This window comes from Chiloscyllium plagiosum, unplaced genomic scaffold, assembly GCF_037043375.1.
Source record: "Chiloscyllium plagiosum isolate Xiang-an unplaced genomic scaffold, Cpla_swu_hap1 HiC_scaffold_10, whole genome shotgun sequence".
NCBI classification, from domain to species: Eukaryota; Metazoa; Chordata; class Chondrichthyes; order Orectolobiformes; family Hemiscylliidae; genus Chiloscyllium; species Chiloscyllium plagiosum.
Genome location: NW_028270148.1, coordinates 3,284,232 through 3,352,341, shown reverse-complemented (window position 1 = coordinate 3,352,341; position 68,110 = coordinate 3,284,232). Strand labels below are relative to the sequence as shown.

The window sequence follows — 68,110 nt, the reverse complement described above, 5'->3', positions numbered from 1 at the left end:
CTATGTATTGTCTACCTGACAAGACTGACTTGTTTCTTTACTCTATACTTGTCTATTTATCATCCCCTCCTGTGCCTGCACTCTGTAATCCATCCCTCTGCCAATTTAGTTTCAACACCCACCAACTAAAGCAGCAAACCTCCCCATGTGGGTGTTGGTCCTATTGGACTTGCACAGATCCCACCTTCCCCAGAGATTCCAGGAATCTAAAGCCCTTCCTCCTGCTCCAACTCCTCAGCCATACAACCATCTGCTGTGTCTGCCCATCCCTATACTCACTCGTACATGCCGCTGGGAGTCACCCAGCGATTATAGCCTTTGAAGTCTGCCTTTTTAATCTGCTACCCAGCTCCCAACATTCCCGTTTCAGGACCTCATCCCTCTTCCAACCTCAGGCGATTGTCCCAGTGTGATTCATGATTCCTGACTGTTCACCCTCCCATTTCAGAATACACTGCAGCTGTCCAGGGAGATGACACACCACCCCGGAGTCACATTTGGCCATACCCCCCCCCCCCCCCCCCCCATTGAATCTCCTACCACTGTTGTCCGGCCTTTCTTTCTGCTCCTGCCTTGTGTAGCTGGGCTCTGGCTACACTCCTGAGGGGAACCATCACTCTCACCGTTTGCCAGTGCTGATAATCTGTTCTTAGTGGGATTCTGTCTGGGGCTTTCTCATTCGCGGCCTGCTTCCCTTCTCCTGACTGATTGTCAGCCATTCCCCCTCCCTGGCTGCACCTCCTTACACTGGGGGATGACCACACCCAAAAACACACTCCTCACGTCAGCCCCAGCCTCACGGGATACACCGCTGATGCTCAAGTCCCAAAACCCAGTTCTCAAACTGATCAAAATGGTGTCACTTCCTGCAGATGTTTCCTCATCAGATAGTCCCTCTGTCCCCAGGATCATCCGAATGAACCTTCCCTGGACTGCCCCCAGTGCCAGTCTGTGTCTCCTTTGGTAAGGAGCCTGAAACTGTTGATAATATTCCAACTGGGATCTGACTAATGCTTAGAGTCATAGAGACATACAACACAGAAACAGGCCGTTTGGCCCAACTTATCCATGCTGGCCAGGTTTCTTTGAGGGAGCTTTACTCTATACTAGAGTAAAGAGAGAGAGGAAACTTCCCAAATTACTCTGAGTTTAAAAAGTAGAGAGAGCTTTCCTCTAATCCCTGTGGTGTCACTGTACGATGTTTTAATTTAGCTAGGGAGGGTCTCCTGATAATCAAGTCCCTTTGTTCTACATCCAGCACACGATGTATGGATGGGGAAAGTCCCAGTTAAACATCCAACATGTTCAACTGACCTGACAGCAAAAGTCACCCTTTTCACTGTTGGCCACTTCTGCTGATAACAGTTTAATTTCTTGGAGAAGTCCAGTGCGGACTCAACACCAGGTATTAAGATGCAGCTACCCACAAGACACAAGCACAAGCTGTCTCTTCATAAAGCCAGGGACAGCCCACCCTGTGTGATTGAACAGGACTGTCATCAGCTTCTTAAAGGCACTCTGCTAACTCGACCAACCCGACCTGATTTGGTAACAGATCTGTTCAAGATTAGTGTGTTTAAGTAAGATGCAAATTTCCAATAAAACTCACATGTTCCCAAAATCCTCATGGCTTCCTATTTATTTGTAGGAATGGGAAATTATAGCCAGTCCTTCACTTTGCCTGTTCTGAGCAACACTTGACTTTGTCCAATGATATTATCCCAGATGAGTTACCCTTACTTTCACAAATTCGTATTTATCAGGATTTATTATTAAGCCAGCTAAGCGTAGTTGATATCAGGTTGTGTTAAATCGCTTTTTCCAGATTTTTCTATATCTTACAACATCATCTAAATGAACAGTACACAACGTGATTCCTCACAATTTGGTGCTCAGCAGAAACATTTGTAGGGCAGAAGTGAGGACTGCAGATGCTGGAAATCAGAGTCAAGATTAGAGTGGTGCTGGAAAAGCACATGATGAAAGGCTTTTGCCCGAAACGTCAATTTTCCTGCTCCTCAGATGCTGCCTGACCTGCTGTGCTTTTCCAGCGCCACTCTAATCTTGACAGAGTCATTTATAAACCCAGCCAACATTGCTATAACCCACTTACTGTAACAAAGGCTGATAGAATCATTGAATTCCTACAGTGTGGGAGCAGGCCAGTCAGCCCATCAAGTCCACACTAACCCTCTGAATAGCATCCCACCCAAACCCACCACCTCCTACCCTATCCCTGTAACCCTGCATTTCCCATGGCTAATCCACCTAGCCTGCATGTTGTTGGACTGTGGGAGGAAACCCACACTGACACAGGGAGAGTGTGCAAACTCCACACAGACGGTCGTCCGAGGCCAGAATTGAACCTGGTTCCCTGGCACTATGAGGCAGCAGTGCTAACCACTGAGTCACCCTGCTGCCCATAGGGATAGATCTTTAGCTTTTGATAGTAATGGCCTTTGCCAATTCTCATTCAACTGCCAATCCTATCAGTACAAACTTCTAACCAAGGATTTGAATTGAATGGAATTGAATTGAATTCATTGTCCCATGTACCGAGACACAGTGAAAAGCTTTGTCTTGCGATCAATACAGGCAGATCACTGAGTTAAGTAGCATAGATAGGTAAATAATAGGGAAACAGCGGCAAAAACAAAAACACAGGTACAGGTGAATGTTAAGAGTCTGTGAGTCCATTCAGTATTCTAACAACAGGAGGGTATAAACTGTTTTGAAACCGGCTGGTGTGTATGTTCAGGCTTCTGTACCTTCTCCCTGATGGTAGAGGTTGTAGAAAAACATTGCCAGGGTGGGATGGATCTTTGAGAATGCTGGCGGCCTTTCCTTGACAGCGGGCCTGGTCAATGGATTCTATAGATGGGAGGTTGGCCTTTGTGATTGTCCGGGCCGAGTTCACCACTCTCTGTAACCATCTCCAATCTTGAATGGTACAGTTGCCATACCTGGTAGTGATAAATCCAGACAGAATGCTCTCGATGGCACACCTATAAAAATTGGCAAGGGTATTCGCCATCATGCCAAATTTCCTCAGCTGCCTGAGGAAGAAGAGACATTGCTGTGCCTTTGTAACCAGTGCGTCCACATGAAGAGTCCAAGAAAGCTTGTTGTGGATGACCACTCCCAGGAGCCTGACACTCTCCACACATTCCACTCAGATTTGTATCGGAACTCCAGCTGTTTTGGCTCGGTTCAATCAGGCAATTTTCCACCTGAGCTTGTGTAACCAAGCTTAACCGATAAGGATGTTCTTTTATCAGCAACAGTCCCCAGACGGTTTGGCTAATGCTGACTGTCCACCTTCACCATGGTATTGAGAGTCTGATGGTATTTCTCCATAGCTCCCTATATTTGTGCACAGAAGGAGTAGACTTCAATAGTTTATCCACAAATTGTTAATGATGTCCTGAAAATCTCTAGGCAGAAAACTAGAACTTTGATCTGATTATATTTCAACTGGTAGTCCATAAGACATAACATTCAGATAATTTTCTCACTCCTATCTGAAAGAAATAATTTCTGGGGACAGAGTTGCTACTTCTGTAACTGTAACAATATGTTAATGTCTGCTTTCATTGTCAGTAATCCTCTGATACCATCCACTGACACTCAGCTACCTGGTCCTCCACAAACTGGTATTGGTGTTGAAGGTGCTGGTCTGATTATGTCCTGAGGTGTTCGACCACCTGACATGTGTGACCTGTTTTACTGAACTGTACTACGCCTTAATGAAATCCTTGTCTATCTAAATACCTGCTAATTGATATCTGTGTTTTCCATAATTCCTTTATGTCCTGCCATGGGAACCTTCATGTGTTACTCACAATATCTCCACACCATCATCAGAATTCTATCTTTAATACAACCAGCCTCTGGACCTGCTCCAGCCTCGGCCTTGGTGTGAGCTCTCTGTGCTAACCTTCTGCTTCCTGAGTCTCCAGATCAGAGTGGTGCTGGAAGAGCACAGCAGGTCAGGCAGCATCTGAGGAGCAGGAAAATCGACATTTCGGGCAAAGGCCCTTCATCAGGAATAAAGGCAGAGAGGCTGAAGGGTGGAGAGATAAGCGAGAGGAGGGTGGGGGTGGGGAGAAAGTAGCATAGGGTACAATGGGTGAGTGGGGGAGGGGATGAAGGTGATAGGTCAGGGAGGAGGGTGGAGTGGATAGGTGGAAAGGGAGATAGGCAGGTAGGACAAGTCATGGGGACAGTGCTGAGCTGGAGTCTCCAGTCATGAAGACATAGCCAGCACTTCTGTTCAATTATCCTCATTTGTAAATGGAGTTTCAGCTCCCTAACATTTGCCTGTGGTATTGCTGTGACTTTGTCTAACCATTGAGCTGGTCACTGCACACCATGGAAAATAACCCAGACGCTGTTCCTGTAGGAGTTCCTTCTCTTTAACAGCACTGAGATCTCTGAGTCGAAGAGCTCTGATTGCTCATCCCACACGAGGTGGGACCCACATAGACCATGATGCTCTGGTGCAGTGCAGAGGGAGGACAGTGGTTAGCACTGCTGCCTCACAGCGCCAGAGACCCGGGTTCAATTCCCGCCTCAGGCGACTGACTGTGTGGAGTTTGCACATTCTCCCCGTGTCTGCGTGGGTTTCCTCTGGGTGCTCCGGTTTCCTCCCACAGTCCAAAGATGTGCAGGTCAGGTGAATTGGCCACGCTAAATTGCCCGTAGTGTTAGATAAGGCGTAAACGTAGGGGTATGGGTGGGTTGCGCTTCGGCGGGTCGGTGTGGACTTGTTGGGCCGAAGGGCCTGTTTCCACACTGTAAGGTAATCTGATTATCTAAAATCTAATTAAACCTGTTGGACTATAACCTGGTGTTGAGTGATGTTTAACTGGAGCTAAAGAGTCAGCTCAGAGGAGTTCTCCCCTAATGGTAACAGGTGGCGTAGCTATGATTGACTGGCTGTTTGTGGGATCTTGCTGTGCGTTGTGTGAGATGCTTTCAGGGTGGGGGGGGGGGAGGGGGTGATCATGTGGCTTTAAAGGGTGCCAGAGGAAGTCAGATTTTACAACGATCTTTCCCTTTTTCCTCTTCCTTCAGCCCACAATGAGTAGCCACGGTAACGTGCTGTCTGAGGAGAGCCTGTCCTGTCCAGTGTGCCTGGAGTTATTTAAAAATCCCGTGACCATTCCATGTGGCCACAACTTCTGCATGGATTGTATTAGCAGCTGCTGGGATGAGGACACTGACTCAGACAGCTGTAAATGTCCCGAATGTCGGCAGGATTTCAGCCCCCGGCCCCCTCTCGCCAAGAACTTTGTCCTGTGTAAGATCGTGGACAGGTTACTGAAAGTGCCTGAGGACAGCTCTCCTGAGAGTGTGGCAGCTCCTGGTGATATTCCCTGTGATTTCTGCACCGACAGCAAACTCCGAGCAGTTAAATCGTGTGTCGTCTGCATGGCATCATTCTGCCAGCTCCACCTCCGCTCCCACTACGAGGACACTGTCTTCAGGCATCACCAGCTTGATGACCAGCTCCAGGATTTCGGCAAGAGGCGGTGCTCCGAGCACGGGCGCCCGCTGGAGTTTTACTGCCGCACGAACCAGTCATGTCTGTGCAGCGTGTGTGCCATTAAAGGCCATCGGGACCATGAAACAGTCACCGTGGAGGAAGAGGTCACCAACATCAAGGTAAAACCCACAGCCACAGGCAGCAACATCAGAGAGGGTCAGAGAGGGTCAGAGAGGGTCAGACAGGGCCAGACAGGGTCAGAGAGGGTCAGAGAGGGTCAGACAGGGTCAGAGAAGGTCAGAGAGGGTCAGACAGGGTCAGAGAGACTCAGACAGGGTCAGAGAGGGTCAGACAGGGTCAGAGAGGGTCAGACAGGGTCAGAGAGGGTCAGAGAGGGTCAGACAGGGTCAGACAGGGTCAGAGAGGGTCAGAGAGGGTCAGACAGGGTCAGAGAGGGTCAGACAGGGTCAGACAGGGTCAGAGAGGGTCAGACAGGGTCAGAGAAGGTCAGAGAGGGTCAGACAGGGTCAGAGAGACTCAGACAGGGTCAGAGAGGGTCAGAGAGGGTCAGACAGGGTCAGAGAGGGCCAGAGAGGCTCAGAGAGGCTCAGAGAGGGTCAGAGAGGGTCAGAGAGGGTCAGACAGGGTCAGAGAGGGTCAGACAGGGTCAGAGAGGCTCAGAGAGGGTCAGACAGGGTCAGAGAGACTCAGACAGGGTCAGAGAGGGTCAGAGAGGGTCAGAGAGGGTCAGACAGGGTCAGAGAGGGCCAGAGAGGCTCAGAGAGGGTCAGACAGGGTCAGACAGGGTCAGACAGGGTCAGACAGGGTCAGAGAGGCTCAGAGAGGGTCAGACAGGGTCAGAGAGACTCAGACAGGCTCAGAGAGGGTCAGACAGGCTCAGAGAGGGTCAGAGAGTGTCAGAGAGGGTCAGAGAGGGTCAGACAGGGTCAGAGAGACTCAGAGAGGGTCAGAGAGACTCAGACAGGGTCAGAGAGACTCAGACAGGCTCAGAGAGGGTCAGACAGGGTCAGACAGGCTCAGAGAGGCTCAGAGAGGCTAAGAGAGGGTCAGACAGGGTCAGAGAGACTCAGACAGGCTCAGAGAGGCTCAGAGAGGGTCAGAGAGGGTCAGAGATGGTCAGAGAGACTCAGACAGGGTCAGAGAGACTCAGACAGGGTCAGACAGGGTCAGACAGGCTCAGAGAGGGTCAGAGAGGGTCACACAGGGTCAGACTGGCTCAGAGAGGCTCAGAGAGGCTCAGAGAGGTTCAGAGAGGGTCAGAGAGACTCAGAGAGGCTCAGAGAGGCTCAGAGAGGCTCAGAGAGGGTCAGAGAGGGTCAGAGAGACTCAGACAGGGTCAGAGAGACTCAGACAGGGTCAGACAGGCTCAGAGAGGTTCAGAGAGGGTCAGACAGGGTCAGAGAGGGTCAGACAGGCTCAGAGAGGGTCAGACAGGGTCAGAGAGACTCAGAGAGGGTCAGAGAGACTCAGACAGGCTCAGAGAGGGTCAGAGAGGGTCAGAGAGACTCAGAGAGGGTCAGAGAGACTCAGACAGGTCAGACAGGGTCAGAGAGACTCAGACAGGCTCAGAGAGGCTCAGAGAAGCTCAGAGAGGGTCAGACAGGGTCAGAGAGACTCAGACAGGGTCAGAGAGACTCAGACAGGCTCAGAGAGGCTCAGAGAGGCTCAGAGAGGGTCAGAGAGGGTCAGAGAGACTCAGAGAGGGTCAGAGAGACTCAGACAGGGTCAGACAGGGTCAGAGAGGCTCAGGCAGGCTCAGAGAGACTCAGACAGGCTCAGAGAGGCTCAGAGAGGCTCAGAGAGGGTCAGAGAGACTCAGACAGGCTCAGAGAGACTCAGACAGGCTCAGAGAGGCTCAGAGAGGCTCAGAGAGGGTCAGAGAGACTCAGACAGGGTCAGAGAGACTCAGACAGGGTCAGACAGGTTCAGAGAGACTCAGAGAGGGTCTGACAGGGTCAGAGAGGGTCAGATAGGGTCAGAGAGACTCAGACAGGGTCACACAGGGTCAGAGAGGGTCAGAGATGGTCAGAGAGGCTCAGGCAGGGTCAGAGAGGCTCAGAGAGGCTCTGAGAAGGTCACAGAGGCTCAGAGAGGTTCAGATAGGGTCAGAAAGGTTCAGAGAGGATCAGAGAGGATCAGAGAGGGTCAGAGATGGTCAGAGAGCATTCCCCACCGGGACAGAGAGTACACGGACATGGAGGGAGCGAGGGCACAGAGAGGAGGGAGGGAAGGAGGGGAAGGAAGGAATGGAGGGCACAGAGAGGGAGGGAGACGGAGGAAGGGAACAGAGGGAGGGAGGGCACAGAGAGGGATGGGGACAGAGAGGGAAGGAGGGTAGGAGGGGAAGGGAGGGATGGAGGGCACAGAGAGGGAGGAGGGTAGGGAGGGATCAAAGAGGGAGGGAGGATAGAGAGTACAGAGAGTGAGGGAGGGCAGACAGGGTAAGAGAGGATAGAATGAGTTCAGAGAGTGAGAGATGTTGGAGAGAGTTGTCAGAGGGTAATGGGGAAGAAGGTGAGTTCGAGGGAGTGATGAATTGCTGTTTTCTCTCATCTTGTTACAATCCCAAAACCACGTTTTATTTTGGACAGAACCACATTGAGGAGCGGCAAGTGGAAATAGAGAGAGACCGGCAGGTCACGCTGGGAGAGATGGGAAAACTGAGGCACAGTGTGGAACTGTTTGATGTAGGTAATCTTCATGTTGCGACAGTCCTGAGTAAGCAGCTGTATCTCTAACGGAACTGATTACCCTGTGAGCTGCCAGCCCTTTCTCCTGCACAGTCTCAGGGCTCTGCAGCAGATCTTGGGACATATTGTGATCTTTCAGAGAAAGTGCTGGGTCCTGTTACTCACCCCTGTCCAGCTGCGCAACAGCGAGAGGTAAGGGAGAGGCAGTCAGCTGCCCCACTCCCTCACCCTACCCCAATCTTCCACTCAACACTGACCCTGAGCTGACTCCATCAGACCCTGATACTCCAGGTCACACCTACGTGGGCCCGCAGCCACTCCAGGATTCAAGGACTCGGAATCACTGGTCTGCTCTTGTTCCTACACTCACTGGAACCCTGGCCCCAGGAGGCAGCCAGTGGTGGATATTCATAGAGAGCTGCTCTGTCAATCTCAGGGTCTGCTCAATGAAATACATTGCAACTGAAAATGTGTTGCTGGAAAAGCGCAGCAGGTCAGGCAGCATCCAAGGAGCAGGAGAATCGACGTTTCGGGCATAAGCCCTTCTTCAGGAATGAGGAAAGTGTGTCCAGCAGGCTAAGATAAAAGGTAGGGAGGAGGGACTTGGGGGAGGGGTGTTGGAAATGCGATAGGTGGAAGGAGGTCAAGGTGAGGGTGATAGGCTGGAGTGGGGTGGGGGTGGAGAGGTCAGGAAGAAGATTGCAGGTTAGGAAGGCGGTGCTGAGTTCGAGGGATTTGACTGAGACAAGGTGGGGGGAGGGGAAATGAGGAAACTGGTGAAATCCAAGTTCATCCCTTGTGGTTGGAGGGTTCCTAGGTGGAAGATGAGGCGCTCTTCCTCCAACCGTCGTGTTGCTATGGTCTGGCGATGGAGGAGTCCAAGGACCTGCATGTCCTTGGTGGAGTGGGAGGGGGAGTTAAAGTGTTGGTCTACGGGGTGGTTGGGTTGGTTGGTCCGGGTGTCCCAGAGGTGTTCTCTGAAACGTTCCGCAAGTAGGCGGCCTGTCTCCCCAATATAGAGGAGGCCACATCGGGTGCAGCGGATGCAATAAATGATGTGTGTGGAGGTGCAGGTGAATTTGTGACGGATATGGAAGGATCCCTTGGGGCTTTGGAGGGAAGTAAGGGGGGAGGTGTGGGCGCAAGTTTTGCATTTCTTGTGGTTGCAGGGGAAGGTGCCGGGAGTGGAGGTTGGGTTGGTGGGGGGTGTGGACCTGATGAGGGAGTCACAGAGGGAGTGGTCTTTTGATACGATGATACGATGTATCGCCACCAGGACAGAACCCCACTGGTCCTCACCTACCACCCCACCAACCTCCATGTCCAACGTATCATCCGCCGTCATTTCCGCCACCTCCAAACGGACCCCACCACCAGGGATATATTTCCCTCCCCTCCCCTAGCAGCGTTCTGAAAAGACCACTCCCTCCGTGACTCGCTCGTCAGGTCCACACCCCCCACCAACCCAACCTCCACTCCCGGCACCTTCCCCTGCAACCGCAAGAAATGCAAAACTTGCGCCCACACCTCCCCCCTTACTTCCCTCCAAAGCCCCAAGGGATCCTTCCATATCCGTCACAAATTCACCTGCACCTCCACACACTTCATTTACTGCATCCGCTGCACCCGATGTGGCCTCCTCTATATTGGGGAGACAGGCCGCCTACTTGCGGAACGTTTCAGAGAACACCTCTGGGACACCCGGACCAACCAACCCAACCGCCCCGTGGCTCAACACTTTAACTCCCCCTCCCACTCCACCAAGGACATGCAGGTCCTTGGACTCCTCCATCGCCAGACCATAGCAACACGACGGTTGGAGGAAGAGCGCCTCATCTTCCGCCTAGGAACCCTCCAACCACAAGGGATGAACTCAGATTTCACCAGTTTCCTCATTTCCCCTCCCCCCACCTTGTCTCAGTCAAATCCCTCGAACTCTGCACCGCCTTCCTAACCTGCAATCTTCTTCCTGACCTCTCCGCCCCCACCCCAGTCTGACCTATCACCCTCACCTTGACCTCCTTCCACCTATCGCATTTCCGACGCCCCTCCCCCAAGTCCCTCCTCCCTACCTTTTATCTTAGCCTGCTGGACACACTTTCCTCATTCCTGAAGAAGGGCTAATGCCTGAAACGTCGATTCTCCTGTTCCTTCGATGCTGCCTGACCTGCTGCGCTTTTCCAGCAACACATTTTCAGCTCTGATCTCCAGCATCTGCAGACCTCACTTTCTCCTCGAAGAAATACATTGCAACACTGGATATCACTGGAGGAGGAATGGGCCTGGTCACTGTCCACTCCCAGCAGCCAGGCCTTGTCACTGTCCACCCCCAGCAGCACCAGCCAGGCCTGGTCACTGTCCACACCCAGCAACACCAGCCAGTCCTGGTCACTGTCCACCCCCAGCAGCCAGGCCTGGTCACTGTCAACACCCAGCAGCACCAGCCAGGCCTGGTCACTGTCCACCCCCAGCAACACCAGCCAGTCCTGGTCACTGTCCACCCCCAGCAGCCAGACCTGGTCACTGTCCACCCTCAGCAGCACCAGCCAGGCCTGGTCACTGTCCACCCCACCAACACCAGCCAGACCTGGTCACTGTCCACCCCCAGCACTCAGGCCTGGTCACTGTCCACTCCCAGCAGCACCAGCCAGGCCTGGTCACTGTCCACCCCCAGCACTCAGGCCTGGTCACTGTCCACTCCCAGCAGCACCAGCCAGACCTGGTCACTGTCCACCCCCAGCAGCACCAGCCAGACCTGGTCACTGTCCACCCCCAGCACTCAGGCCTGGTCACTGTCCACTCCCAGCAGCACCAGCCAGGCCTGGTCACTGTCCACCCCCAGCAGCACCAGCCAGGCCTGGTCACTGTCCACCCCCAGCAGCACCAGCCAGACCTGGTCACTGTCTACTCCCAGCAGCACCAGCCAGGCCTGGTCACTGTCCACCCCCAGCAGCACCAGCCAGACCTGGTCACTGTCCACCCCCAGCAGCACCAGCCAGACCTGGTCACTGTCCACCCCCAGCACTCAGGCCTGGTCACTGTCCACTCCCAGCAGTACCAGCCAGGCCTGGTCACTGTCCACCCCCAGCAGCACCAGCCAGACCTGGTCACTGTCCACCCCCAGCACTCAGGCCTGGTCACTGTCCACCCCCAGCAGCACCAGCCAGACCTGGTCACTGTCCACCCCCAGCGCTCAGGCCTGGTCACTGTCCACTCTCAGCAGCACCAGCCAGGCCTGGTCACTGTGCACCCCCAGCAGCACCAGCCAGACCTGGTCACTGTCCACCCCCAGCACTCAGGCCTGGTCACTGTCCACTCCCAGCAGCACCAGCCAGACCTGGTCACTGTCCACCCCCAGCAGCACCAGCCAGACCTGGTCACTGTCCACCCCCAGCACTCAGGCCTGGTCACTGTCCACTCCCAGCAGCACCAGCCAGACCTGGTCACTGTCCACCCCCAGCAGCACCAGCCAGGCCTGGTCACTGTGCACCCCCAGCAGCACCAGCCAGACCTGGTCACTGTCCACCCCCAGCACTCAGGCCTGGTCACTGTCCACTCTCAGCAGCACCAGCCAGGCCTGGTCACTGTGCACCCCCAGCAGCACCAGCCAGGCCTGGTCACTGTGCACCCCTAACAGCACAGCAAGTCCTTGACTCAATGTGTGTGAGTTTAAGGCATTGAGAGATTCAGCTGCATTCAGAGCGAAAGTCTCTGCCTGTCTCCAACAGACCGTGTAACTGATATCCCACTCAAAAAGGGGTAATTCAGGATGGTCAGTGAAACATAGAAAGAAAGAGAACAGGAGCAGGAGGAGGCCATTCGGCCCTTTGGACTGCTCTGCCATTCAATATGATCCTGGCTGATCATCCAACTCAGTCCCCTGTTCCTTCTTTCCCCCCACACCCTGCGATCCCTTCAGCCCTAAGAACTATCTCAAACTCCTTCTTGAAAACATTCAACGTTTTAGCCTCAACTGCTTCCTGTGGCAGAGAACTCCACAGACTCCCCACTCTCTGCAATAGTGGGGAGCATTTCACCCCATCTCAGTCTGGAACAGCCTACCCAGGTTCCTTGAATCTCGAGTCCCGGCCATCGGGAACATCCTTCCTGTGTTTACCCTGGTCAGTCCTGTTTGAAGTTTATAGGTTTCCATGAGATTTCCCTCTTATTCTTTGAAACTCCAGTGAACAGGAGGGGAGTAACCATCATCAGCCAAACGATGAGGAGATGGGACTGGACCAGGAGAGTCTGATCCCCTTTCTCCGCGCGGCAGCGACTGAGCACAGTCTGGCCCGGCTGGACGGTGATGCTTGGAATTGCTTCTCTGAAATCTCTCTCCCTGTTTGCCCTCACCTTCCTCTCTGTGTGTGTGTGTCTCTCTCTGTCTCTGTCTGTCTGTCTTCCTGTTTCATAGGCTCCTCCCTCTCTGTCTCTCTCTCTCTGTTTGTCTCTCTCTCTCTCACACACTCTCTCTGTCTCACTTTCTCTCTCCTCTCTCTCTTGCTCTCCCTCTAAGTTACTATTGTGATCCCAGCTAATAATACAACTGGATAAATGCGACCCTGGGTGGCTAGCTGACAATGATATTTTGGTTAGCTCACATTTTTCCAACAGGTTTAATTGGAAGCACTAACCTTTGGAGCGTCACTTGTTCATCAGGTGGTTGTGGAGAATAAGATTGTAAGACACAGAATTTATGCAAAAGTTTACAGTGTGATGTAACTGACATTATATATTGAAAAAGACCTGGATTGTTTGTTAAGTCTCTCATCTTTTAGAATGACCATGTTGGTTTCAGTGCTTTCATGTGTAAATCACAAAACATTTTTAAAAAGTTACATTCTCAAGTGAACTTTAACAATTGGTGTCATGTCGGCCCAGATAATGTATTGAAGGTGTGAGCTTCCCTGTGTGAGACTGTCTGTGCCACAATGCTCAGACCGATTCTCATCTAAAAAACGGATTTACAGAACCATTTTTACTCTGTGTCTTACAATATTATTCTCCACAACCACCTGATGAAGGAGCGTCGCTCCGAAAGCTAGTGCTTCCAATTAAACCTGTTGGACTCTAACCAGGAGTTGTGCGATTTTTAACTGTTTAGCTCAGTACGGTGATGATCAGTCACTGACTCATGGCCCCTTGAGCCTGCAGATTTTCTTCAACAACAGAACAGATGTTCATTAGATAAAGACACAATTAAAAATGATAATGAGTAAGACCAGCTATTGGTCCTGATCCAACCTCCTTTGCAGCAGCCCTGGCTCTCGAAGGTGATAGGTATTTAATCCAGGCCTCCTCTGTCTTTCCCATCCAACAGTCACTCTGGTTCAGAGTGTGCCCAGGAACGTGCACCCTGCCAGTCTCAGTCATCTCTGGGCAGTGCTGGGTGGCCCTGAGGGGAACAAGGAGATGTGAGATGTTGTGCTTTTGGTGATCTCACTCGCAGACGTACGCAGTGAATTGTAACCCTCTGTTCACCAGGAATTCCACGGCAGGTTGAAGTCTGACATATTGCAGAATTTTACGGAGCTGATTGAAAATGTTGAGCAGGCGCAGAGAGAGGTGATGGATGTGGTCAGCACAGAACAGAGGAATGGCATCAGCCAGGCCAACAGGTTCATGAGCCAAATGGAACACAGATGCTCTGATCTGAACCGGGAGAAACAGCAACTCGAAACAATCTCCAGGATCAGCGACAGCTTCCAACTCATCCAGGTCACAGCACACCCTAACCCCACCCTAACCCCACCCTAACCCCACCCTAACCCCACCCTAACCCCACCCTAACCTCACCCTAACCCCACCTTAACCTCACCCTAACCCCACCCTAACCCCACCCTAACCCCACCTTAACCTCACCCTAACCCCACCCTAACCCCACCCTAACCCCACCCTAACCCCACCCTAATCTCACCCTAACCCCACCCTAACCCCACCCTAACCTCACCCTAACCTCACCCTAACCCCACCTTAACCTCACCCTAACCTCACCCTAACCCCACCCTAACCCCACCCTAACCCCACCCTAACCCCACCCTAACCTCACCCTAACCCCACCCTAACCTCACCCTAACCCCACCCTACCCTCACCCTAACCTCACCCTAACCTCACCCTAACCTCACCCTAACCCCACCCTAACCTCACCCTAACCCCACCCTAACCTCACCCTAACCCCACCCTACCCTCACCCTAACCCCACCCTAACTCCCACTAACCCCACCCTAACCTCACCCTAACTCCCACTAACCTCACCCTAACCCCACCCTAACCTCACCGTAACCTCACCGTAACCTCACCCTAACCTCACCCTAACCCCCTAACCCCACCCTAACCCCCTAACCCCATCTTAACCTCAACCTAACCCCACCCTAACCCCCTAATCCCACCCTAACCTCCCTAACCCCACCCTAACCCCCCCTAACCCCACCCTAACCTCACCCTAACCCCCCTAACCCCACCCTAACCTCACCGTAACCTCACCCTAACCTCACCCTAACCACCCTAACCCCACCCTAACCCCCTAACCTCACCCTAACCTCACCCTAACCTCACCGTAACCTCACCCTAATCCCCTAACCCCACCCTAACCCCCTAACCCCAATTTAACCTCAACCTAACCCCACCCTAACCCCCTAACCCCACCCTAACCACCCCTAACCCCACCCTAACCTCACCCTAACCCCCCTAACCCCACCCTAACCTCACCGTAACCTCACCCTAACCTCACCCTAACCACCCTAACCCCACCCTAACCCCCTAACCCCACCCTAACCTCACTCTAACCCCACCCTAACCTCCCTAACCCCACCCTAACCCTCTAACCCTAGACTAACCCCACCCTAACCCCCAACCCCACACTAGCCCTCTAACCCCACCCTAACCCCACCCTAACCCCACGCTGAGCCCCCAAACCCACCCTAACCCCACGCTAATCACACCCTCACCCCAAGCTAACCCTACGCTAACCCCACCCTAACTCCACCCTAACCCCACACTAATCCCATCCTAACCCCCCCAACCTCACCCTAAGCCCCCCAAACCCACCCTAACCTCACCATAACCCCACCCTAACCTCACGCTAACCCAACCCTAACCCCCCAACCTCACCCTAACCCCTCCCTAACCTCACCCTTACCCCAACCCCTCTCCAAACCCTCCTTAACCCCACCCTAACCACCCACTAACCTCCCCCTTACCCCACCGTAACCACCGTAACCCCACCCTAAGCCCCAAACCCCACCCTAACACCCCCAATCCCACCCTAACCCCACCCTAACTGCACCCTAACCCCTACCTAATCCCACCCTAACACCCAAACCCCTCCCTAACCCCACCCTGACCCCTCCCTGACCCCTCCCTGAACCCACCCAGACCCCACCCAGACCCCACCCTGACCCCTCACTGTCCGCAACATCACCTTACAGCTGAGAAAATAACAACTCAGCAGTTTCCGCAGACCCGGAGTCAGTCCCCACAGACCCGGAGTCAGTCCCCACAGACCCGGAGTCAGTCCCCACAGACCTGGAGTCAGTCCCCACAGACCTGGAGTCAGTCCCCACAGACCCGGAGTCAGTTCCCACAGACCCAGAGTCAGCCCACACAGACCCAGAGTCAGCCCACACAGACTCTGCAAGGACTGACTCCGGATCTGCGGGGACTGACTCCGGGTCTGCGGGGGCTGACTCTGGGTCTGCTGAGGCTGACTCTGGGTCTGTGGGACTGACTCCGCGTCTGCGGGGACTGACTCTAGGTCTACGGGGGCTGACTCTGGGTCTGCGGGGGCTGACTCTGGGTCTGCAGGGAACTGATACTGGGTCTGCGGGGACTGACACTGGATCTGCAGGGGCTGACTCTGGGTCTGCGGGGGCTGACTCCGGGTCTGCGGAGACTGACTCCGGGTCTGCGGGGACTGACTCCGGGTCTGCGGGGGCTGACTCCGGGTCTGCAGTGACTGACTCTGGGTCTGTGGGACTGACTTTGGGTCTGCGGGGACTGACTTTGGGTCTGCGGGGACTGACTCTGGGTCTACGGGGACTGGCTCTGGGTCTACGGGGGCTGACTCTGGGTCTGCGGGGGCTGACTCTGGGTCTGCGGGGGCAGACTCTGGGTCTGCAGGGAACTGACACTGGGTCTGCGGGGACTGACACTGGATCTGCAGGGGCTGACTCTGGGTCTGCGGGGGCTGACTCCGGGTCTGCGGAGACTGACTCCGGGTCTGCGGGGACTGACTCCGGGTCTGCAGGGACTGACTCCGGGTCTGCGGGGGCTGACTCCGGGTCTGCGGGGGCTGACTCCGGGTCTGCGGGGACTGACACTGGGTCTGTGGGACTGACTCCGCGTCTGCGGGGACTGACTCTGGGTCTGTGGGGACTGACACTGGGTCTGCAGGGGCTGACTCTGGGTCTGTGGGACTGACTCCGCATCTGCGGGGACTGACTCTGAGTCTGTGGGGACTGACTCTGGGTCTACAGGGGTTGACTCTGGGTCTGCGGGGGCCATGGGCCATGGAGTCATTGTGGATCAATTTGAGGTCCAGGGATTGTTTTAGAGTCTGTGGAATTGACTTGAGGTCTGTGGGATTATACCATAGGCCTCCCAATAGCCAGTGGGAGCTAGATGAACAGATATGTAAGCAGATCCTGGAAGCATGTGACTGGCAGAAGGTGAGAGTAGGGATTAAGGGGTCATTCTCAGGATGGTAGCCAGTGACTAATGGAGTTCCACAGAGATCAGTGTTGGAACCACAACTCTTCACGTTATACGTTAATGACCTGGACAAAGGAACTGAGGACATTGTTACTAAGTTTGCAAATGACCCAAAGATACGTGGATGGACAGGTAGTGTTGAAGATGTTGGGAGGCTACAGAAAGACTTGAACAGGCTGGGAGTGTGGGCAAAGAAGTGGCAGATGGAATATAGAGTTGGAAAGTGTGAGGCTACGCAAACTTTGGTGGGAAGAATCAAGGTGAAAGACTTTGGAAATCTGTGCACAAAGGGACTTAGGTGTTCTCATTCAGGATTCCTTTAAGGTTGACATGCAGAATGTTGAGCCCCGTATCTCAGGAAGGTGTTGGAGGGGGTCCAGAGGAGGTTCACAGGAATGATCCCGGGGATGAAGGGAAGGTTGTATGAGGAGCAGTTGAGGATGCTGGGTCTGTACCCAATGGAATTCAGAATGATGAGGGGCATCTGACTGAAACTTGCAGAATCTTGAGAGGTCCAGTAGAGTGGACATGGAGAAGATATTTCCATGCGGAGGAGAGACTAAGACCCAAGGGCACAGCCGCAGAGATGAGGAGGACTTTCTTCAGACAGAGGGTGGGGAAACTATGGAACTCATTGCCAGAGAGAGCTGTGGACGCCAAGTCACTGAGTATATTTAAATCAGAGGTATGTTCCTGACTGTTAAGGGGACCAGGGTTACTGGGAGAACACATGAGAATGGCATTGAGAAATAAATCAGCCAGGATTGAATGATGGGACAGTCTCAATGGGCCAATTGGCCAAATTCTGCTCCTATATCCTGTCATCTTATATCCTATATCCTATCATTTTATATCCTATATCCTGCTCCTATATCCAGTCATCCTATATCCTATATCCAGTCATCCTATATCCTGTCATCTTATATCCCATATCCTGCTCCTTTATCCAGTCATCCTATATCCTATATCCTGCTCCTATATCCTGTCATCTCATATCCCATATCCTGCTCCTATATCCTGTCATCCTATATCCTGTATCCTGCTCCTATATCCAGTCATCTTATATCCTATATCCTGCTCCTATATCCTGTCATCCTATATCCAATGTCCTGCTCCTATATCCTGTCATCTTATATCCTATATCCTGCTCGTATATCCTATATCTACTCTATATCCTGTCATCTTATATCCTATATCCTGCTCTATATCCTGTCATCTTATATCCTATATCCTATATCCTGTCATCTTGTATGTCTCTGGCCTCCCTTACTACCATGGGCTTAGATGGGACAGCATTGTTTGGTGCACCCAGAGAGTTTCTTGAAACAGTATGTAGATCATCTAATTAGGGACGGGCTGTACAGGATCATGTACTGGAGAGTGAGCCTGGCCAGGTGATTGAAATTTCATTGGAGAGTATTTTGGGAACAGTGATCACAAGTTGAAAGATAGTTATGGATAAAGAGGAACCGGGTCCTTGGGTGACAGCGCTAAATTGGGGGCAGGCTAATTACAATACTGTTAGGCAGGAACCAGAGAAAATCAGAGGCAGCTATTTGAGGGCAAATCCACATTAACATGTGGAAGTCAGTTCATCAGAGGTTCAGGACTGACAGATTCCTGTGAGAATGAAAGGTAAGGATGGGAAGGATTCAGGAACGCTGGATGACAAAAGATATTAAAAGCTTAAAAGAAAAGGAAAAGTGAGGATATGTAAAGTTTACACGACAGAAACCAGACAAGGCCTTGAGGAATATAAAGATAGCAGGAAAGAAGTTCAATGTGGAATTAGGAGGAAGGAAAGGATTGTGAAGTATCCTTGACTCCAGGGTAAAGGGGAGTCCACGGGCATTTTATATGTACATTAGAAACGAGGGGTAACTAGGGAAAGGAAAGGTCCATTCAAGGAGCCAGAGGAAGTGGGTGAGGTCCTTAATGAGTACTTCACATCGATATCGACCAAGGAGAAGGACATGAATGAAGGTAAGATTAAAGAGGGGTATGTTGATATTCTGAGGCATGTTAATATTAACAAGAAGGAAATATTGAGTATCTTGAAAAAACATTATAAAATAGAGAAGTCCCTAAATCGTATGGGATCTGTCCAAGAACACTATTGGATGCAAAATAGGAAATTACTGTGGGGTCTCGATAGATATCTTTGTATCCTCCTTAGCCAGAGGTGAGGTCCCATGAGGCTGGAGAATAGCCTGTATTGTTCCTTTGTTTTAGAAAAGTAAACAAGATAATCCAGGAAATTATAGACCTGTGTGGCCTATAATTTACAGACATTATAGACATCAGTGGTAGGGAGATTATTGGAGAAGATTATCAGGGACAAGATGTACTCACATTGCAGAAGAATGGGCTTATAAGGGATAGTCAGCATGGCTTTGAGTGGGGGAGGTCTAGTCTCACAAAATTAATTGTGTTTCTTGAGGAAGTGACAAAGATGATTAATGACGATGGGACAGTGGATGTTGTCCATGTAGAATCTAAAAAGGTGTGGAGCTGGAAAAGTGAGGAGCAGGAGAATCAATGTTTCGAGCGTAAGCCCTTCATCAGAAATGTTGGGGGTGGGGTAAGAGTGCTGAGAAATTAATGGGACGGGGTTGGTGCTGGAGGTAAGGAAGCTGGGAATGCAAGAGGTGGATGAAGATGGATCAGATGAAGATCAATCTGATCAAGATCCCATTGTGCTCTGAGGTAACCCTCTTCGCTGTCCACTACACCTCCAATTTTGATGTCATCCAAACTTACTAACTGTACCTCTTATGTTCACATCCAAATCATTTATATAAATGATGAAAAGTAGTGGACCCAGCACCGATCCTTGTGGCACTCAGACTGGTCACAGGCCTCCAGTCTGAAAAACAACCCTCCACCACCATCCTCTGTCTTCTACCTTTGAGCCAGTTCTGTATCCAAATGGCTAGTTCTCCCTGTATTCCATGAGAAATAACCTTGCTAACCAGTCTCCCATGGGGAACCTTGTCGAACACCTTACTGAAGTCATGTCCATCGCTCTGCCCTCATCAATCCTCTTTGCATTTTGGGAGGTCAGATGCAAGAGGAATGTATACAGGAAATGGCCGGATCCTTAGGAGCATTGATATACAGAGGGATCTTGGGGTGTAAGTCCATAGCTCCCTGAAAGTGGCAACACAAGTGAATAAGATGGTAAAGAATGCGTATGGCATGCTCGTCTTCATTGGCTGGGGTATAAAGGTTGGTAGGTCATGTTGCAGCTGTGTAAAGCTTTACTTAGGCCACATGTGGAGCATTGTGTACGGTTCTGGTGACCAAATAATAGAAAGGAAGTGAAGGCTTTGGAGAGGGACTAAAAGAGGTTTCCCAGGACGTTGCCTGGATTGGAGTGTACCAGCTCTAACAGGAGACTGGACAAACCTGGATTGTTTTCACTAGAGCATTGGAGGCTGAGAGACGACCTGATAGAAGCTTATACAATCATGAGAGGAATAGATAGAGTAGATAGTGAGCGTCTCTCTCCCAGGATGGAATTATCAAATACTAGGGGATGTAAGTTTAAGGTGAGAGGGCAAAGATTAAAGGAGACGTAAGAGGCAAGTTTTTTGTCCAAGGTGGTAGTTTAGTCTGGCAGCATGATTGGCACAGACGTGGTGAGTCTAAGGGGCTGTTTCTGCAGTTCACTGTTCTGTCTTCTACAACTCTGGGTCAATAGGGATTGATGCTGGGTGTGTGGGATTGACTCTCTCTGCCTGTTTGCCTATCAGTCTCTCTGCCTGACAGGTAAAAACAATGGCTGCAGATGCTGGAAACCAGATTCTGGATTAGTGGTGCTGGAAGAGCACAGCAGTTCAGGCAGCATCCGAGGAGCAGTAAGATCAGCCTGACAGTCAATCTGTCTAACAGACTAACTGTCTGTCAGTCCATTTGCCTGACTGTCTGCCTGTCTGTCTGTTTAGGAGTATCACAACACAAAGATCACAGCAGCACAGCAGCTGCTGCCTCACACACAGCTGACAGTGGATGTGAAACTGACAGATCTCAGCCGAACAGTCGCTGAACTTTCCAACCTGGTGAAAAACCAACTGGTGAAAAGCACCTCACACAGCACCGGGAATGGATCCATCCCAGGTAATTCCCACTGACCCATTCAGGTGATTCTCACTGACCCATCCCAGGAAATTCCCACTGACCCATCCCAGATAAACTTGCAGCAAGTTAATAGTTTGTTTTGGTGAGGATTGGAGTGTCACCATTAGAATTCCAAGTTTTCCGGACTGCCTCGTTCACGATTAAAGTCCACAATTGTTCAGTGTGTGATCCTGGAGTTAGTATCACCCTGAGTAACGGCTGTTTATTCTCTCTGCACCACCCACAGATGATGAAATGGATGCATCCTGGCCTATGTCAGAGTTACCAGCACAGTGCATGTCCGGCCCATTGGAACCAACAGCCTGTCAGACATTTCTGCAGTGTAAGTAACTTCCTCACCGTATCTTAGTCCCAGCCAATCGGTATCATTCTCACCGTATCTCAGTCCCAGCCAATCGGTATCATTCTCACCGTATCTCAGTCCCATCCAATCGGTATCATCCTCACCGTATCTCAGTCCCAGCCAATCGGTAACATCCTCACCGTATCTCAGTCCCATCCAATCAGTAACATCCTCACCGTATCTCAGTCCCATCCAATCGGTAACATCCTCACCGTATCCCAGTCCCAGCCAATCAGTAACTTCCTCACCGTATCTCAGTCCCAGCCAATCAGTAACATACTCACCGTATCTCAGTCCCAGCCAATCAGTTAATCATCCTCACCGTATCTCCGTCCCAGCCAATCAGTAACATCCTCACCGTATCTCAGTCCCATCCAATCGGTAACATCCTCACCGTATCCCAGTCCCAGCCAATCAGTAACTTCCTCACCGTATCTCAGTCCCAGCCAATCAGTAACATACTCACCGTATCTCAGTCCCATCCAATCGGTAACATCCTCACCGTATCACAGTCCCAGCCAATCAGTAACTTCCTCACCGTATCTCAGTCCCAGCCAATCAGTAACATACTCACCGTATCTCAGTCCCAGCCAATCAGTTTATCATCCTCACCGTATCTCAGTCCCAGCCAATCAGTAACATCCTCACCGTATCTCCGTCCCAGCCAATCGGTAACATCCTCACTGTATCTCAGTCCCAGCCAATCGGTAACATCCTCACCGTATCTCAGTCCCATCCAATCGGTAACATCCTCACCGTATCTCAGTCCCATCCAATCGGTAACATCCTCACCGTATCTCAGTCCCAGCCAATCGGTAACATCCTCACCGTATCCCAGTCCCATCCAATCGGTAACATCCTCACCGTATCCCAGTCCCATCCAATCGGTAACATCCTCACCATATCTCAGTCCCAGCCAATCAGTAACATCCTCACCGTATCTCAGTCCCATCCAATCGGTAACATCCTCACCGTAGCTCAGTCCCAGCAAATCGGTAACATCCTCACCGTATCTCTGTCCCAGCCAATCAGTAACATCCTCACCGTATCCCAGTCCCAGCCAATCGGTAACATCCTCACCGTATCCCAGTCCCAGCCATTCGGTAACATCCTCACCGTATCCCAGTCCCAGCCATTCGGTAACATCCTCACCGTATCTCAGTCCCATCCAATCGGTAACATCCTCACCGTATCTCAGTCCCATCCAATCAGTAACATCCTCACTGTATCCCAGTCCCATCCATCGGTAACATCCTCACCGTATCTCAGTCCCATTCAATCGGTAACATCCTCACCGTATCTCAGTCCCATCCAATCGGTAATATCCTCACCGTATCCCAGTCCCAGCCACATCCTCACCGTATCCCAGTCCCAGCCAATCGGTAACATCTCACCGTATCCCAGTCCCAGCCAATCAGTAACATCCTCACCGTATCTCAGTCCCATCCAATCGGTAACATCCTCACCGTATCTCAGTCCCATCCAATCGGTAACATCCTCACCGTATCTCAGTCCCAGCCAATCAGTACCATCCTCACCGTATCCCAGTCCCAGCCAATCGGTAACCTCCTCACCGTATCTCAGTCCCATCCAATCGGTAACATCCTCATCGTATCCCAGTCCCAGCCAATCGGTAACATCCTCACCGTATCCCAGTCCCAGCCAATCGGTAACATCCTCACCGTATCTCAGTCCCAGCCAATCGGTAACATCCTCACCGTATCTCAGTCCCATCCAATCGGTAACCTCCTCACCGTATCTCAGTCCCATCCAATCGGTAACATCCTCACCGTATCTCAGTCCCAGCCAATCAGTAACATCCTCACCGTATCTCATTCCCAACCAATCGGTAACATCCTCACCGTATCTCAGTCCCAGCCAATCAATGACATCCTCACCGTATCTCAGTCCCATCCAATCGGTAACATCCTCACCGTATCTCAGTCCCAGCCAATCAGTAACATCCTCACCGTATCTCCGTTCCAGCCAATCAGTAACATCCTCACCGTATCTCAGTCCCAGCCAATCAGTAACATCCTCACCGTATCTCAGTCCCAACCAATCGGTAACATCCTCACCGTATCTCAGTCCCAGCCAATCAGTAACATCCTCACCGTATCTCAGTCCCAACCAATCGGTAACATCCTCACCGTATCTCAGTCCCAGCCAATCAATGACATCCTCACCGTATCTCAGTCCCATCCAATCGGTAACATCCTCACCGTATCTCAGTCCCAGCCAATCAGTAACATCCTCACCGTATCTCCGTTCCAGCCAATCAGTAACATCCTCACCGTATCTCAGTCCCAGCCAATCAGTAACATCCTCACCGTATCTCAGTCCCAGCCAATCAGTTTATCATCCTCACCGTATCTCAGTCCCAGCCAATCAGTAACTTCCTCACCGTATCTCAGTCCCAGCCAATCAGTAACATCCGCACCGTATCTCCGTCCCAGCCAATCAGTTTATCATCCTCACCGTATCTCCGTCCCAGCCAATCGGTAACATCCTCACCGTATCTCAGTCCCAGCCAATCGTTAACATCCTCACCGTATGTCAGTCCCATCCAATCGGTAACATCCTCACCGTATCTCAGTCCCAGCCAATCGGTAACATCCTCACCGTATCTCAGTCCCAGCCAATCGGTAACATCCTCACCGTATCTCAGTCCCAGCCAATCAGTAACGTCACACAAAAGGGCCTGTGATGTTATTGTCACCGGTGATCCAGAGGCTGCTGCTAAGTTCTGTGGACTGAGGTTGAAATCCTGCGATTGCTGCATCAGGCAGTAAAACCCAATATATAACTATGCTACTGAAAGCGAGACATATTTATGGGAACTGAGTTATAACCCAGCTGGTTTCCTCATGTCCTTCAGGGATGGAAATCTGCCATTCTTACCCAGGCTGGCCTACATTCCTGAAGAAGGGCTTATGCCCGAAACGTCGATTCTCCTGTTCCCTGGATGCTGCCTGACCTGCTGCGCTTTTCCAGCAACACATTTCCAGCTACATGTGACTCCAGACTCACAGCAATGTGGTCACCTCTTAAGCGCCCTCTAAAATGGCCCTAATAAGCCAGTTAGGTTCCAGGGTAATAAGGATGAGCAACTATCATTTCCCTTGAACAAATATATTTCAAAAAAGGAAGTCTCTCAGAGGCCACACTGAGATTAGAGCTGAGCGTCTTTAGTCGCAAATGAGGTCCCAGAGGACTGGAGAATAGCCGATGTTGTTCCTTGGATTAAGAAGGGTAACAGGGATAATCCAGGGAATTATAGGCTGGTGAGCTTTACATCAGTAACAGGGAAATTATTGGAGCAGATTCTTAGGGACAGGATTCAGTCACATTTGGAAAAGAATGAGCTTTTTTGTTTGTAATGTATATAAGTGATTTGGATGAAAATGTAAGTATTCTGGTTAGCAGATTTGCAGATGACATGAAATTTGATGCGGTTGTAGATAGTGAGGGAGGATACAGTGGGATATACATCAATCGGAAAGCTGGGCAGAGCAATGGCAGATGGAGTTTAATCCAGGCAAGTGTATCTGGGGAGGTTAAATGCAAGAGGACAGTATACAGTAAATGGCAGGACCCTTTGGAGCATTGATATACAGAGGGATCTTGGGGTGCACATCCATAGCTCCCTGAAAGTGGCCACACAAGTGGAAAAGGTGATAAAGAAGGCAGATGGTAAGCTCATCTTCATTGGTCAGGGCATGGAGTTGGCAAGCCATGCAGCAGCTATATAAGACCTTAGCTGGACCACATTTGGAGTATTGTGTGCAGTTCGGGTTCTAGGATGATGACGTCAGCTTGTACGAGGGGGCATAACTACAAATTGAGGGGTGATAGATTTAAGACTGATGTCAGAGACTGGTTCTTTACACAGAGAGTGGTAAGGGCGTGGAATGCCCTATCTGCCAATGTAGTTAACTCAACTGCATTAGGGAGATTTAAACAATCCTTAGATAAGCACATGGATGATGATGGGATAGTGTAAGGGGAGGAGCTGAGAATAGTTCACAGGTCAGCGCAACATCGAGGGCCGAAGGCCTGTTCTGCGCTGTATTGTTCTGTGTTCTATTACTTACAGGAAGGATGTGGCGGCTTTGCCGAGAGTGTGAAAGATATCGCCTGGATTGGAGTGTGTTAGCTAGAAGGAGAGGTTGGAGTTTTTTTGCTACAGTGTTGGGAGGCTGAGGGGTGACCCAATAGAAGGTTAGAAAACGATGTCCCAGGGTGGAAATGTCAAATATTAGGGGGCACGGGTTTAAGGTGAGAGGCAGAACGTTTAAAGGAAATGTATGAGGAAAATATTTTACACAGAGGGTGGTATGTGCCTGGGCTGCACTGCCTGGGAGGTGGTAAAAGCAGATACAAAAAGAACATTTTGGAGGCATTTATACAGACACATGAACAGGCAGCAAGTAGAGAGGCGTGGGATTAGTTTAGAATGACATCAAGGTCAGCACAGACATGGAGGGCCGAACTAGTCTATGTTGAGGGTAGGAGGCAGCCAACTCCTTTTCAGTGTTGGGAAAATCCTTTTCCAGGAATAGTTTTGGCAGCGTTGCTTCCTGCACTCTGGTTTTGGGTTTCACGATATATGGGCAGCCAATTATTAAGTAGGAATTCATCACTCTGTTAGAGTGCGGGGTCTCGTCCACCCAGCTGGAGACCACTCAGGAGCTGGGAATATCCTTCCGGAGTCCTCCCCATTCCCCACAATCGGGTCTGACACTATTTCCTGGTTATCTGGTGCTGCTCAATGGGTAACTGTTTCTAGTGTTTACCCACTCAGAGACAGCAGGATGCCAGCCTATCAGCACTCTGCTCCCTATCCCACCTCCCAGGATGAGGAAGATCCCACTCAGACGGAGCCCAGTGACCTTTCTCCTGGATCACATTCTGAAAGAGGCTGTTTATTTGCGAATGTTGGAGCAGTGTGGGAGCTGCTGGTTTAACGCTGGCTTTGTCTGTTTCAGATGGTGAAACACCCTGTCAATGTACACTGGCTGCTGCACAACACAAGGATTACACTGCCCCCTCCATCCACAAGTCCAGTCAGCATCTATCCCACTGTAAGTACCCGCACACTCTCACTGCCTGCCTTTAACCATTTATCCGTCGTGCTGCAGTATTCCTGTTAACTGTTAAACAGGACAGTAGATCAATGGGTTAGACGTTGGGGTTGTGGGTCAATTGCCACCACTAGGGAATCAGGAACCTCAAAGAATGGGTAATTTCATTGGGACCTCTTCACTCTGCTCAGTCTTAAATTGTGTCTGACTATTTCACGTGATTGTCGCTATCATCCTGAGCTATGTTAGTACATCGCAACCCCCTCACTCCGCAGTGTTCCCATTTTCCAGTTTGTATTTTCGACAAACCATGAAATGATGCCTTGGATTCCTCAGTCCAGACCAGGAGTAAACAGGAACCCACTGTCAGGGCCACTGTTAATCTGACCCTCTCTGTCTTGCTGTCCCTTTTACCAACAAATTTAATGTGTGGCCCGTGAATGAATGCTTTTTAAAGTTCCTAATCACATCAGCTGGAGCGGCAGATCTACATTTTCTGTGACTTTGTCCAGGCTTCCAATTGGGTCATTCTCTGTGGCTATCTCTTCTTCGTGTTGTTCAGTATTTGGGCTCTTGTTCCCTGAGGAGAAAGTTGATTTGGCCAAAAGTGGACAATGTTGGAGATCTCAATGAGTAGGTGCAGCCTGTGGTGTGGTTAGAATGAGTAAAGACTTGGTGTGAAGTTTTCAGTGGAGGGTGGAGAGCTACCCTTATCACTGACAGAGTTTGTTGTGAAAACATCACTGAGAACCTGAATCCTAATCCTTGGTTCACGAGGTACCACTGTCACCCGCAGTTTGTGAGATCCTGCTGTGCACAATTTGGCTTCTGTGTTTCCCTTAACAGTAATCACACGTCACTGGAACATTCTGAAGGCCATAAAAGATGGTATTTAAATGCAAGTTCTTTCCTACTATCTTTCTAATGACAATGAGACTAACATGCCCTGTGCAGTCTGAACCTTCAGGGACTCTGTCCCAGTACCGTTACCGGCTGTGGGAGGTAACCACTCACAGGGACCGACAAGAGCGACAAATTCCCAGGAACCATAGGGAAGGCCTCGAGTAATCTGTGCCCAGGTCCAGCCTGACTGCTGCAGGCCTTGGATCATCACAGCAAGTTCCATGGGCGGCTGACACGCTGTTTTCTGATAAGTTTCAATCCAATCCTCACATCTTCTTCTGTCCATGCAGATGACATGCCCATTTCGAAAACCATGGCAGGACACCCCCAGCAGGTCACTGAGGCCATGGGAAATGAGCAGGATTGGATCAGAGCAAGAGTGGGGCAGCCTGCAGCGAGTCACGGAGGAGAAGCCAAAAGTGACATTTCCCTCCACCCAGAGACATCCTCACGCAAGAGGAAGAGGCCAGTGACGGAGGACAGTCAGACAGCGCAGCTGGTCGAATGTGGATCCCACCATGTGAATTCCCAAGGCACCCTGGCACAGGAAGTGGGAGGGTCCGGGATTGGGAAGCAGTCAGGGATTCAGGAAGGGTCAACGGTCAGATCAAGGTCAGGGGTCAGTGCTGGGACAGGGTCAGGAGAGGAGCCAGGACGCTGGCCCACAACAGCGGATCCCGAAGATGTTCGGAGAGACATCCAGAGCGGCTTTGGCCAAATCCACACTGACCTCATCGTGTTACAGCACTTCATACAGAGTGGCTGTGAGCATCTGATTGAGCAAGCCTCCAGCCTCATCAATCTGCTGATGACACTCCTGCAGCAGTTCACTCCTTGCACTCTCCACAATACCAGCAGCACCAGCAGCTCCAGCAGCTTGAGGGCACAGAGCTGAGACCCACTGGAACCAGTCACATCAGGCTCATTGATGGAAGACACTGAGGATGTGAGATCTCCACTCACTCACCTCCCGCCATAGGAGCCTCACTATCGCCTCAATAAAAGAAATATACCACAGAGTTTTCTCCTAGAAACACGCTGTTAAATAAATTCCTTTCTTCCATATCCATCTGCTCAGATTCTTACAATCAATTCTTCTCTTTGTGTAGCATACACTGTCTCACTCTGTCATTGAGGAGAAAGTGAGGTCTGCAGATGCTGGAGATCAGAGCTGAAAATGTGTTGCTGGAAAAGCACAGCAGGTCAGGCAGCATCCAAGGAACAGGAGAATCGATGTAGAAGGGCTTATGCCCGAAATGTCGATTCTCCTGCTCCTTGGATGCTGCCTGACCTGCTGCGCTGTTCCAGCAACACATTTTCAGCTCACTCTGTCATTGTCTCACTCCCTCTCATACACTATCTCGCTCCCTCTCATACACTGTCTCACTCTGTCATTGTCTCACTCCCTCTCATACACTATCTCGCTCCCTCTCATACACTGTCTCACTCTGTCATTGTCTCGCTCCCTCTCATACACTGTCTCACTCTGTCATTGTCTCACTCCCTCTCATACACTGTCTCACTCTCTCTCATACACTGTCTCACTCCCTCTCATACACTGTCTCACTCTCTCATACACTGTCTCACTCTGTCATTGTCTCACTCTCTCTCATACACTGTCTCACTCTGTCATTGTCTCACTCTCTCATACACTGTCTCACTCTCTCTCATACACTGTCTCACTCTGTCATTGTCTCACTCCCTCTCGCTGTCTCACTCTCTCTCATACACTATCTCACTCTCTCTCACACACTGTCTCACTCCTTCTCATACACTGTCTCACTCTCTCTTATACACTGTCTCACTCTGTCATTGTCTCACTCCCTCTCGCTGTCTCACTCTCTCTCATACACTGTCTCACTCTCTCTCATACACTGTCTCACTCTGTCATTGTCTCACTTCTCTCTCACTGTCTCACTCCCTCTCGCTGTCTCACTCTCTCTCATACACTGTCTTACTCTGTCATTGTCTCACTTCTCTCTCACTGTCTCACTCCCTCTTGCTGTCTCACTCTCTCTCATACACTGTCTCACTCTGTCATTGTCTCACTTCTCTCTCACTGTCTCACTACCTCTCGCTGTCTCACTCTCTCTCATACACTATCTCACTCTGTCACTGTCTCACTCCCTCTTGCTGTCTCACTCTCTCAAACACTGTCTCACTCTGTCATTGTCTCACTTCTCTCTCACTGTCTCACTCCCTCTCGCTGTCTCACTGTCCCACTCCATCATGCACACAGTCTCTCTCACTGTCTCACCCTCTGTCTCACTGTCTCAAACTCTCTCTCACTGTCTCACTCTCTCTCATACACTGTCTCACTCTCTCATGCCGTCACTCTCTCTCTCACTGTCCCTCACTCACACAAAACACCATGAGGCCGTACGATATAGAAGCTGAATTAGGCTATTCAGCCCATCTGGTCTACTGTATTATTCGATCATGGCTGATATGTTCCTCAACCCCATCCTCCTGCCTTCTCCCTGTAGCCCTTGATCCCCTTACTAATCAAGAACCTATCAATCTCTGTCTTAAATATTAGATTAGATTACTTACAGAGTGGAAACAGGCCCTTCGGCCCAACAAGTCCACACCGACCCTCCGAAACGCAACCCACCCAGACCCATTCCCCTACATTTACCCCTCACCTAACACTACGGGTAGAGAGAAAGGGCTAATGCCCGAAACGTCGATTCTCCTGTTCCCTAGATGCTGCCTGACCTGCTGCGCTTCTCCAGCAACACGTTTCTAACACTACGGGTAATTTAGCATGGCCAATTCACCTGACCTGCACATCTTTGGACTGTGGGAGGAAACCGGAGCACCCGGAGGAAACCCACACAGACACGGGGAGTATGTGCAAACTCCACACAGAGAGTCGCCTGAGGCTGGAATCGAACCTGGCGACTCTGGCGCTGTGAGGCAGCAGTGCTAACCACTGTGCCACCATGCTGCCCATATGCCTCTCTGAAAAAAAAACCCTCCACAGCTTCCTTCTGTCTTTGATGATGAAGCCAATTTTGTATCCGATTTACTGACTTACCATGGATCCTATGTGAGTTAATCTCATGGACCAGCCCACCATGAGGGCCCTTGTCAAATGCTTTAGTAAAGTCCATGTAAACAACATCTACTCTCGCAACATCCTACTCCCATCAATTATCTTCCTCACTTGCTGAAAAAGAACTCAAAATCAAGTTTGTGTCCCAAGCTCTCCCCAACACAAAGCTGTCCCTAATAAGCCCATTATTTTCCAAATGTGAGTAAATCTTGTCCCTAATAATCTTCTCCAATACCTTCCCAATCACTGATGTAAAGTTTACTGGCCTATTAATTTCTTGGATTATCGCATTTCTAAAACAAAGGAATAACATTGACCATTCTCCAGTCTTGTGGGACCTCACCTATGGCTAAACACAATACAAAGATCTCGATCAAAACCCCAGCGATCTCATCCCTTGCCTCCTTAGTATCCCAGGATAGATCCCATCAGGCCCTAGGGACTTTTCCACTTTAATTATTTTAAAGCCATCCTCTTAGTAGCAACATGCCCCAAGGCATCGACATGCCCCTCCGTGATCTTACCATCAGCACTGTCCTTCTCCTGGGTCAATCCCAATGTGAGGTACTCATTAAAGACCACCCACTTCCTCCAGCACCAAGCATGAAGTCCCTCCTTTGTCCTTGACTGGACCCATCATTTCCCTGGCTACTCTCTTTCTTCTAATATATGTCTAAAATGCCTTGGGATTCTCCTTAATCCTACTTGCCAAGGACATTTCATGGCTGCTTTTAGTCCTCCTTAATTTCCCTGCTTCCTTGCTGCTCCTCAAGAGCCTTTGCTGATTTCAGTTTCCCAGATCTTACATATGTTTCCTTTTTTTAACTAAACTTTCAATGTTCCATGTTATCCAGGATTCCTGAATCTTGCCATCCTTTCCTTTCATCCTCATAGGAGCGCGCAGATCCTGAACTCTGAACATCTGGCCTTTAAAACACTCCCACATGTCCAATGTGGGTTTACCTGAAATAACTGCCCCAAATCTGATTTCTCTGGCTCCTGCCTCTAACAGTATTGCAATTAGAAGCAAATTACTGCAGATCCTGGAATATGTACTGAAAACCTCCCCCCAATTTACTACCTTCAATTTAGATTTATCTTTATCTATAATTGTTGTGGTTCTGTTCGCCGAGCTGGAAGTTTTTGTTGCAAACGTTTCGTCCCCTGGCTAGGGCGACATCATCAGTGCTTGGGAGCCTCCTGCGAAGCGCTTCTTTGATGTTTCCTCCGGTGTTTATAGTGGTCTGTCCCTGCTGCTTCCGGTTGTCAGTTTCAGCTGTCCGCTGTAGTGGTTGGTATATTGGGTCCAGGTCGATGTGTTTGTTGATGGAGTTGATGGACCCAATATACCAACCACTACAGCGGACAGCTGAAACTGACAACCGGAAGCGGCAGGGACAGACCACTATAAACACCGGAGGAAACACCACAGAAGCGCTTCGCAGGAGGCTCCCAAGCACTGAGGATGTTGCCTAGCCAGGGGACGAAACGTTTGCAACAAAAACTTCCAGCTCGGCGAACAGAACCACAACAACGAGCACCCGAGCTACAAATCTTCGCACAAACTTTATCTATAATTATTTTAAAACTCACAGAATTATGATTATTGACCCAAAATGGTCTCCCCTTGATCACCTGACCTGGCTCAGTACCCAGTACAAGGTCGAGCACAGCCCCTTCCCTAATTGGACTATCTACATAGAGTCATAGAGATGTACAGCATGGAAACAGACCCTTCGGTCCAACCCGTCCATGCCGACCAGATATCCCAACCCAATCTAGTCCCACCTGCCAGCACCCGGCCCATATCCCTCCAAACCCTTCCTATTCATATACCCATCCAAATGCCTCTTAAATGTTGCAATTGTACCAGCCTCCACCATATCCTCTGGCAGCTCCTTCCATACAGGTACCGGGGAGGTTTCATGTTTCAAGACATCCTCCTGGAAGCACCTTACAAAGTCTGCCCCATCTAAGGCCTTGGTTCTGAGAGAGTCCATGAGACATGGATGCAGAATTTGGCCGATTAATTTTGCTCCCCATTCGATCACAGGTGATATGTTTGTCAACCCATTGTTTTGCTTTCTTCCTGTAACCCTTCATCTCTTTACTAATCAATGTTTCTCTCTCTGTCTTAAACACACTCAATGACATGGTCTCCACAGCCCTCTGCAGCAATGAGTCCCTCAGATTCTGCACCCTCCATCTCAGTCCTGTATCCTTGGGATCTTTTGTCTGTCCTGCTGGTGGAAACATTTTCTCCATGTTCATTCTCAGTCACCTCTCAGTATTCTTTACGTTTCAATCAGATTGCCCCCACCCCATCCTTCTATACTACATCAAGTACAAGACCCAGAGTCCTCAACTGCTCCTCCTATATCCCATACTATCCCATTCTCTCACACTCCCATTCTTCCACACTGACCCTCTTACACTCACATTGAAATATCCACACATTCACTCCCCAGCTCACTACACCTCAGACCTTGTACCTGCCTCCCTTACACAGTCAAACACTGAAACACCAACACAGATACTCACATTCTGACATTTACATTCACACAGATCCACATGCAACATCTTCACACACTTACCCGATAAATAATCCACACTCACATTTTTTACTCATTCCACGAATTTTGTAATGGCCCTGTAACTGTTAATTGCCTCAAGTGTGCTCAGACAGATCTCCCTCTCAGATACTCTCCCATTCTCACTCTCTCTCCGTTATGCCCTCAGCCTCTCTGTCTCACACACTCTCGCGTACTCCCTTTGATGTCTGTCTTCTACATTACAACATGTGACAGTCCTTCAAAGTATTGGCCATACATTTAACTTAAAAGTATTTTGTACAACTGCGGTCATGAAAGTGCTTTATGTCAATGGAGATTAATCTTTGCTGATGCCTAAACTTTGTGTGTTTCTCAGGGAAGTTCAAACCACAAACAGGAGGGAATTGGTGTTTGATTTAGAACAGTACAGCACAGGACAGGCCCTTTGGCCCACGATGTTGTGCTGAGATTTAATCCTAATGTAAAATATAATAACTTAACCTATGCACCCCTCAACTCACTGCTATCCATGTGCATGTCCAGCAGTCACTTAAATATCCTCATTTATTTATTTAGGAGCCATAATAATCATTACTTGATGGTATTAATATCACACTTGTTAGAAAGACATTTCTCCTGGAGTTATCAGCTTCTGTGGATTACTGAGGACAACGCTAGAGTAAAGCAAGGGTTAACAGCAGGGTAGTAAATATGGAAATAATCCTCCAGCAGCCACTGTGGTTACACTGAGTAACACTGGGACATACATTAGCTCTAATATTAAGGTGTAACGGTCAAGAGAAATGAGTCAAAAGACAAAAGGTTTCCCATTGCTGGCATTTCCTGTTGTGTAAAACAAATTAGTCCATTGTCCCATTTCTCTGTCTCTGTCACATTTGTCTGGATGATGCCAGCTCCTACAAGGGGGGCTTCTGAAATGTCCACTTTCATTCTCAACCCAGGACTCCCCACCACAGGGCCTGTGGCTGTGTCTGACCCATCTCCCACACTTTGGCCTTCACCCCCTCTCTCCCCTCCCACTGGGCCACACCTCCCATCCCCTGCAGCATCCACATCCAGAGGATCATCAGTTACCATATCCACCACCTCCCACCGGGATACACCAGGAAATCCATATCCACCACCTCCCACCGGGATACACCAGGAAATCCATATCCACCACCTCCCACCGGGATACACCAGGAAATCCATATCCACCACCTCCCACTGGGATACACCAGGAAATCCATATCCACCACCTCCAGTGAGATGCCTCCACCAGACACATATCCCCCTCCCCTCCATTGTCTGCCTTCCACAGGGACCGTTCCTTCCGGGATACCCTGGTCCATTCCCAACACCCCCCACATCCCCAGGCACCTTCCCCTGCACCCCCCGAAGGTGTCCCACCTGCCCATGTCCCTCTCCCTCCTCAGGATCCAAGGGCCCAAACACACCTTCCAGGTGAAGCAGCACTTTCCCTGCCCTTCCCACAATCTAGTCGACTGCTCTCGCTGCTCACAATGTGGTCTCCCCTACACTGGGGGGAGCAAAGTGTAGACTGGGTGACCGCTTCACAGAACATCCAAGTTCTGCCCACAAAACAGACCCTGAGCTTCCAGTTCCCTGTCACTGTAACCCCCCCACCCTGTTCCCTGGCCAACATCTCTGTCTCAGGCTGGCTGCAGTGCTCCAGTGAAGCTCAGCACAAGCTGGAAGAACAGCACCTCACCTTCCACTCGGGGACCCTGCAGCCCTCCGCACTCAATATCGAGTTCAGTAACTTTAGGGCCTGATCTCCCCCATGTCCCAGCCCCCTACCTCACACACCTGGCCTTGTTATCACATAGTCTGCCATTACACACAACCCATTGTTAACCACTAACAGTCTCCATTAACAGTGATTCACCCTCCCAGCCTGATCATTATTCACTCCTTTGTCTGTCCAACTGCTCTTCACTCCCTTTGGGCTCTATCCCCACCTATCGTTTACACCTCCCCCCCTCCCCCCACCCTATCTTCTACATGTAAACCAACATTTTCACTGTGTCTTACACCTGCACACTCACAACATGGGTGCTGGGGAGAAACATAAGCACGACCACTGCTCGGTGGCAGTACAGGGGGAGATTAAAAAAGACAATAAGTAGGAGGATCAGCGATTCTCTTCACTCCGAGAGCTGGCTCCGAGGGAGCTGGGGAAAAATGTAACAAAACGAAAGGAAAAATAAACTGACATTTTCCCAGCTATCTCCTGTTCTGCAGAAAGGTCAATGAGCCTGAAACATTAGCCCCAAATACTCTCCACGGATGGAGCCAGACCTGCTGAGCTTTTCCAGCAATTTCTGTGACTAAATGACTACTGACTTTGATCACATTTTATCTCACCATAACATATTATACTGCAACAGAATTAGTTCGATGGCAGCTTCCATTTGGGACAAAAGAGGGATAGATTAAAATGTGCCACCAAATAGAGTAAGATGTTGGAGCAGGAGGGGGTTAAAGAGATAGGGAGGGGTGTAGGGGCTGCAGGGGGTTACAGAGATAGAGAGGGGGTGTAGGGGCTGTAGGGGGTTACAGAGATAGAGAGAGGGTGTAGGGGCTGGAGGGGGTTACAGAGATAGGGAGGGGGTGTAGGGGCTGGAGGGAGTTACAGAGATAGAGAGAGGGTGTAGGGGCTGGAGGGGGTTACAGAGATAGGGAGGGGGTGTAGGGGCTGGAGGGAGTTACAGAGATAGAGAGAGGGTGTAGGGGCTGGAGGGGGTTACAGAGATAGGGAGGGGGTGTAGGGGCTGTAGGGGGTTACAGAGATAGGGAGGGGGTGTAGGGGCTGGAGGGGGTTACAGAGATAGAGAGGAGGTGTAGGGGCTGTAGGGGGTTACAGAGATAGGGAGGGAGTGTAGGGGCTGGAGGGGGTTACAGAGATAGGGAGGGGGTGTAGGGGCTGTAGGGGATTACAGAGATAGGGAGAGGGTGTAGGGGCTGGAGGGGGTTACAGAGATAGGGAGGGGGTGTATGGGCTGTAGGGGGTTACAGAGATAGAGAGGGGGTGTAGGGGCTGTAGGGGGTTACAGAGATAGAGAGGGGGTGTAGGGGCTGGAGGGGGTTACATAGATAGAGATAGGGAGGGGGTGTAGGGGCTGTAGGGGGTTACAGAGATAGGGAGGGGGTGTAGGGGCTGTAGGGGGTTACAGAGATAGGGAGGGGGTGTAGGGGCTGTAGGGGGTTACAGAGATAGAGAGGGGGTGTAGGGGCTGGAGGGGGTTACAGAGATAGGGAGGGGGTGTAGGAGGTTACAGAGGTAGGGATGGGGTGTAGGGGGTTACAGTGATAGGGAGGGGGCGTAGGGGGTTACAGAGATAGGGATGGGGTGTAGGAGGATACAGTGATAGGGAGGGGGTGTAAGGGGTTACAGTGATAGGGAGGGGGTGTAGGGGGTTACAGAGTTAGGGAGGGAGTGTGGGGGTAACAGTGATAGGGAGTGGGTGTAGGGGGTTACAGTGATGGGGAGGGGGTGTAGGGGGTTACAGTGATAGGGAGGGGATGTAGGGGGTTACAGTGATAGGGAGTGGGTGTAGGGGGTTACAGTGATACGGAAGGGGTGTAGGGGGTTACAGTAATAGGGAGGGGGTGAAGTGGGTTACAGTGATAGGAAGGGGGTTACAGAGATAGGGGTGGGGTGTAGGGGCTGTAGGGGGTTACAGAGATAGGGAGGGGCTGGAGGGGGTTACAGAGATAGAGAGGGGGTGTAGGGGCTGGAGGGGGTTACAGAGATAGGGAGGGGGGGTAGGAGGTTACAGAGGTAGGGATGGGGTGTAGGGGGTTACAGTGATAGGGAGGGGGCGTAGGGGGTTACAGAGATAGGGATGGGGTGTAGGAGGTTACAGTGATAGGGAGGGGGTGTAGGGGGTTACAGTGATAGGGAGGGGTTGTAGGGGGTTACAGAGTTAGGGAGGGAGTGTGGGGGTAACAGTGATAGGGAGTGGATGTAGTGGGTTACAGTGATACAGAAGGGGTGTAGGGAGTTACAGTGATAGGGAGGGGGTGAAGGGGGCTACAGTGATAGGGAGGGGGTTACAGAGATAGGGGTGGGGTGTAGGGGCTGTAGGGGGTTACAGAGACAGGGAGGGGCTGGAGGGAGTTACAGAGTTAGGGAGGGAGTGTAGGGGGTTACAGTGATGGGGAGGGATTGTAGGGGGTTACAGTGATAGGGATGGGTTGTAGGGGGTTACAGTGATAGGGAGGGGGTGTAAGGGGATACAGTGATGGGGAGGGTGTGTAGGGGGTTACAGTGATCGGGAGGGGGTGTAGGGGCTTACAGTTAGGGAGGGGGTGTACGGGGTTACAGTGATGGGGAGGGGCTGTAGGGGGTTACAGTGATGGGGGAGTTACAGTGATAGGGAAGGGGTGCAGGGGGTTACAGTGATGGGGAGGGGTTTAGGGGGTTATAGTAATAGGGAGTGGATGTAGGGGGTTACAGTGATAGGGAGAGAGTGTGGGGGTAACAGTGATAGGGAGTGGGTGTAGGGGGTTACAGTGATGGGGAGGGGGTGTAGGGGGTTACAGTGATAGGGAGGGGATGTAGGGGGTTACAGTGATAGGGAGTGGGTGTAGGGGGTTACAGTGATACGGAAGGGGTGTAGGGGGTTACAGTAATAGGGAGGGGGTGAAGTGGGTTACAGTGATAGGAAGGGGGTTACAGAGATAGGGGTGGGGTGTAGGGGCTGTAGGGGGTTACAGAGATAGGGAGGGGCTGGAGGGAGTTACAGAGTTAGGGAGGGAGTGTAGGGGGTTACAGTGATGGGGAGGGGTTGTAGGGGGTTACAGTGATAGGGATGGGTTGTAGGGGGTTACAGTGATAGGGAGGGGGTGTAGGGGGTTACAGTGATGGGGAGGGGGTGTAGGGGGTTACAGTGATAGGGAGGGGATGTAGGGGGTTACAGTGATAGGGAGGGAGTGTGGGGGTAACAGTGATAGGGAGTGGGTGTAGGGGGTTACAGTGATGGGGAGGGGGTGTAGGGGGTTACAGTGATAGGGAGGGGATGTAGGGGGTTACAGTGATAGGGAGGGGGTGTAGGGGGTTACAGTGATACGGAAGGGGTGTAGGCAGTTACAGTGATAGGGAGGGGGTTACAGAGATAGGGGTGGGGTGTAGGTGCTGTAGGGGATTACAGAGATAGGGAGGGAGTGTAGGGGGTTACAGTGATGGGGAGGCGTTGTAGGGGGTTACAGTGATAGGGAGGGGGTGTAAGGGGTTACAGAGTTAGGGAGGGGGTGTAGGGGGTTACAGTGATGGGGAGGGGGTGTAGGGGGTTACAGTGATGGGGAGGGGGTGTAGGGGGTTACAGTGTTAGGGAGGGGGTGTAGGGGGTTACAGTGATGGGGAGGGGGTGTAGGGGGTTACAGTGATCGGGAAGGGGTATAGGGGGTTACAGAGTTAGGGAGGGGGTGTACGGGGTTACAGTGATGGGGAGGGGCTGTAGTGGGTTACAGTGATGGGGGAGTTACAGTGATAGGGAAGGGGTGCAGGGGGTTACAGTGATACGGAGAGAGTGTAGGGGGTTACAGAGTTAGATGAGGGGGTGTAGGGGGTTACAGTGATGGGGAGGGGGTGTAAGGAGTTACAGTGATAGGGAGGGTGGGCTAGGGGGTTACAGTGATAGGGAGGGGTTGTAGGGGTTACAGTGATGGGGAGGGGGTGTAGGGGGTTACAGTGATAGGGAGAGGTGTAGGGGTTTACAGTGATGGGGAGGGGGTGTAGGGGGTTATAGATATAGGGTGGGGGTGGAGGGGTTAACATTGATGGGGGGAGGGGGTTACAGTGACAGGGAGAGGTGTAGGGGATTACAGTGATGGGGTGGGGGTGTAGGGGGTTATAGAGATAGGGAGGGGGTGTAGTGGGTTACAGTGATAGGGAGGGGGTGTAGGGGGTTACAGTGATAGGGAGGGTGTGTAGGGGGTTACAGTGATTGGGGAGTTACAGTGATAGGGAGGCGGTGTAGGGGGTTACAGTGATAGGGAGGGGCTGGAGGGGGTTACAGTGATAGGGAGGGGGTGTAGGGGGTTATAGAGATAGGTAGGGGGTGTAGGGGTTAACATTGATGGGGGGAGAGGTTACAGTGATAGGGAGGGGGTGTAGGGGGTTACAGTGATGGGGAGGGGGTGTAGGGGTTTACAGAGATAGGGAGGGGGTGTAGGGGGTTACAGTGATAGGGAGCGGGTGTAGGGTGTTACAGTGATAGGGAGGGGGTGTAGGGGGTTACAGTGATAGGGAGGGGCTGGAGGGGGTTACAGAGATAGGGAGGGGGTGTAGGGGCTGGAGGGAGTTACAGAGATAGAGAGAGGGTGTAGGGGCTGGAGGGGGTTACAGAGATAGGGAGGGGGTGTAGGGGCTGGAGGGAGTTACAGAGATAGAGAGAGGGTGTAGGGGCTGGAGGGGGTTACAGAGATAGGGAGGGGGTGTAGGGACTGTAGGGGGTTAAAGAGATAGGGAGGGGGTGTAGGGGCTGTAGGGGGTTACAGAGATAGGGAGGGGGTGTAGGGGCTGGAGGGGGTTACAGAGATAGAGAGGCGGTGTAGGGGCTGTAGGGGGTTACAGAGATAGGGAGGGAGTGTAGGGGCTGGAGGGGGTTACAGAGATAGGGAGGGGGTGTAGGGGCTGTAGGGGATTACAGAGATAGGGAGAGGGTGTAGGGGCTGGAGGGGGTTACAGAGATAGGGAGGGGGTGTATGGGCTGTAGGGGGTTACAGAGATAGAGAGGGGGTGTAGGGGCTGTAGGGGGTTACAGAGATAGAGAGGGGGTGTAGGGGCTGGAGGGGGTTACATAGATAGAGATAGGGAGGGGGTGTAGGGGCTGTAGGGGGTTACAGAGATAGGGAGGGGGTGTAGGGGCTGTAGGGGGTTACAGAGATAGGGAGGGGGTGTAGGGGCTGTAGGGGGTTACAGAGATAGAGAGGGGGTGTAGGGGCTGGAGGGGGTTACAGAGATAGGGAGGGGGTGTAGGAGGTTACAGAGGTAGGGATGGGGTGTAGGGGGTTACAGTGATAGGGAGGGGGCGTAGGGGGTTACAGAGATAGGGATGGGGTGTAGGAGGATACAGTGATAGGGAGGGGGTGTAAGGGGTTACAGTGATAGGGAGGGGGTGTAGGGGGTTACAGAGTTAGGGAGGGAGTGTGGGGGTAACAGTGATAGGGAGTGGGTGTAGGGGGTTACAGTGATGGGGAGGGGGTGTAGGGGGTTACAGTGATAGGGAGGGGATGTAGGGGGTTACAGTGATAGGGAGTGGGTGTAGGGGGTTACAGTGATACGGAAGGGGTGTAGGGGGTTACAGTAATAGGGAGGGGGTGAAGTGGGTTACAGTGATAGGAAGGGGGTTACAGAGATAGGGGTGGGGTGTAGGGGCTGTAGGGGGTTACAGAGATAGGGAGGGGCTGGAGGGGGTTACAGAGATAGAGAGGGGGTGTAGGGGCTGGAGGGGGTTACAGAGATAGGGAGGGGGGGTAGGAGGTTACAGAGGTAGGGATGGGGTGTAGGGGGTTACAGTGATAGGGAGGGGGCGTAGGGGGTTACAGAGATAGGGATGGGGTGTAGGAGGTTACAGTGATAGGGAGGGGGTGTAGGGGGTTACAGTGATAGGGAGGGGTTGTAGGGGGTTACAGAGTTAGGGAGGGAGTGTGGGGGTAACAGTGATAGGGAGTGGATGTAGTGGGTTACAGTGATACAGAAGGGGTGTAGGGAGTTACAGTGATAGGGAGGGGGTGAAGGGGGCTACAGTGATAGGGAGGGGGTTACAGAGATAGGGGTGGGGTGTAGGGGCTGTAGGGGGTTACAGAGACAGGGAGGGGCTGGAGGGAGTTACAGAGTTAGGGAGGGAGTGTAGGGGGTTACAGTGATGGGGAGGGATTGTAGGGGGTTACAGTGATAGGGATGGGTTGTAGGGGGTTACAGTGATAGGGAGGGGGTGTAAGGGGATACAGTGATGGGGAGGGTGTGTAGGGGGTTACAGTGATCGGGAGGGGGTGTAGGGGCTTACAGTTAGGGAGGGGGTGTACGGGGTTACAGTGATGGGGAGGGGCTGTAGGGGGTTACAGTAATGGGGGAGTTACAGTGATAGGGAAGGGGTGCAGGGGGTTACAGTGATGGGGAGGGGTTTAGGGGGTTATAGTAATAGGGAGTGGATGTAGGGGGTTACAGTGATAGGGAGAGAGTGTGGGGGTAACAGTGATAGGGAGTGGGTGTAGGGGGTTACAGTGATGGGGAGGGGGTGTAGGGGGTTACAGTGATAGGGAGGGGATGTAGGGGGTTACAGTGATAGGGAGTGGGTGTAGGGGGTTACAGTGATACGGAAGGGGTGTAGGGGGTTACAGTAATAGGGAGGGGGTGAAGTGGGTTACAGTGATAGGAAGGGGGTTACAGAGATAGGGGTGGGGTGTAGGGGCTGTAGGGGGTTACAGAGATAGGGAGGGGCTGGAGGGAGTTACAGAGTTAGGGAGGGAGTGTAGGGGGTTACAGTGATGGGGAGGGGTTGTAGGGGGTTACAGTGATAGGGATGGGTTGTAGGGGGTTACAGTGATAGGGAGGGGGTGTAGGGGGTTACAGTGATGGGGAGGGGGTGTAGGGGGTTACAGTGATAGGGAGGGGATGTAGGGGGTTACAGTGATAGGGAGGGAGTGTGGGGGTAACAGTGATAGGGAGTGGGTGTAGGGGGTTACAGTGATGGGGAGGGGGTGTAGGGGGTTACAGTGATAGGGAGGGGATGTAGGGGGTTACAGTGATAGGGAGGGGGTGTAGGGGGTTACAGTGATACGGAAGGGGTGTAGGCAGTTACAGTGATAGGGAGGGGGTTACAGAGATAGGGGTGGGGTGTAGGTGCTGTAGGGGGTTACAGAGATAGGGAGGGAGTGTAGGGGGTTACAGTGATGGGGAGGCGTTGTAGGGGGTTACAGTGATAGGGAGGGGGTGTAAGGGGTTACAGAGTTAGGGAGGGGGTGTAGGGGGTTACAGTGATGGGGAGGGGGTGTAGGGGGTTACAGTGTTAGGGAGGGGGTGTAGGGGGTTACAGTGATGGGGAGGGGGTGTAGGGGGTTACAGTGATCGGGAAGGGGTGTAGGGGGTTACAGAGTTAGGGAGGGGGTGTACGGGGTTACAGTGATGGGGAGGGGCTGTAGTGGGTTACAGTGATGGGGGAGTTACAGTGATAGGGAAGGGGTGCAGGGGGTTACAGTGATACGGAGAGAGTGTAGGGGGTTACAGAGTTAGATGAGGGGGTGTAGGGGGTTACAGTGATGGGGAGGGGGTGTAAGGAGTTACAGTGATAGGGAGGGTGGGCTAGGGGGTTACAGTGATAGGGAGGGGTTGTAGGGGTTACAGTGATGGGGAGGGGGTGTAGGGGGTTACAGTGATAGGGAGAGGTGTAGGGGTTTACAGTGATGGGGAGGGGGTGTAGGGGGTTATAGATATAGGGTGGGGGTGGAGGGGTTAACATTGATGGGGGGAGGGGGTTACAGTGACAGGGAGAGGTGTAGGGGATTACAGTGATGGGGTGGGGGTGTAGGGGGTTATAGAGATAGGGAGGGGGTGTAGTGGGTTACAGTGATAGGGAGGGGGTGTAGGGGGTTACAGTGATAGGGAGGGTGTGTAGGGGGTTACAGTGATTGGGGAGTTACAGTGATAGGGAGGCGGTGTAGGGGGTTACAGTGATAGGGAGGGGCTGGAGGGGGTTACAGTGATAGGGAGGGGGTGTAGGGGGTTATAGAGATAGGTAGGGGGTGTAGGGGTTAACATTGATGGGGGGAGAGGTTACAGTGATAGGGAGGGGGTGTAGGGGGTTACAGTGATGGGGAGGGGGTGTAGGGGTTTACAGAGATAGGGAGGGGGTGTAGGGGGTTACAGTGATAGGGAGCGGGTGTAGGGTGTTACAGTGATAGGGAGGGGGTGTAGGGGGTTACAGTGATAGGGAGGGGCTGGAGGGGGTTACAGTGATAGGGAGGGGGTGTAGGGGGTTATAGAGATAGGTAGGGGGTGTAGGGGTTAACATTGATGGCGGGAGAGGTTACAGTGATAGGGAGGGGGTGTAGGGGGTTACAGTGATGGGGAGGGGGTGTAGGGGTTTACAGAGATAGGGAGGGGGTGTAGGGGGTTACAGTGATAGGGAGGGGCTGTAGGGGGTTACAGTGATGGGGAAGGGGTATAGGGGGTTACAGTGATATGGAGGGGATGTAGGGGGTTACTGTGATAGGGAGGGAGTGTAGGGGGTTACAGTGATGGGGAGGGGGTGTAGGGGATTACAGAGATAGGGAGGGGGTGTAGGGGATTACAGAGATAGGGAGGGGGTGTAGGGGGTTACAGTGATCGGGACGGAGTGTAGGGGGTTACAGTGATGGGAAGGGGGTGTAGGACGTTACAGTGATAGGGAGGGGGTGTAGGGGGTTACAGTGATGGGGAGGGGGTGTACTGGGTTACAGAGATAGGGAGGGGGTGTAGGGGGTTACAGTGATAGGGTGGGGGTGTAGGGGGTTACAGTGATAGGGAGGGGGTGTAGGGGGTTACAGTGATAGGGAGGTGGAGTAGGGGGTTCCAGTGATACGGATGTGGTGTAGGGGGTTACAGTGATAGGGAGGGGGAGTAGGGGGTTACAGTGATAGGGAGGGGGGGCAGGGGGTTACAGTGATGGGGAGGGGGTGTACTGGGTTACAGTGATGGGGAGGGGGTGCAGTGGGTTACAGTGATTGGGAGGGGGTGTAGGGGGTTACAGTGATGGGGAGGGGGTGTAGGGGGTTACAGTGATGGGGAGGGGGTGCAGTGGGTTACAGTGATTGGGAGGGGGTGTAGGGGGTTACAGTGATAGGGAGGGGGTGTAGGGGGTTACAGTGATGGGGAGAGGGTGCAGTGGGTTACAGTGATGGGGAGGGGGTGTAGGGGTTACAGTGATGGGGCGGGGGTGCAGTGGGTTACAGTGATGGGGAGGGGGTGTAGGGGGTTACAGTGATGGGGAGGGGGTGTAGGGGGTTACAGTGATAGGGTGGGGGTGTAGGGGGTTACAGTGATTGGGAGGGGGTTTAGGGGGTTACAGTGATAGGGAGGGGGTGCAGAGGGTTACAGTGATGGGGAGGGGTGTACTGGGTTACAGTGATGGGGAGGGGGTGTAGGGGGTTACAGTGATAGGGAGGGGGTGTAGGGGGTTACAATGATGGGGAGGGGGTGCAGTGGGTTACAGTGATGGGGAGGGGGTGTAGGGGGTTACAGTGATGGGGAGGGGGTGTAGGGGGTTACAATGATGGGGAGGGGGTGTAGGGGGTTACAATGATGGGGAGGGGGTGTAGGGGGTTACAGTGATGGGGAGGGGGTGTAGGGGGTTACAGTGATGGGGAGGGGGTGTAGGGGGTTACAATGATGGGGAGGGGGTGTAGGGGGTTACAATGATGGGGAGGGGGTGTAGGGGGTTACAGTGATGGGGAGGGGGTGTAGGGGGTTACAGTGATAGGGAGGGGGTGCAGAGGGTTACAGTGATGGGGAGGGGGTGTACTGGGTTACAGTGATGGGGAGTGGGTGTAGGGGGTTACAGTGATAGGGAGGGGGTGTAGGGGGTTACAATGATGGGGAGGGGGTGCAGTGGGTTACAGTGATGGGGAGGGGGTGTAGGGGGTTACAGTGATGGGGAGGGGGTGTAGGGGGTTACAATGATGGGGAGGGGGTGTAGGGGGTTACAGTGATGGGGAGGGGGTGTAGGGGGTTACAATGATGGGGAGGGGGTGTAGGGGGTTACAGTGATGGGGAGGGGGTGTAGGGGGTTACAGAGATAGGGAGGGGGTGTAGGGGGTTACAGTGATAGGGATGGGGTGTAGGGGGTTACAGTGATAGGGATGTGGTGTAGGGGGTTACAGTGATGGGGAGGGGGTGTAGGGGGTTACAGTGATAGGGAGGGGGTGTCGGGGGTTACAGTGATTGGGAGGGGGTGTAGGGGGTTACAATGATGGGGAGGGGGTGTAGGGGGTTACAGTGATGGGGAGGGGGTGTAGGGGGTTACAGTGATGGGGAGGGGGTGTAGGGGGTTACAGTGATGGGGAGGGGGTGTAGGGGGTTACAGTGATGGGGAGGGGGTGTAGGGGGTTACAGTGATAGGGAGGGGGTGTCGGGGGTTACAGTGATTGGGAGGGGGTGTAGGGGGTTACAATGATGGGGAGGGGGTGTAGGGGGTTACAATGATGGGGAGGGGGTGTAGGGGGTTACAGTGATGGGGAGGGGGTGTAGGGGGTTACAGTGATGGGGAGGGGGTGTAGGGGGTTACAGTGATGGGGAGGGGGTAAATGGGATAACCAATACATGGATGTGGAGGAGGTGACCAGGTTGGAGCAGGCTGGCTTAGCAATAACCAAAATACACAGCTGAATAACACCAGCTCCCCACTTCCCCTTTTGCTAATCCCATTTTGATGGTTTGGCTTTGATTCGGAGTGCCTGAACTGGCCACGTTTCTGTGCATTCTGAGCGTATAATCAGTGTGTGTTACTGAATTTGGGAAGGTGTGTCTGCCAGGGTTCTGAGGACGAATCAGACTTGACAAATTGGATAAAAATGAAGAATTGTTTATTGAGATTCCCGTTGTTCTTTCGACATCAATTATACTCAGCTGGAAGCCTTCTCAGAAACGAGGGATTTGTTCCTCAGGAACATCCTGCCAATGCTCCCAGCTATTGGCAAATCCTTAATTTTGTGCACTTGAAGCCCCAGTGTTGACCATTCCCAGTATTATTCCCATTCTCCCTGACCCTACTGCCTCTTACCCCAATCCCTAAATCACTGGTTTTAGTCCTGGGAATATTGGAGCATTTTTCAAAGAAATCAACCTCCATTATCCCTCTTTCCACAATCACTTCCCATTTCTCAAAAATAATGGATTGAATCCCAGGAACTTGGACCTTTTTCCAGTAATCCCAGCACTGAGCAGGATCAGTCCATGTTCTGGAGAATAGCCAGAATATCAGAGACACACTGAATTACATTCAGTTTATCAGTTAGCACTCATAGTAGCACACCATTATTATTCTGATGTGTATGCCCCATGTACTGTGAGAGTCTCTGAGATACCCTCTGCTATGTATTACAGGTCAGTATTGCGTGTGCCCTGAGTGGACTGTGACCATGTAGTGTTCAGTTCTCCAGCCTGTTCACTGTGTAGGTTTGGGTATGCAGTGGGAGGCTTAAGGGAGGGTCGGCTGACTAGCTCAGATGAATGATACACAGACCATGAGCTGCTGACTGTCTCCTTTATCTTAATTGCAGGCACCAACCGAATGTTTAATCAGTGCCAGAGCTGGCCTGTCCCTCAGCAGGATTGTTATATCAGTGTAAGTTCCAAGCAGCATTGACCATCATATAAACTGGGAGTCAGAGTCCAGCCAAACACACGTTTCTCAAATCGGCCCATGAACCTTTCAGTAAACATGACAGTGAGAACCCTGTCCAGCTCTCTCAGAGTGACCACGCTGGCCAGAGAGCTGTGGCCATCCAGACCAGTGTCCAGCAGCCCAGTTCATCACTTCCCCCTGTTGTGATTGGCTGTGCAGGAAGATACGGGCAAACGAAAAGGATTGTAATGCCAAGTTTCCTTTTATCGATGGAAGTAATGTCTGTGTCAAACTCCAGGCCCCCCAGCGGGGAGAACACCCTGACTTCTGACCAACTGTATCTTTGAGCAAGGTTTTATTAATCTTAGGCGAAAGTCAGGACTGCCGATGCTGGAGATCAGAGTCTAGATTAGAGTGGTGCTGGAAAAGCACAGCAGGTCAGGCAGCATCCGAGGAGCAGGAGAAGCCCTTCATCAGGAATGAAGGCCAGGAGCCTCCAGGTGGAGAGATAATTGGGAGTGGGGGGGGGGGAGGGGCTGGGGAGAAGGTCGCAAAGAGTGCAATAGGTGGGTGGGGGTGGGGATGAAGGTGATAGGTCAGAGGGGAAGGTGGAGTAGATAGGTGGGAAGGGAGATTGGCAGGTAGGCCAGGTCATGGGGACAGTGCTGAGCTGGAAGTTTGGAATTAGGATGAGGTGGGGGAAGGGGAAATGAGGAAGCTGTTGAAGTCCACATTGATGCCCTGGGGTTGAAGTGTTCCGAGGCGGAAGATGAGGCGTCTGGTGGTGAGGGAGCGGCGGTGAAGGAGGCCCAGGACCTCCATGTCCTCGGCAGAGTGGGAGGGGGAGTTGAAATGTTGAGCCACGGGGCGGTGTAGTTGATTGGTGAGGGTGTCTCGGAGATGTTCCCTAAAGTGCTCTGCTAGGAGGCGCCCAGTCTCCCCAATGTAGAGGAGACCACATCGGAAGCAACGGATACAATAAATGATATTAGTGGATGTGCAGGTAAAACTTTGATGGATGTGGAAAGCTCCTTTGGGGCCTTGGATAGAGGTGAAGGAGGAGGTGTGGGCGCAGGTTTTACAGTTCCTGCGGTGGCAGGGGAAAGTGCCAGGATGGGAGGGTGGGTTTTAGATTAGATTACATTAGATTACATTACAGCGTGGAAACAGGCCCTTCGGCCCAACAAGTCCACACCGACCCTCCGAAGCGCAACCCACCCATGCCCCTACATTTACCCCTTACCTAACACTACAGGCAATTTAGCATGGCCAATTCACCTGACCTGCACATCTTTGGAATGTGGGAGGAAACCGGAGCACCCGGAGGAAACACACGCAGACACAGGGAGAATGTGCAAACTCCACACAGTCAGTCGCCTGAGGCGGGAATTGAACCCGGGTCTCAGGCGCTGTGAGGCAGCAGTGCTAACCAGTGTGCCACCGTGCCGCCCACGGTGGCACAGTGGGGGGCGTGGACCTGACCAGGTAGTCACGGAGGGAACGGTCTTTGCGGAAAGTGGGTAGGGGAGGGGAGGGAACTATATCTCTGATGGTGAGGTCTGTTTGTAGGTGGCGGAAATGGTGGAGTATGATGCAGTTTATATGGAGGTTGGGGTGGGGGGGGAGGTGAGGACCAGAGGGGTTCTGTCCTTGTTACGGTTGGAGGGGTGGGTTTGCAGTCAGAGGTGCGGGATGTGGACGAGATGCGTTGGAGGGCATCTTCAACCACATGGGAGGGGAAATTGCGGTCTCTAAAGAAGGAGGCCATCTGGTGTGTTCTGTGGTGGAGCTGGTCCTCCTGGGAGCAGATACAGCGGAGCCGGAGGAATTGGGAATACGGGATGGCATTTTTGCAGGAGGTGGGGTGGGAAGAGGTGTAATCCAGGTAGCTGTGGGAGTCGGTGGGTTTGTAAAAAATGTCAGTGTCAAGTCGGTCGTCATTAATGGAGATGGAGAGGTCCAGGAAGGGGAGGGAGGTGTCAAAGATGGTCCAGGTAAATTTTAGAGGAGAAAGTGAGGTCTGCAGATGCTGGAGATCAGAGCTAAAAATGTGTTGCTGGAAAAGCGCAGCAGGTCAGGCAGCATCCAATGAACAGGAGAATCGATGTTTCGGGCATAAGCCTGAAGAAGGGCTCATGTCCAAAACGTCGATTCGCCTGTTCCTTGGATGCTGCCTGACCTGCTGCGCTTTTCCAGCAACACATTTTCAGCAGGTGAATTTAAGGTCAGGATGGAATGTGTTGGTGAAGTTGATGAACTGCTCAACCTCCTCGCGGGAGCACGAGGTGGCGCCAATGCAGTCATCAATGTAGCGGAGGAAGAGGTGGGGAGTGGTGCCGGTGTAATTACGGAAGATCAACTGTTCTACGTAGCCAACAAAGAGACAGGCATAGCTGGGGCCCATACGTGTGCCCATGGCTACCCCTTTGGTTTGGAGGAAGTGGGAGGATTCGAAGGAGAAATTGTTATCAATCTTATCCTTGTTTAGTGATCAACATTGTTCATGCAAGCCATAGGGACTGGGAAATATTGGTGTTCCCTTTGGTCCTACTATTCACAGGCAATTTCATCCTTAAGGAATCACAGGTTAGTCTGTCATCTGATTACTGAAAGTCAGGGGCCCACTTGTGGTGATGTCCATGCCCCTGGACCAGGAGGCTTAGTTTCAGATCCCACCTGCTTCAGAGTGTGTCATAGCATCTCTGAATAGTGTGACTGGAAAAATAGGTTCAGGTCTTTAAAATCGAATTGTTTGCTACAGAGCGCAGTGTCAGCATTACAGCAGCTGATGTGATAAAAGAGGTGTCTGTTATTTTTATTTCAATTCATCTTGAAGTTAGACAGTCAGTGATTCGAGATCTTTAAGTGAGGAAAGGCTGTTTGTGTCAGAGTGCTACCTGGAGGGGCAAGTATCCAATGATTAAATCAATCTTCACTGGATGCATTCCCTGTAACCACAGTGGGGTACACAAAACATAGCAATAGGGATTTCCCAATCTGCCAAATTCACTGGAAATTGATATATTCAATTCTTGCTGAGAACATTGTGGTGTACACTTTAACCTATCCAAGTATTCTGTCTCTCGATCAGCTGTTTGGCTGGACATTAAGTCCGTGTGAAGCCAAAATGAAACGAGAGATCTCATGAAATCCCAGCTCAAAATTGTGAAATGAAACTAAAATAATAAACTGGTTTGCTCCCTGGACACTTACGTTCATAAAGGTATAAATTGGGAGATGCATTTATAAAGCATGACCTTCCTGAATCTCGCTCATTGGCCATGAGGGTGAGAGACAAACATTGCGAATGTGGCCAGTCATGTGACAGAATTGGAACCTGGTGGAGCATCTGTGAGTGAATGAACACTCCTCTCCAACGGGGGGGCGCACCCTGTGATACCCGGGGGGGGGGCAGTGTTTGGGGTTTACCCTGTGATACCCCCAGGGGCAGTGTTTGGGGTTTACCCTGTGATACCCCCAGGGGCAGTGTTTGGGGTATACCCTGTGATACCCCCAGGGGCAGTGTTTGGGGTTTACCATGTGATACCCCCAGGGGCAGTGTTTGGGGTTTACCCTGTGATACCCCCAGGGGCAGTGTTTGGGGTATACCCTGTGATACCCACAGGGGCAGTGTTTGGGGTTTACCCTGTGATACCCCCAGGGGCAGTGTTTGGGGTTTACCCTGTGATACCCCCAGGGGCAGTGTTTGGGGTTTACCCTGTGACTGTCCCAGGGGCAGTGTTTGGGGTTTACCCTGTGATACCCCCAGGGGCAGTGTTTGGGGTTTACCCTGTGACAGTCAGAGGGGCAGTGTTTGGGGTTTACCCTGTGGTAGTCCCAGGGGCAGTGTTTGGGGCTTACCCTGTGATACCCCCAGGGGCAGTGTTTGGGGCTTACCCTGTGACAGTCAGAGGGGCAGTGTTTGGGGTTTACCCTGTGGTAGTCCCAGGGGCAGTGTTTGGGGCTTACCCTGTGATAGTCCCAGGGGCAGTGTTTGGGGCTTACCCTGTGACAATCCCAGGGGCAGTGTTTGGGGTTTACCCTGTGACAGTCCCAGGGGCAGTGTTTGGGGTTTACCCTGTGATACCCCCAGGGGCAGTGTTTGGGGTAAACCATGTGACTGTCCCAGGGGCAGTGTTTGGGGTTTACCCTGTGATACCTCCAAGGGCAGTGTTTGGGGTTTACCCTGTGATACCCCCAGGGGCAGTGTTTGGGGTTTACCCTGTGATAGTCCCAGGGGCAGTGTTTGGGGTTTACCCTGTGATACCTCCAAGGGCAGTGTTTGGGGTTTACCCTGTGATACACCCAGGGGCAGTGTTTGGGATTTACCCTGTGATACCCCCAGGGGCAGTGTTTGGGGTTTACCCTGTGATACCCCCAGGGGCAGTGTTTGGGGTTAACCCTGTGACAATCCCAGGGGCAGTGTTTGGGGTTTACCCTGTGATACCCCCAAGGGCAGTGTTTGGGGTTTACCCTGTGTTACCCCCAGGGGCAGTGTTTGGGGTTTACCCTGTGACAGTCCCAGGGGCAGTATTTGGGGTTTACCCTGTGATAGTCCCAGGGGCAGTGTACGGGGTTTACCCTGTGTTACCCCCAGGGGCAGTGTTTGGGGTTTACCCTGTGACAGTCCCAGGGGCAGTATTTGGGGTTTACCCTGTGATAGTCCCAGGGGCAGTGTTTGGGGTTTACCCTGTGACAGTCCCAGGGACAGTGTTTGGGGTTTACCCTGTGACAGTCCCAGGGGCAGTGTTTGGGGTTTACCCTGTGAAACCCCGAGGGGCAGTGTTTGGGGTTAACCCTGTGACAGTCCCAGGGGCAGTGTTTGGGGTTTACCCTGTGACAGTCCCAGGGACAGTGTTTGGGGTTTACCCTGTGACAGTCCCAGGGGCAGTGTTTGGGGTTTACCCTGTGATACCCACAGGGGCAGTGTTTGGGGTTTACCCTGTGACTGTCCCAGGGGCAGTGTTTGGGGTTAACCATGTGACTGTCCCAGGGGCAGTGTTTGGGGTTTACCCTGTGATACCCCGAGGGACAGTGTTTGGGGTTTACCCTGTGGTAGTCCCAGGGGCAGTGTTTGGGGTTTACCCTGTGACAGTCCCAGGGGCAGTGTTTGGGGTTTACCCTGTGATACCCCCAGGGGCAGTGTTTGGGGTTTACCCTGTGACAGTCCCAGGGGCAGTGTTTGGGGTTTACCCTGTGACAGTCCCAGGGGCAGTGTTTGGGGTTTACCCTGTGACTGTCCCAGGGGCAGTGTTTGGGGTTTACCCTGTGATATCTCCAAGGGCAGTGTTTGGGGTTTACCCTGTGATACCCCAAAGGCAGTGTTTGGGGTTTACCCTGTGATACCCCCAAGGGCAGTGTTTGGGGTTTACCCTGTGATACCCCCAGGGGCAGTGTTTGGGGTTAACCCTGTGACAGTCCCAGGGGCAGTGTTTGGGGTTTACCCTGTGATAGTCCCAGGGGCAGTGTTTGGGGTTAACCCTGTGACAGTCCCAGGGGCAGTGTTTGGGGTTTACCCTGTGACTGTCCCAGGGGCAGTGTTTGGGGTTTACCCTGTGATACCCCGAGGGGCAGTGTTTGGGGTTAACCCAGTGATACCCCCAAGGGCAGTGTTTGGGGTTTACCCTGTGACTGTCCCAGAGGCAGTGTTTGGGGTTTACCCTGTGACAGTCCCAGGGGCAGTGTTTGGGGTTAACCCTGTGACAGTCCCAGGGGCAGTGTTTGGGGTTTACCCTGTGATACCCCCAGGGGCAGTGTTTGGGGTTTACCCTGTGACTGTCCAGAGACAGTGTTTGGGGTTTACCCTGTGATACCCCGAGGGGCAGTATTTGGTGTTTAGCCTGTGATACCCCCAGGGGCAGTGTTTGGGGTTTACCCTGTGACAGTCCCAGGGGCAGTGTTTGGGGTTTACCCTGTGACAGTCCCAGGGGCAGTGTTTGGGGTTTACCCTGTGATACCCCGAGGGGCAGTATTTGGGGTTTAGCCTGTGATACCCGGGGGGGGCAGTGTTTGGGGTTTACCCTGTGATACCCCCAGAGGCAGTGTTTGGGGTTTACCCTGTGATACCCCCAGGGGCAGTGTTTGGGGTTTACCCTGTGACAGTCCCAGGGGCAGTGTTTGGGGTTTACCCTGTGATACCCCCAGGGGCAGTGTTTGGGGTTTACCATGTGATACCCCCAGGGGCAGTGTTTGGGGTTTACCCTGTGATACCCCCAGGGGCAGTGTTTGGGGTTTACCCTGTGATACCTCCAAGGGCAGTGTTTGGGGTTTACCCTGTGATACCCCCAGGGGCAGTGTTTGGGGTTTACCCTGTGATACCCCCAGGGGCAGTGTTTGGGGTTTACCCTGTGATACCCCCAGGGGCAGTGTTTGGGGTTAACCCTGTGACAATCCCAGGGGCAGTGATGGGGTTTACCCTGTGATACCCCCAAGGGCAGTGTTTGGGGTTTACCCTGTGATACCCCCAAGGGCAGTGTTTGGGGTTTACCCTGTGATACCCCCAAGGGCTGTGTTTGGGGTTTACCCTGTGATACCCCCAGGGGCAGTGTTTGGGGTTTACCCTGTGGTAGTCCCAGGGGCAGTGTTTGGGGTTTACCCTGTGACAGTCCCAGGGGCAGTGTTTGGGGTTTACCCTGTGATACCCCCAGGGGCAGTGTTTGGGGTTAACCATGTGATACCCCCAGGGGCAGTGTTTGGGGTTTACTCTGTGATAGTCCCAGGGGCAGTGTTTGGGGTTTACCCTGTGATACCCCCAAGGGCAGTGTTTGGGGTTTACCCTGTGATAGTCCCAGGGGCAGTGTTTGGGGTTTACCCTGTGACAGTCCCAGGGGCAGTGTTTGGGGTTAACCCTGTGACAGTCCCAGGGGCAGTGTTTGGGGTTTACCCTGTGATAGTCCCTGGGGCAGTGTTTGGGGCTTACCCTGTGACAGTCCCAGGGGCAGTGTTTGGGGTTTACCCTGTGATACCTCCAGGGGCAGTGTTTGGGGTTTACCATGTGATACCCCGAGGGGCAGTGTTTGGGGTTTACCCTGTGATACCCCGAGGGGCAGTGTTTGGGGTTTACCCTGTGACTGTCCCAAGGGCAGTGTTTGGGACTTACCCTGTGAGAGTCCCAGGGGCAGTGTTTGGGGTTAACCCTGTGACAGTCCCAGGGGCAGTGTTTGGGGTTTACCCTGTGACAGTCCCAGGGGCAGTGTTTGGGGTTTACCCTGTGATACCCCCAGGGGCAGTGTTTGGGGTTTACCCTGTGACAGTCCCAGGGGCAGTGTTTGGGGTTAACCCTGTGACAGTCCCAGGGGCAGTGTTTGGGGTTTACCCTGTGATACCTCCAAGGGGCAGTATTTGGGGTTTACTATGTGATACCCCGAGGGGCAGTGTTTGGGGTTTACCCTGTGACAGTCCCAGGGGCAGTGTTTGGGACTTACCCTGTGAGAGTCCCAGGGGCAGTGTTTGGGGTTAACCCTGTGACAGTCCCAGGGGCAGTGTTTGGGGTTTACCCTGTGACAGTCCCAGGGGCAGTGTTTGGGGTTTACCCTGTGATACCCCCAGGGGCAGTGTTTGGGGTTAACCCTGTGACAGTCCCAGGGGCAGTGTTTGGGGTTAACCCTGTGACAGTCCCAGGGGCAGTGTTTGGGGTTTACCCTGTGACAGTCCCAGGGGCAGTGTTTGGGGTTTACCCTGTGACAGTCCCAGGGGCAGTGTTTGGGGTTTACCCTGTGATACCCCCAGGGGCAGTGTTTGGGGTTTACCCTGTGATACCCGGGAGGTTGGTGGGGGGCTGTGTGTGTAATTAGGATTGGGTGCTGTGCTGTAATGTCAGACTGTCCGTGTGGATATTATGGGATGTGCTGACATGTGGGTCTTGTTACAGGTACCCAGGAACAGGCTGCATTTCTAAAGCTGTAGCTGCTGTCCCTGGTCTAGAGCCTGGCCAGAGTTAAAGCGCTGAAGGAGAGGCTGTTCCCGGGAGAGGAGAGAGATGAGCTGAGCTGAGCAGAGCAGATCTCCCTGTTTACACTCGGATACAAACTCCATCTCTATTTATAGATTGCTGTTAGCCAGAGTCCCTCATTAAAGCTGCCCAAACCCAGCCGCAGTGTCCATTCCTTATTGGTGCAGCACCCACTCCACGTCAGAGCTACTGGCCCTGACTGGCCACCTTCGTTACTAGTTAGTGGCTGGTTACAGTTAGTTAAAAATCACACAACACTAGGTTATAGTCCAACAGGTTTATTTGGAAGCACTAGCTTTCAGAGCGCTGCCCCTTTAGCAGGTAGTTGTGGAGCAGGCTCTTAAGACACAGAATATCGAGCAAAAGATTATAGTGAACAAACCTAGGGTGCTGTTAAGTCTTTCATCCTTTAGAGTGGGTTGTAGGTTTTGGTTCATTAATATGTAAATTCCAGAACTTCTTATAAGTCACATTTTTGAGATAACTTAAGGTTTTATTAAAGAAAAAGGTGACACCTCAGCTCAGACAATGCATTAAAGGTGTGAGGTTAGCGTCTGTCGTATTCCAACCTTGAGTCAGACTGGTTCTATTTCCAAAGTAGGCATTTATAAAATGTTACATTTGACTACCTGCAGATTGTGTGCTTTTTGAACAAAATAGTGTATCTGCAATTAAAATTCTGTAAATGCAAATTCACCCCATAGACTGATATGTGTGTATGTGCATGTGAGGGAGAGGGAAAGTGTGAGTGTGTGCAAATGAGTGTGAGTGTATGTGAGAGTGTATGTTTGCATCAGTGCGTGCTTGGCTGAGTGTGTGTGAATGTGATGGAGTATAACTCTGTGAGAGGATGTGAGTGTGGGGTGTGTATGTGTGTGTCTGAGAGAGACCGTATGTTTGAGGGTCTGCGTTAGTGTGTGAGTGTGATAGTGGCTGTTATGAGTGTCTGTGAGAGAGTGTGTGTATGTCAAAATTAAATTAGATTACTTACAGTGTGGAAACAGGCCCTTCGACCCAACAAGTCCACACTGACTCTCTGAAGAGCAACCCACCCTGACCCATTCCCCTACATTTAGAACATAGAACAATACAGCACAGAACAGGCCCTTCGGCCCACGATGTTGTGCCGAACATTTGTCCTAGCTTAAACACCTATCCATTTACCTATCCAATTGCCACTTAAAGGTCACCAATGATTCTGACTCTGCCACTCCCACAGGCAGCGCATTCCATGCCCCCACCACTCTCTGGGTAAAGAACCTGCCCCTGACATCCCCCCTATACCTTCCACCCTTCACCTTAAATTTATGTCCCCTTGTAACACTCTGTTGTACCTGGGGAAAAAGTTTCTGACTGTCTACTCTATCTATTCCTCTGATCATCTTATAAACCTCTATCAAGTCACCCCTCATCCTTCGCCGTTCCAATGAGAAAAGGCCTAGCACTCTCAACCTATCCTCGTACGACCTATTCTCCATTCCAGGCAACATCCTGGTAAATCTCCTCTGCACCCTCTCCAAAGCTTCCACATCTTTCCTAAAGTGAGGCGACCAGAACTGCACACAGTACTCCAAATGTGGCCTAACCAAGGTCCTGTACAGTTGCAACATCACTTCACGACTCTTGAATTTAATCCCTCTGCTAATGAATGCTAATACACCATAGGCCTTCTTACAAGCTCTATCCACCTGAGTGGCAACTTTCAAAGATCTATGAACATAGACCCCAAGATCCCTCTGTTCCTCCACCTCACTAAGAACCCTACTGTTAACCCTGTATTTCGCATTCTTATTTGTCCTTCCAAAATGGACAACCTCACACTTGGCAGGGTTGAACTCCATCTGCCACTCCTCAGCCCAGCTCTGCATCATATCCAAGTCCCTTTGCAGCCGACAAGAGCCCTCCTCACTATCCACAACTCCACCAATCTTCGTATCATCTGCAAATTTACTGACCCACCCTTCGACTCCCTCATCCAAGTCATTAATAAAAATTACGAACAGCAGAGGACCCAGAACTGATCCCTGCGGAACTCCACTTGTAACTGGGCTCCAGGCTGAATATTTACCATCTACCACCACTCTCTGACTTCGACCGGTTAGCCAGTTCTCTATCCAATTGGCCAAATTTCCCTCTATCCCATGCCTCCTGACTTTCCGTATAAACCTACCATGGGGAACCTTATCAAATGCCTTACTAAAATCCATGTACACTACATCCACTGCTCTACCCTCATCCACATGCTTGGTCATCTCCTCAAAGAATTCAATAAGACTTGTAAGGCAAGACCTACCCCTCACAAATCCGTGCTGGCTGTCCCTAATCAAGCAGTGCCTTTCCAGATACTCATAAATCCTATCCCTCAGTACCCTTTCCATTACTTTGCCTACTACCGAAGTAAGACTAACTGGACTGTAATTCCCAGGGTTATCCCTATTCCTTTTTTTGAACAGGGGCACAACATTCACCACTCTCCAGTCCCCTGGTACCACCCCCGTTGACAGTTGACATTTACCCCTTCACCTAACACTACGGGTAATTTAGCATGGCCAATCCACCCTGACCTGCACATCTTTGGACTGTGGGAGGAAACCCACGCAGACACAGGGAGAATGTGCAAACTCCACACAAACAGTTGCCTGAGGTGGGAATTGAACCCGGGTCTCGGGCACTGTGAGGCAGCAGTGCTAACCACTGTAGTGTGTGTGTGTGTGTTTTATATATATATATATATATATATAATATATACTGCAATGGGGTGACCTGTAGTGTGACATGAACCCACAGTCCCGGTTGAGGTGGCCCACCCCATGGGGACCGACCTTGGCTATCAGCCTCTGCTCAGCAACTTTTCATTGTTGCCTGTCCTGAACTCTGCCTTTTGAACCAGTCTCTCTCAAAATTGGGACACAGACAGACTCTAACCTCACACCTTTAATGCATTGTCTGAGCTGAGATGTCACCTTTTGATTTATAAAGCCTGGAGTTATCTCAAGAATGCGACTTAAAAGTAGTTCCGAGATTTACATATTAATGAACCGAAACCTGCAACTCATTCTAAAAGACTTAACAGTAGTTTGTTCAAGTAGCGTTTTAATGGTATGAGACTGTGGTTTTTGTTATAATGTCCTGTCCCACCCGGTACCTGGTGAAGGAGCGTCGCTCCGAAAGCTGGTGTCTCCAATTAAACCTGTTGGACTATAACCTGGGGTTGTGTGAGTTTTAACTTTATACACCCCAGTCCAACACCGGCTCCTCCACATCACGGTGAGTTAATGGCTGGTCACGGTGAGTTAATGGCTGGTTACGGTGAGTTAATGGCTGGTTACGATTAGTTAATGGCTGCTCGACACGTCAGTTTCGATTTCGCTCCGGCAGCGCAGCTCCGGAAACAGAAACAGAGAGAGAGAGAGAGAGGAGACGGGAAAGGAGAGACAGGGACAGAGAGAGGGAGAGACGGAGAGAGACAGGAACAGGGACAGGGACAGAGAGAGAGAGAGACAGGAACAGGGACAGGGACAGAGAGAGGGAGAGAGAGGAGACGGGAAAGGAGAGACAGGGACAGAGAGAGGGAGAGACGGAGAGAGACAGGGACAGGGACAGGGACAGGGACAGAGAGAGGGAGAGACGGAGAGAGACAGGGACAGGGACAGGGACACAGAGAGAGAGAGAGACAGAGACAGAGACAGGGACAGGGACAGGGAGACAGGGGGAGGGTGACGGTCTGGCGGAGAGAGCTGCCTGGGAAGGGAGACAGTCAGAGACACAGGCCTCCCCCTGGGGTGGAGCCAGATCAGATCCCCCTGGGTGTGGGCTCACTGTAACTACAGCCCGAGGCTGACCAGGGGCTGGGGGGAGGTTGAGTGCGGGAAGGCGGAGGGGGAGAGGGCACGATGGAAATTCAGAAGGAATTACAATGCTCCATTTGCCTGGATGTCTTCCGTTCTCCAGTGACCACGGAGTGTGGGCACACCTTCTGCAGTCACTGTATCTCCAAGTACTGGGACAGAGAGAGCTCTGGCTCCTACTCCTGCCCAGAATGTCGATGTGAATTCCCCAAAAGACCTCAGCTGGCCAAAAATATCCGCCTGTGCCAGATCACTGAAGCCTGGAAACGAGACAGAAGCCAGGATGATCCCGGAGTGAGTGCTGATCCCAGTCCCGGAGTGGGTGCTGATCCCAGTCCCGGAGTGGGTGCTGGTTGCTCTGGGGATCTGGGAAGATTTTGCCAAAACCACCACAGGCAGCTGGAATTGTACTGTCACACAGAGGGAGTCGCTATCTGCAGGCTGTGTCTCCAAGATCATCACACTCACCAGACAGGAGAGCTGAAGGAGGAGGCTGAGCGAGCACGGGTAATGATCACCAGGGCGACAGATTAGAGTGTGGTGCTGGAAAAGCACAGCGGGTCAGGCAGCGTCCCAGCAGCAGGAGAATCGACGTTTCAGACAAAAACCCTACATCAGGAATGAGGCTGGAAGTCTAAGGGGTGGAGAGATAAATGGGAGGGGGCTGGGGGGGAAGATAACTGGGAATGCAATAGGTGGATGGAGGTGGGAGTAAAAGTGATAGGTCAGAGGGGAGGGTGGAGTAGATAGGTGGGAAGGAGGATTGACAGGTAGGACAGGTCATGGGGACGGTGCTGAGCTGGAAGTTTGAAACTAGGATGAGGTGGGGGAAGGGGAAGTGAGGAAGCTGTTGAAGTCCACATTGATGCCCTGGGGTTGAAGTGTTCTGAGGCGGAAGATGAGGCATTCTTCCTCCAGGTGTCTGGTGGTGAGGGAGCGGCGGTGAAGGAGGCCCAGGACCTCCATGTCCTCGGCAGAGTGGGAGGGGGAGTTGAAATGTTGGGCCACAGGGCTGTGTGGTTGATTGGTGCAGGTGTCCCGGAGATGTTCCCTAAAGCGCTCTGCTAGAAGGCGTCCAGTCTCCCCAATGTAGAGGAGACCACATCGGGAGCAACTGATACAATAAATGATATTGGTGGATGTGCAGGTAAAACTTTGGATGTGGAAGGCTCCTTTAGGGCCTTGGATAGAGGTGAGGGAGGAGGTGTGAGCGCAGGATTTACAGTTCCTGCGGTGGCAGGGGAAGGTGCCAGGATGGGAGGGTGGGTTGTAGGGGGGTGTGGACCTGACCAGGTAGTCACGGAGGGAGCGGTCTTTGCGGAAGGCGGAAAGGGGTGGGGAGGGAAATATATCCCTGGTGGTGGGGTCTGTTTGGAGGTGGCGGAAATGTCGGCGGATGATTTGGTTTATGCGAAGGTTGGTAGGGTGGAAGGTGAGCACCAGGGGCGTTCTGTCCTTGTTACGGTTGGAGGGGTTGGGGTCTGAGGGCGGAGGTGTGGGATTTGGACGAGATGCGTTGGAGGGCATCTTTAACCATGTGGGAAGGGAAATTGCAGTCTCTAAAGAAGGAGGCCATCTGGTGTGTTCTGTGGTGGAACTGGTCCTTCTGGGAGCAGATACGGCGGAGGCGGAGGAATTGGGAATATGGGATGGCATTTTTGCAAGAGGTGGGGTGGGAAGAGGTGTAATCCAGGTAGCTGTGGGAGTCAGTGGGTTTGTAAAAAATATCAGTGTCAAGTCGGTTGTCACTGATGGAGATGGAGAGGTCCAGGAAGGGGGGGGAGGTGTCAGAGTTGGTCCAGGTAAATTTAAGGTCAGTGTGGAATGTGTTGGTGAAGTTGATGAATTGCTCAACCTCCTCGCGGGAGCACGAGGTGGCGCCAATGCAGTCATCAATGTAGCGGAGGAAGAGGTGGGGAGTGGTGCCGGTGTAATTACGGAAGATCAACTGCTCTACGTAGCCAACAAAGAGACAGGCATAGCTGGGGCCCATACGTGTGCCCATGGCTACCCCTTTGGTCTGGAGGAAGTAGGATCTTTGGAAGGGAAAATTGTTGAGGGTGAGGACCAGCTCAGACAAACGAATGAGAGTGTCGGTGGAAGGGTACTGTTGGGGAGGGCGGGAGAGGAAGAAACGGAGGGCTTGGAGGCCCTGGTCATGGCGGATGGAGGTGTAGAGGGATTGGATATCCATGGTGAAGATGAGGTGTTATGGGCCGGGGAAACGGAAGTCTTGGAGGAGGTGGAGAGCGTGGGTGGTATCTCGAATGTATGTGGGGAGTTCCTGGACTAGGGGGGATAGGACAGTGTCGAGGTAGGTAGAGATGAGTTCAGTGGGGCAGGAGCATGCTGAGACAATGGGTCGGCCAGGGTGGTCAGGCTTGTGGATCTTGGGAAGGAGGTAGAACCGGGCAGTGCGGGGTTCCCGGACTATAAGGTTGGAAGCTGTGGGTGGGAGATCTCCTGAGGTGATGAGGTTCTGTATGGTCTGGAAGATGATGGGGGGTGGGGTCATGGTCGAGGGTGCAGTAGGCATCTGGCTTCAGCGGTGTAGAGGTCAGTGCGCCAGACTACCACGACAACCCCCCCCCCCTCCCCGCCAGCTACAAAGACTTGTATTTCTTCAAATCTTGGACAATTACAACTCCTGCAGTGGTGAGAGTACGTCCACACAGACCCTCTAAAGAGTAACCCACCCAGATACCCCCCCATCCTATTATCCTACATTTACCCCTGACTAATGCACCTAACCTACACATCCCTGAACACTCTGGACAATTTAGCATGGCCAATTCATCTGACCTGCACATTTTTGGACTGTGGGAGGAAACCGGAGCACCCAGAGGAAACCCACGCAGACACGGGGAGAATGTGCAAACTCCACACAGTCAGTCGCCTGAGGCGGGGATTGAACCTGGGTCTCTGGTGCTGTGAGGCAGCAGTGCGAATGGTCTCCGAGGAGAATGAGGGATGATCTGTCCACCTGTGCAGTCAGTCCTTCTTTAAGAGGGAACACGGAATGCTTTCAAAGACAGATTTCTGTCAGAGCTGATCTGCTTTTGCTATTGTCATTGTCGTGAAGAAATCCAGATTCTCGGACCAAAAATCAAACCCAGGCCGCAGCGGAGAAAACGCCGAATACTACCCAGTAGAGCACCAGGAAATAACAACTGGATTACTAGAATTCGAGCAGAGTACAAGATCTTCCACCTGGGCAGCCTCCAGCCCAGAGGATTCAACACTGAGTTCTCCAGTTTCAAATAACCTCCCTTCCCTTCCCCCAACTCCATTCCCAGACCCTCACCCTCCCTTCCACTGCTCCCTGCCACTGACTGGATTCATTCTTCCCATTGACCAACCAGGTCGTACCCTCTACCTGTCTTCACCTATCCCCCCCCTCACCACCCCGACCCCACCTCCCTCTTTATCTGCAGCTCCCATTACCCCGAGTCCTGAAGAAGGGGTACACCCATAAACATCAACTTCTCCCTCCCTCCCGATGCTGCCTGCCTTGCTGTGTCCCTCTCCCTCCTGATGCTGCCTGCCTTGCTGTGTCCCTCTCCCTCCTGATACTGCCTGCCTTGCTGTGTTCCCCTCCCTCCTGATGCTGCCTGCCTTGCTGTGTTCCCCTCCCTCCTGATACTGCCTGCCTTGCTGTGTTCCTCTCCCTCCTGATGCTGCCTGCCTTGCTGTGTCCCTCTCCCTCCTGATACTGCCTGCCTTGCTGTGTTCCCCTCCCTCCTGATACTGCCTGCCTTGCTGTGTTCCTCTCCCTCCTGATGCTGCCTGCCTTGCTGTGTCCCTCTCCCTCCTGATGCTGCCTGCCTTGCTGTGTTCCCCTCCCTCCTGATGCTGCCTGCCTTGCTGTGTCCCTCTCCCTCCTGATGCTGCCTGCCTTGCTGTGTCCCTCTCCCTCCTGATACTGCCTGCCTTGCTGTGTTCCCCTCCCTCCTGATACTGCCTGCCTTGCTGTGTCCCTCTCCCTCCTGATACTGCCTGCCTTGCTGTGTCCCTCTCCCTCCTGATGCTGCCTGCCTTGCTGTGTTCCCCTCCCTCCTGATGCTGCCTGCCTTGCTGTGTCCCTCTCCCTCCTGATGCTGCCTGCCTTGCTGTGTCCCTCTCCCTCCTGATGCTGCCTGCCTTGCTGTGTTCCCCCTCCCTCCTGATGCTGCCTGCCTTGCTGTGTCCCTCTCCCTCCTGATGCTGCCTGCCTTGCTGTGTTCCTCTCCCTCCTGATGCTGCCTGCCTTGCTGTGTCCCTCTCCCTCCTGATACTGCCTGCCTTGCTGTGTTCCCCTCCCTCCTGATGCTGCCTGCCTTGCTGTGTTCCCCTCCCTCCTGATGCTGCCTGCCTTGCTGTGTCCCTCTCCCTCCTGATGCTGCCTGCCTTGCTGTGTTCCCCCTCCCTCCTGATGCTGCCAGCCTTGCTGTGTTCCCTCTCCCTCCTGATGCTGCCTGCCTTGCTGTGTCCCTCTCCCTCCTGATGCTGCCTGCCTTGCTGTGTCCCTCTCCCTCCTGATGCTGCCTGCCTTGCTGTGTTCCCCCTCCCTCCTGATACTGCCTGCCTTGATGTGTTCCCTCTCCCTCCTGATGCTGCCTGCCTTGCTGTGTCCCTCTCCCTCCTGATGCTGCCTGCCTTGCTGTGTTCCCTCTCCCTCCTGATGCTGCCTGCCTTGCTGTGTTCCCTCTCCCTCCTGATGCTGCCTGCCTTGCTGTGTCCCTCTCCCTCCTGATGCTGCCTGCCTTGCTGTGTTCCCTCTCCCTCCTGATACTGCCTGCCTTGCTGTGTTCCCCTCCCTCCTGATACCGCCTGCCTTGCTGTATTCCCTCTCCCTCCTGATGCTGCCTGCCTTGCTGTGTTCCCCTCCCTCCTGATACCGCCTGCCTTGCTGTGTTCCCTCTCCCTCCTGATGCTGCCTGCCTTGCTGTGTCCCTCTCCCTCCTGATGCTGCCTGCCTTGCTGTGTTCCCCCTCCCTCCTGATGCTGCCTGCCTTGCTGTGTCCCTCTCCCTCCTGATGCTGCCTGCCTTGCTGTGTTCCCCCTCCCTCCTGATGCTGCCTGCCTTGCTGTGTCCCTCTCCCTCCTGATGCTGCCTGCCTTGCTGTGTTCCCTCTCCCTCCTGATACTGCCTGCCTTGCTGTATTCCCTCTCCCTCCTGATGCTGCCTGCCTTGCTGTGTTCCCCTCCCTCCTGATACCGCCTGCCTTGCTGTGTTCCCTCTCCCTCCTGATGCTGCCTGCCTTGCTGTGTCCCTCTCCCTCCTGATGCTGCCTGCCTTGCTGTGTTCCCCCTCCCTCCTGATGCTGCCTGCCTTGCTGTGTTCCCCCTCCCTCCTGATGCTGCCTGCCTTGCTGTGTTCCTCTCCCTCCTGATGCTGTCTGCCTTGCTGTGTTCCCCTCTCCCTCCTGATGCTGCCTGCCTTGCTGTGTTCCTCTCCCTCCTGATGCTGCCTGCCTTGCTGTGTTCCTCTCCCTCCTGATGCTGCCTGCCTTGCTGTGTTCCCTCTCCCTCCTGTCTGTCTGTTTTTGATTCCAGCGTCAGCAGTTTCTGTTTGTCTCTAACTATGATTGTTTGAATGGCAGAACAGTGTCGAGGGGCAGAATGGGTACCTCCTGGTTTTATGTTCAAGCCCCTCACCATCCTGACCTGGAAATATATCACTGTGCCATCAGTGTTGCTGGGTTCAAATCCTCGAATTCCCATAGGCTGTGGACTGCAGCGGGTCCAGAAGGCAGCTCCTTCTCGTATTGGCTCAGCCAGTGATGCTTATGTTCTATCGGCAAATATTAAAATTGTCCAGAAATTACTGTTCATTTCACAAACTGGTAATAATGGTGTGCATGCAGCTGAAATTGACACCTGTTTCAGTCCCTACATCATGGACTGTTCCAAAGGCAGTCCATTGGGATCAAGGATAACAGCTGCCAGTCTGCCACTGATGTTCCTGAGGTTATGAATCAGTTCAGTGCTGGATCGATAAAGCTGCCCCAAGCGGGGAAGGACCAGGAGGATGGTTTGGGTTTTGTTCAGGTTTTCATGCCCTCCTGCTGTTGGTTCTCGGCCACCACTGGGTCAACTGGAGAAGCTTGAGGTTTGTCTGCCATCTTGTCGGATGCCTCTTCTCCATTTTGGGTGGCCTTGACCGCGGGATATCCATGGATTCGGTGCCGAGGTTACATTTTTCCTTGGTGGGTTTCAGGATGTCCTTGATGTTGTGACCGGCCTGCCATGTCAGAGCTTGTGAGGGGTAACGATCTCGTTTTGGAAATCCCGAGTCAGGCTTGCTGCCTGGGACACGTCCAATTTCACTTCTTGTTGGTGACCCTTTCCTAACATCAACCTTGGATACTCCCCTCAAACATCATTCTCATCATCAACATACAAATACCACAATGTTAAAAGCAGCTCTGATAATTGACATCTTAAACCCAAATTGACTCATTGTCCCACTTACTAAGGACAGATCAAGTAACTTGAAACTGGGCATCCATGAGGCGCTGGGGGCCACCAACAGCAGCAAAACTGTGCTCCAGCACAATCTGTAACCTCATGGCCCGGCATATCCCTCACTCAACCATTACCATCAAACCAGGGGATCGACCCTGTTTCAATGGAGAGTGCAGGAGGGCACTGGGTATACTGCAAAGGCTGTGGGCCCTGAGAACATTCTGGCAATAGCACTGAAGACCTGTTCTCCAGAACTTGCCTCTTCCCTAGCCAAGCTGTTCCAGTACAGAGCTTAAAATGTGTTGCTGGAAAAGTGCAGCAGGTCAGGCAGCATCCAAGGAACAGGAGAATCGACGTTTCGGGCATAAGCCCTTCTTCAGGCATCTGCAGCCCTCACCTTCTCCTGTTCCAGTACAGCTACAACACTGGCACCTACAATGTGGAAAATTGGACAGGTATGTTCAGTACATAAAAACCTGGACAACAACATCCGAGAAGTCTGACACCACCCAGGACAAAGCAGCTGCTTGATTGGCACCACATCCACAAACATCCACTCCCTCCCCACCGACACCCAGTAGCTGCAGTGTGTACCATCTACAAGATGCACTGCAGAAATTCACCTCAGACAGCACCTTCCAAACCCATGGCCACTTCCATCTGGAAGGACAAGGGCTGCAGATACATGGGAACACCACCCCCTGCAAGATTCCCACCAGGTCACTCCCCATCCAGACTCGGAAATATATCGCCGTTCCTTCACTGTCTGCGTCACAATCCTGGATTTCTCTCCCTCAGGGCCTAGTGGGTCTACCTACAGCACACGGACTACAGCGGATTAAGAAGACAGCTCACCCCCACCTTTTCATGGGGCAACTTGGGACAGGCAATAAACACTGGGCCCAACTAGCATCTCCAGATTGTGTAAAAGATTGTTTAAAAATCACTTGCAATAAGGGCAAAGTTCAGGAGACGGACACTGATGTTTGATTTTATGTTTGTGATTTAACAGGAGAGAATAATGAAGCATCAGGCATTGGTGGATCTACAGCATCAAGCAACAGTCAATGACCTGTTGACCTGGAAGGACACAATTACTACACAACAGGTGAGACGTGACAGTGCGCACTATCTGAGTCTCAGAAACGTGGGTCTGGCTGTGGTTCTGTCTGTTTGTGTCACTGTCTTTGGCTGTGTGAGTATCTGTTTCTGTGTGTATGTGTGTCTGGCTGTGTGAGTATCTGTTTCTGTGTGTATGCGTGTCTGGCTGTGTGAGTATCTGTTTCTGTGTGTATGCGTGTCTGGCTGTGTGAGTATCTGTTTCTGTGTGTATGTGTGTCTGGCTGTGTGAGCATCTGTTTCTGTGTGTGTGTGTGCGTCTGGCTGTGTGAGTATCTGTTTCTGTGTGTGTGTGTGTCTGGCTGTGTGAGTATCTGTTTCTGTGTGTATGTGTGTCTGGCTGTGTGAGTATCTGTTTCTGTGTGTGTGTGTGCGTCTGGCTGTGTGAGTATCTGTTTCTGTGTGTATGTGTGTCTGGCTGTGTGAGTATCTGTTTCTGTGTGTGTGTGTGCGTCTGGCTGTGTGAGTATCTGTTTCTGTGTGTGTGTGTGCGTCTGGCTGTGTGAGCATCTGTTTCTGTGTGTATGTGTGTCTTGCTGTGTGAGTATCTGTTTCTGTGTGTGTGTGTGCGTCTGGCTGTGTGAGTATCTGTTTCTGTGTGTGTGTGTGCGTCTGGCTGTGTGAGTATCTGTTTCTGTGTGTATGTGTGTCTTGCTGTGTGAGTATCTGTTTCTGTGTATGCGTGTCTGGCTGTGTGAGTATCTGTTTCTGTGTGTGTGTGTGCGTCTGGCTGTGTGAGTATCTGTTTCTGTGTGTATGCGTGTCTGGCTGTGTGAGTATCTGTTTCTGTGTGTGTGTGTGCGTCTGGCTGTGTGAGTATCTGTTCTGTGTGTATGTGTGTCTTGCTGTGTGAGTATCTGTTTCTGTGTATGCGTGTCTTGCTGTGTGAGTATCTGTTTCTGTGTATGCGTGTCTGGCTGTGTGAGTATCTGTTTCTGTGTGTATGTGTGTCTTGCTGTGTGAGTATCTGTTTCTGTGTGTGTGTTGAAACTTTATTGCTGGAACAGCACAGCAGGTCAGGCAGCATCCAGGGAACAGGAGATTCGACGTTTCGGGCACAGGCCCTTCTTCAGGAATGAGCAGAGAGTGTTCAGCAGGAGAAGATAAAAGGTAGGGAGGAGGGACTTGGAGGAGGGGCGTTGGAAATGTGATAGGTGGAAAGAGGTCAAGGTGAGGGTGATAGGTCGGAGTTGGATGGAGGCGGAGAGGTCAAGAAGAAGACTGCAGGTCAGGAAGGCGGTGCCGGGCTGGAGGGATTCGGCTGAGACAAGGTGGGGGGAGGGGGGATGAAGAAACTGGTGAAGTCCAAGTTCATCCCCTGTGGTTGGAGGGTTCCCAGTCGGAAGATAAGACGCTCCTCCTCCGACCGTCGCGTTGTTGTGGTTTGGCGGTGGATGAGTCCAATGACCTGCATATCCTCGGTGGAGTGGGAGGGGGAGTTGAAATGCTGTGTTACAGGGTGGTTGGGTTGGTTCGTCCGGGTGGCCCAGAGGTGCTCTCTGAATCGCTCCGCAAGTAGGCGGCCTGTCTCCCCAATATAGAGGAGGCCACACCGGCTGCAGCAGATGATGTGGGTGGAGGTGCAGGTGAATCTGTGGCGGATATGGAAGTTTCCTTTGGGGCCTTGGAGAGAAGTGAGGGGGGAGGTGTGGGCGCAAGTGTTGCACCTCCTGCGGTTGCAAGGGAAGGTGCCGGGAGTGGAGGTTGGGTCGGTGGGGGGTGTGGATCTGACAAGGGAGTCGCGGAGGGAGTGGTCTCTACAGAAAGCTGATAGGGGAGGGAAATATATCCTTGGTGCTGGGGTCTGTTTGGAGGTGGCGGAAGTGACGGCGGATGATGCGCTGCACATGGAGATTGGTGGGGTGGTAGGTGAGGACCAGTGGGGTTCTGTCCTGGTGGCGGTTGGAGGGTCGGGGCTCAAGGGCGGAGGAGCGGGAAGTGGAGGAGATGCGGTGGAGGGCACCGTCGACCACGTCGGGGGGGAAATTGCGGTCCTTGAAGAAGGAGGCCATCTGTGTTGTACGTATTTTGAACTGGTCCTCCTGGGAGCAGATGCGGCGGAGACGAAGGAATTGGGAGAATGGGATGGCGTTTTTACAGGGGGCAGGATGGGAGGAGGTGTAGTCCAGGTAGCTGTGGGAGTCGGTTGGTTTGTAGTAGATGTCCGTGTTGATTCGGTCGCCTGAGATAGAAACAGAAAGGTCTAGGAAGGGGAGGGAGGAGTCCGAGACTGTCCAGGTGAATTTGAGGTCGGGGTGGAAGGTGTTAGTGTAGTGGATGAACTGTTCAACCTCCTCGTGGGAGCACGAGGTAGCGCCGATACAGTCATCAATGTAGCGAAGGAAAAGATGGGGGTATGTGTGTATGTGTGTCTGGCTGTGTGAGTATCTGTTTCTGTGTGTGTGTG

The 68,110-nt window shown here is 52.2% G+C and overlaps 1 protein-coding gene and 1 long non-coding RNA gene across 2 annotated transcripts; both read left to right on the top strand.

Moving 5' to 3' along the window:
• The first annotated feature begins 13,878 nt into the window (after positions 1 to 13,878).
• Positions 13,879 to 54,534, top strand: LOC122553149 (uncharacterized). The gene is made up of 6 exons (XR_015758268.1): positions 13,879 to 13,917; positions 20,857 to 21,028; positions 21,276 to 21,371; positions 26,381 to 26,476; positions 46,274 to 46,338; positions 54,209 to 54,534. It is a non-coding gene; the product is annotated as an uncharacterized LOC122553149 (long non-coding RNA).
• Positions 54,535 to 57,984: 3,450 nt separating this feature from the next.
• On the top strand, positions 57,985 to 65,821 carry LOC122547600 (E3 ubiquitin-protein ligase TRIM65-like). The gene is made up of 2 exons (XM_087990987.1): positions 57,985 to 58,644; positions 65,597 to 65,821. The coding sequence occupies exons 1-2, from the start codon at positions 58,183 to 58,185 to the stop codon at positions 65,819 to 65,821; spliced, it is 687 nt and encodes a 228-aa protein (XP_087847113.1). The 5' UTR covers positions 57,985 to 58,182.
• Positions 65,822 to 68,110: the final 2,289 nt, after the last annotated feature.

What these genes read in the sequence shown, in the direction of transcription:
- LOC122547600 (XM_087990987.1), top strand. Translation starts at nt 58,183, where the DNA reads ATGGAAATTCAGAAGGAATTACAATGCTCCATTTGCCTGGATGTCTTC. An exon ending in AGGAGGCTGAGCGAGCACGG is followed by an intron (nt 58,645 to 65,596) that starts GTAATGATCACC and finishes GTGATTTAACAG; the next exon opens with GAGAGAATAATGAAGCATCA.